The following is a 71,712-nucleotide window of genomic DNA, read 5'->3' on the forward strand; positions in this document are numbered from 1 at the left end:
GCAACGGCCTGGGCACAGGCCAGGGTGGACCAGGGTCGACGCGATGCGCTCGAGCGCCGCAACAGGGGCGGTGAGCGGGGAGAGGTACGGATGCGGAGGCGGGTGGGTTGAGATCGGCAACGGTGGCAGTTGAGGTCGGCCGCGGCGGCGAGTGGTGTGGCGGCGGCCTGGGCACAGACCAGGGTAACCCAGGGTCGACGGGAGGAGGCGATGCGTACGGGTATAATTTTTTCAACGAATCATTTTTTCTTTTGCGTTCCAGATAAATGATGGAGCGCGGGTTGAATAACAAAAATTACAGGTTTTTTTTTTAAAAATGTCTTGGTGGGTTTTCCAACGAAAACAATAGCCTCTTTATTATTAGATATAGATATATATTTTTTGTTACTACTGCTGAAGTATTGTATGTTACTCGCTTTCTGCAAGTTACTATTTTCCTCACATCTTGCATGAATCTCAAGTTACTATTTTCCTCACATCTTGCATGAATCTCATCCAACCAGTACATGAAATGGAGGAGCGTCTCAACAGGAAAGTGAAAGAAAGGAATCAAATAATAGCAGATGAAACCAGAAGCCGTGCGCTTTGAGCTCGTAGATTGAGGGTAAACTGCAGTGCCTCGAACCTAGAGAAAAGAAGGCAGAGGCAATGATCCTAAGGTGATATTCTTTATTCTGAATATATTGCTTGTTTGAACTTAAATCTTTTGAAATGAGAAACATCATTAAATTTGCTGATTCTTCACGGGTAGAAAAAGGGGCTTTCATCCCAGCTCAATTTACACATTAGTCTCGGTTCCATTACGAACCGGGACTGATGTTACCGTTAGTCCCGGTTCGAACGGCAAGGGCGCTGGTCGGTCATTAGTCCCGGTTCAAAGTTCGTGTCTCGAACCGGGACTAAAGGGTTTGGAGGCTTTAGTCCTGGTTCGTGTCTTGAACCGGGACTAAAGGATAGACCTTTAGTCCCGGTTCGAGACACGAACCGGGACTAAAGGGGTTTTATTTTTTATTTTTTCCTGTTTTTAAATTTTATTTATGTTTGTAGTTTCTGTTTTAAATTGCTTATATCTTTTAGGATATTTAATTTTTTTTGAGTGATTCTTTTTGCATTAGATTCAAAATTTTGTCTAGTTTCTGTTTGTGCAATTAGTTTTTAAATTTGAATGGTTTAAATTTGAATTTGTTCAAATTTGCTTCAAACTTAAATTGTGAATAACTTGAGTTTACAAATAGTTTTTAATTTAATTCTTTTTTCTCCTAGTCATCTGTTAGATTGTTATCATAGTAAGATTTATTTGGTTATTTTTAGAATAATTTAAATTTGGATTTTAATTAAGACAATATTGTTTTGCTTATATAGTTGTTTTAGTCATTTAATTGTTGTTTTTTATTATTTTTAGTTAGTACTTTTTGTAGATTTTAACATGTTATAGTATGGTGCATATTGAATGCATAAAAAGTCTGGAATTAAAATCATTTTAATAAAATGCCTTTGTAGCAGATGAGTTTTCGTTTGAAACCTTGATACTTCGAAGGATGATCCAGTTTGTACACGAAGTGCATCCAGTTTTTATCGTAACTCTCTGAACTTTTTAGCACATGCCATGTGGATGAAACTATGATACCATGCCAACTTTCAACCTTTTCAGAGTCCATTTATAGTACTTTTCAATTTCAGGGTCAATTAGCTCAAAAAGTAAGTAAATGCATGAAAAATATCAAATGAAGTCAGAAAATATTGAAAATGTATGATGTGGCTTTAAATGGTGTATTTTAAACACACAAAAAGTATGGAGTTCAAATAAGTTCAACAAAAGAAATCCTTTTGCAATAGATGAGTTTTCGTTCAAAACCCTGATACTTCGAAAGAGATTGTTCATTTTGTACACGAAGTGCATCCAGTTTTTTACGTAACCCTCTCAACTTTTTAACACATGCTATGTGGGAGAAATGATGATACGATGCCAAGTTTCAACCTTTTCAAAGTTCATTTGTCGGGTTTTTTAATTTCAAGGTCATTTAGGTCAAAAAATCATTAAATGCATGAAAAATAGCAAATGAAGTTATAAAGGGTCGAAATTTAGGATGTGGTTTTGAATGGTTTATATTGAATGCACAAAATGCATAAAATGTCTGAAGTTGAAATAAGTAAAAAAATAAAATATCTTTCTAGCAGATGGGTTTTCGTCCGAAATCGTGATACTTCGAAGGAGATGGTCCAGTTTGTACACGAAGTGCATCCAGTTTTCGTCGTAACCCTCTCAACTTTTTAGCACAAGCTATGTGGATGAAATGATGATACCATGCCAAGTTTCAACATTTTCAGAGTTCATTATAGTTCTTTTCAATTTCAGGGTCATTTAGCTCAACATAGCAAATAAAGTTAGAAAGGGTTAACTCTGGCTTGGTTAACCTCAGTTGTGATTCTGGCGGGGACGGTGCTAGCAAATGTAGTCGACGGGTATGATTGGACTCTTGGCTAAAGGGGGATTCTGAAATTTTCAAACTCTACCCTCCCTGGACCGTCTTTTTTAGTTTTGTAGAAAATAAACAAAAATGCTAAAATCTTCAAAAAATAAAATCCTTTGAGATGTACTTAGGTTTTAGTGCCTAGTTGGTATACAAATTTTGAGATATGAATTTTGACCGTATTTTCAAAAAAGGGAAAAATGTAAAACGGCCATAACTTTTACATACGACGTCAAAAAAAAGTTTAATATATCAAAAAAAAAAACTAGAGAAAATTGGGAATCGATTTCACCGGGGCTTGCCTGATGAAGTTTTCTCAGATGCTCAAAATTCCAAATGTAAAAAAAGTTATGGCAAAAAGAAGTTTTTCCCACAAAAATAAGAAAAAATAATTTTATTTAAAATCTTTAGGTTTTTTTCATTGAAATTCACTATTATTATTACTTATTTTTTTATTTTAATAATTGTTTGAATTCAAAAAATTAAATCATGTGACATGACATCAAACCATAGGTTGTTTAGGATTGATAGCTTACTATTGTCAGGAGAACAACAAGTGCAGACTTGGCAACTAGGGGCGATAGAACCAGGAAGTTAAGCTTGCTCGGGCTGAAGCAGTGAGGATGGGTGATTAGAGATTAAATTGTCAAATAAATCAAAGATTTAAAAATTGAAATAAAACATAAAAACAAATCAAAGAATATTCAAAAATAAAATTTGAAAAATAAATAAAAAAGGTACCTTTTTGGGTCAAACAAACAAAATAAACAGACGGATCCTTTAGTCCCGGTCCGTGTTAAGACCCGTGACTAAAGGGTCTGCCCCTGAGGACGCTCCGAGGCGCCCACGTGGAGCACCTTTGGTCCCGGCTTGGAACAGGGCCGGGACTAAAGGTTAGGCTTTTAGTCCCGCCTCTTTGGTCCCGGTTGGTGAACAAAAAGGTCCCGATTGGTGAACCGGGACTAAAGTCCCTTACGGGCCGGGACTATAGGCCCTGTCCCCACTAGTGCTTGTGAGACCTCGTTAGTATTTATTGCCGCTGTTCATGCAGAAACATAACACTAGTCGGTCCATGCATCTCTTGACAGTTAAAGCCTGCAGGTTTAGCTGCATTTTTTCGTTAATTGTGTATTTTTTCCTGAAAATAACTGACATATCATGTTTCTCTATGTCATCACACAGTCTTCGAATTTGTATTCGGAAGCTGCTTCAGGAAGGACTGCTGCCACTGCAGAACAGCAGAAAATTCGCGCAGAATTCAACAACATTGTGAGTTAGGGTAGTACGTCTAAGTTACAGTGAAGGATTACAGTGAAAATTCACTGATACAGTTGAAGCCACAAGTGTTGGGCAAAGTGAGGGATTTATGTCTAAACTTCAAACAACTGGGTTTAAACCAGTGTTTGGAAACTTACTTTTATGCTTTGTGCATGCTTTGTTCCCATAAATGGCAGTATGGCACCACTGGTTGCCGTTAGCTGAGTTCTGGTATAACACCACTTATCATTCAGCTCTCAATGCTATCCCTTTCAGAGTTTTATATGTTAGAGATCCCAAACAGCTGGGTGTTGAAGTTGTGCTCCGTCCTTACACCTATTTCAGAACTGGATGAGTGGCTACAACAGAGAGCTGACATGAACACGGATATTCAAAATCAGTTGCTTCGAGCTCAGTAGAGAATAAAGGTGCCCAAGCTGATAAGGGGAGATCTGAGTGACATTTTAATGTGAAACATCTAGTATACTTGAAGATTTAACAGTAGGTGCAACTGACAGTTGCTTGGAGGACTAATCAGAAATCGGCGTCCAAATATTTTGGACTTTTTCACTGTGCCACAATGCGCGGGGTAGGTCGCTTATAAGCTACAATTGTCAAAGAGCAGTAAAATCTGCCCATGTATTTGTTTTGAAGAAAGCAGTACCACTGCCTGCGAAGGTACGTCCGGATCTTTAATTTTGTACCTATACCGATCATTGATTGCATTATTTTTTTGTTGATAGCTTATCAAGCTGACGATACCAATACCGATCATGTCGCTCAGCCGATAGATGTCCATGATCGACGCCTGTTACAACAAGATGGCGGTGTGTTTGTTGGCTTTTGATCCATAGATCAAATCATCCGAAAGCTATACACGGACGTGCAAAGTTAGCCAACCAACCAAGGAAGCAGCTTGATGGATTTATTTAGAGCATCTCCAACAGCAGCGCAAAACAAGCGCCGCGCTAAAAAATATGTCTTTTTAGCGCGCGCGACGCGACGTGATGATCCAGCGGGCGCACAAAAACCGCGCGCGCGCTAAAACAAGTTGGACGCGCTATCCATCGCCTTATCCCGTGCTGGTAATTTGGAGCGCTCACTTCCGCGCACGGCAGAATCGAGCGCGCGCGAACTCTCTCTCTCTCTTTCTTCCTCCTTCGCACCGCGCACCGGCGCCAGCGACCCTGCCACCATGGACGCGCAGACCGGCACCCCGCTCACCCCGCTGTACAGCCGCGAGCCCCCCGCCGCCGCCGCAGCCGCCGTCGCCGCCGAAAACCCTAGCGCGGCGAGCGTTGGCGCCGCCACTGCCGGAGCTCCGCCGACCGTCGGCCTCGCGCGCAGCCTCTTCTTGCCGCCGCGGATGACCACGTCAACAGGTGGCGTCGCGCCGACGCCGTCCCGTGCCGCCGCCGCCGCACCGTCGAAGCTCCCCAATGCGGTTGGGTCGAAGAAAAGAAAAACATCCGCGAAGAAGAAGGCGGCGGACGGCTCCGGGAGCTCGAAGGCGAAGAAGAAGCTTGCAGGGCGGCGGACCGGCGCGGCATCTATCGAAGCGCCGGCGAGCTCACTCGTTGAGCCGGCGGCCGACGCGCACCACGTGTTCGACGAAATGGCCCCAAGGTGAAAAAAATTCCAACTATTATTTTCTTGTTATTTTTTCAATGCATCATCATATAGATAGCTTATATTTGCATTGTTCAAAAAACTTTGTAGTCTCAACGATGATGCATACATGTCAACTATGGGTCTTGGGTCCAACAATTCGCATTGGTCTCAAACCAATGACATCCATTTGGACGACCATGAGTTTGAGGTGGACGAGGAGGGTGAGGGCATTGTCGAGGCGCCGAAAGGAAGAGCGGGCAATTACACCACCAACGATGACAAATTACTATGCAATACTTGGTTGCAAGTGTCGAGGGATCCATCCATTGGAGGTGATCAAAGTAGAGATGCTTATTGGGGGCGAATGAAAGAATGCTTTGATGCTCAAAACGTGAGTGGAATTGACGGCTTCGAGAGATCACTTCGGTCCCGATGGTCGACAATCAACTCGGATTGTCAAAAGTGGGCGGCCGCACAAAAGGCAGTTGACAAGCTTAACCCAAGTGGCACAAATGAGGATGATAGAGTAAGTGGCATCTCATACATGTTCATCATACTTGTTTTTGGTGTCCGAAGTGCTAACTTGTTTTATTTTTCTTGTAGTACAACATTGCACAAAACTTGTTCAAAGAAGAGACGAGGACAACCAAGAAGGGGAAGATCAAGAAAGGAAAGATCTTTACCTTGCCTCATTGCTATGAAGTGTTGAAGGATGATGAGAAATGGAAGAAGCGTGAAGATTTGGATGATTTGCATTTGAGCAACATACGCAAGCGAACAATTGAGTTGAATGATGATGAGGAGGTGGAGGATGCATCAAGTGATGATGGCAAGAGAAGCCCCACACCCAACTCGGTTTCATACTCAAAACCAAAACGACCGGATGGGTGCAAGAAGGACAAAACCGAAAACAAGAAGAGGAAAGGAGATGATGAGCTCACAAATGCTATGGAAGCTATTGTAAAGGCAAGAAAAGAAGCCAACGAGGTGAGGAAAATGGCAAGGAACCAAGATGCCGCGGCCGAGGAGAGGAGGTTGGCGGCCGAGGAGAGGAGGGAGGCCGCCGAGGAGAGGAAAGTGGCATTGGAGGAGAGGAAGGTGGGCATGGAGGAGCGAGCTAAGTTGTTGGAATGGGAGAAGCACTTGTTCTTCTTGGACACATCTTTGTTCAATGATGCGCAAAAGGAATATGTCAACCTTGCCTATGAAGAAGTCTTGATCCAAAAAAGAGCCATGATCCGCGACATGGGTGCGGTGGCCTTGGCGCCATGGGTGGCGGTGGCCTCGGCGGCATGGGTGGCGGTGGCCTTGGCGCCATGGGTGGCGGTGGCCTCGGCAGCATGGGTGGCGGTGGCCTCGGCGCCATGGGAGGCATGGGTGGCTTTGGAGCCATGGGATGCATCGGTGCACCTCCGGCCGCCATGGGAGGCATGGGTGGCTTTGGAGCACCCTCCGACGCTATGGCCGCCATGGGAGGCATGAGTTTTGCTTCTCTCATGGGAGGCATGGGTGCACCTCCGGCCGCCATGGGAGGCATGGGTGCACCTCTGGCCATGGGTGGAAGGTCTTTCGATGTGCCTCCTCACACACATTCCCATGAAGATGCCGTTGAAGATCTTGCCAACACCCTCGGAGCTTCACGTGATGCGGTGCGTGATGAGGTTAGGGAGGAAGACTCATCTACGGAGGCGGAAGAATCGTCTTCGGAAAATGAGGACGAAGACGAGGAATATGATGATTGATGTGTCTTTCATTTATATGTCTTGAACTTTAGTTTGCATTTTGAACTTGGTTGGATGAACTTGTGGGCATGAACTTTTATGCATCAACTTGTTTGTGTCAAATTCACATGTTCATTGCTTTTTTGCACGCGCTGCATTTTTGCATGCTGCTGGAGCGGCGCGCGCGCTGCATTTTAGCGCTGTTGCTGGAGCCAGCGTTGCGCGACGCGCCAAACCAGCCGAAGCGCGCGCGGGAAATAAATTTTTTGGGCGCGGCGCGAAGCGCGGCTGTTGGAGATGCTCTTAGAAACAGTACACGCACGTATACGCAGACAGCTAGCTTGCGATCAATCGATCGATTCACTTTAGAAACAGTACACGCACGTATACGCAGACAGCTAGCTTACGATCAATCGGTCGATTCACTTCGACGGAAGCCACTTGCATAACTTAAACGTGGACGAAAAAATACTAAAGCGATGGATTGCCAAATGCCCGTATCAAGCCTTGCTTTATTCTTCTCTTTTCTGGTTGGTGTTTACAAGGGGACTTACATAGCTATATATAACAGCCAGAACTTAGTACGAGCTACCCTACTCGGTTATAAGTTACAGTAGGACTCGAACAGCAGTGCACATCCGTGTTTAACTCTAACATTCACCTCCTAAACATGACGTGCTCTTCAATTTCGACCTGGATCCCAAATGCAACTACTTGTAGGTTTTACCCTAGGCATTGCCTTCGTCGTTCCCCGTAGAATCCCAGTCTCCGACTTTGTTATTGCCGGCTCTTCCATAGCTTCACGCCAACGCTCCTCCCTGGTCGCGTCTCCAATCTTCACATGTCCTTCGAGAAGATAGATGAGATTCACTGTATCTATTGCAGAGAGAGGCATAGCCTTTATATACACGGGAGAGGCACGTTAGTGCATGCGATCTGGTGAACTGCCAGGAGCTATTCTCTAGCCGAGCTAGGATAGCGGAGCAGCGTGGGATTCGGTAGTGGAGCTGCGTGGCGCTGGAGACGCGGGCGGCAAGGCACGCGAGGAGGAAGTGGGCGCCGTCTTCCAACAGCCCCCCGCAGCCGCAACGGGGTCTTCAACGATGTTGAGGCTGGATCAAAATTCCGTGAAGACGGTGGTTGGCAGCCCTTTCGTGAAGACATCGGCGAACTGGGAGGACGAAGGGACGTGGAGAACGCGGACGTCGCCGAAGGAGACCCGTTCCCGAACAAAGTGAAGGTCGATCTCCACATGTTTCGTGCGTTGGTGTTGAACCGGGTTGGAGGAGAGGTACGTGGCGCTGATGTTGTCGCAGTAGACGATCGTCGCGCTGCTGGGAGGGCGATGAAGCTCGTGCAGCAGCTGACGAAGCCAGCAGGTGTCGGCGACGGCGTTGGCGATGACACGGTACTCAGCCTCCGCCCTGGAGCGGGAGACCGTGTGCTGGCGCTTGGATGACCAGGAAATGAGGTTGTCGCCGAGGTAGACGCGGAAGCCCGATGTGGAGCGTCGTGTATCGGGGCAACCGGCCCAGTCCGCGTCGGAGTAGGCGACCAGATTGGTGTCGCGGGAGCATCAGAGACGAAGACCGAGATGTGAAGTGTCGCGAACGTAGCACAGGACCCGCTTGAGGTAAGTGTAGTGGCTCTCGCACGGGTCGTGCATGAAGAGGCAGAGCTGCTGGACGGCATAGGCGATGTCGGGGCGAGTGAGGGTGAGGTACTGCAAGGCGCCGGCGAGACTGCGGTAGAGAGCGGGATCAGAGACGGACGGCCCATCCTGCGCAGAGAGCTTGCGTTTTGTGTCGGCGGGAGTGGCAATCGGCCTGCAGTTGCTCATGGCAGCGCGCTCGAGGATCTCGAGTGCATACTGATGCTGTGAGAGGAAGAGACCATCGGTGGTGCGGTGGACGTTGATGCCGAGGAAATGGTGGAGTTCGTTGAGGTCGGACATGGCGAACTCGCGGTGCAGGGCGTCGATGGTGGAGCGAAGCAGGGCGGTGGAGCTTGCAGTGAGGAGGATGTCGTCCACGTATAGCAGTAAATATGCAGTGGAGGATCCACGACGAAGAATGAAGAGCGAGGTGTCGCATTTAGACGCGACGAAGCCGAGGGAGAGCAGGTAGGCGGTGAAACGCTGGAACCATGCTCGCGGCGCCTGTCGCAGACCGTAGAGCAAGCGGTGGAGCTAGCAGACATGCGTGGGGAAGCGCGAGTCAACGAAGCCGGCGGGTTGTTGGCTGTAGACGACGGTGTCGAGATGACCGTGAAGAAAGGCATTCTTCACGTCCAGCTGATGGATCGGCCAGTCCGACGCGGCGGCAAGACTCAGGACGACACGAATGGTTGCTGGCTTCACTACCGGGCTGAAAGTCTCCTCGAAGTCGACGCCGTGCTTCTGCGTGAAGCCGCGGAGGACCCATCGCGCCTTGTACCGTGCTAGGCTGCCGTCGGGATGTAGTTTGTGGAGGAAGATCCACTTGTCGGTCACCGTGTTGACACCTGCAGGACGAGAAACGAGAGACCACGTGTTGTTTTGCAACAACGCATCGAACTCATCTTGCATGGCGCGGCGCCAGTTTGGGTCTTGACGAGCCTGTTTGTAAGTGGATGGAATGGGGGAGATGGTGGTGGTGTCGGGTAGAGCAACGAGAGCGTTGGGAGAGAATAGGTTCTTGGGTTGAAGAAACCCAGCTTTCGCGCGGGTTTGCATGGCGTGGGCGTTGCGGCGCGGCGTGATTGGCACGGCGTGGGGAGGGAGGGGCCTAGCGGTGGGTGACGCGGGATGGGACGCGTCGGAGCTGGCGGTGGAAGTGGCCGACAGGCTCGGGCGGGAGGAGCGTGGAGTGGTGGGTGTCGAGGTGTTGGTGTGGGGCCGGCTGGGGGTTGGTTGGGAGGGTGCCGGCGTCGATCTCGGTGAGGCAGTGGCCAAGACAGGCGCGGGGTGGTTCCGGTCAGTAGCGGTAACACGGGCGACCATTTTTGTCGGGTGGGTGGGAGGCGATCCCGAGGGCGATTCGTGGGGTGGGTACGAGGTAGGTGGGATACGCATCGGATTCTCTGTGGCATGTGAAGGCGGTGTGGCCGGTGTGTAGGGGAACTGGCTCTCGTCAAAAATTACATGGCGAGAGGTGATGACCGTGCGGCTGTCGAGATCAAGGCAACGGTAGCCTTTGTGTTCGCGGGGGAGGCCAAGTAGGACACATCTGCGGGATCGTGGGGCAAGTTTGTGGGGACTGGTGGCGTAGAGGTTCGGATAGCACAAGCAGCCGAAGGTGCGAAGGTGGTCGTAGGTGGGCGCAATGCCGTGCAGCATGAAGTATGGGGTGTTGTTGGCGATGGCACGGGAGGGCCGGAGGTTGAGGAGATGTGTAGCGGTGTTGAGGCTTTCGACCCAAAATTCTGGCAGCATATGAGCTTGGAGGAGCATGGTGCGCATGATGTCGTTAGTGCTGCGGATGGCGCGCTCAGCCTTGCCGTTCTGTGGCGAGGTGTGAGGGCAGGAGAGGCGTAGGGTAATACCGTGTTCCGAGAGGAAGGAGCGGAGGCGAGTGTTAAGGAATTCACCACCATTGTCACTCTGGATACATTGGAGACAGAGTTGAAACTGGGTGAGTACATAGGCGTAAAAACGTATGAGAATATCAGCGGCCTCAGACTTATGTCGCAGAGGAAAGCTCCAAGAGTAGTGGCTAAAATCATCGAGTATTATTAAGTAATATGCATAGCCAGAACAACTAGGGACTGGTGAGGTCCACAAATCACAATGAATGAGTTGAAAAGGAGATGTAGGGAAGGAGCTAGAGGAGGGAAAGGGGAGCCTTGTCTGCCGTCCGAACTGGCATGCCTCACATGTGGCTGAGGGGGTAGGTTTTATTACATGAGGGTAGAGAGGGAGTAAGGCTAGCAAGAGAGGCACGGCTAGGGTGCCCGAGACGCCTGTGCCAGAGGTCGCCGACGTCGACGGTGAGAGCGGTGGGTGACTCGCCGAAGAACGGGTACAGGCCATTCGAGCTATTTGATCTCATGAGTGGTGTCCTGCTCGCCAGATCCTTCACAAGAAAGCCAAAAGGGTCAAATTCGATAGAAACTGAGTTGTCAGTGGTGAATTGACGGACAGATAACAGGTTTTTGATAACAGAGGGCGCGAAAAGAACATGGTTGAGAGAGAATGGGCTTGGGGAAAGAGACGCGGAGCCGGTGGCGAGAACAGGCATACTGGAGCCATCACCAACCAAGATGGAGGGATACCTTGAAGAAAAGCAAGACGAGCTCAGGTTACCTGCGTCATTGGTGATATGGCTGGACGCGCCGGTGTCGAGGTACCAGTCGCCGGCGCGCGGGGCGTGAAGGGACATGTTGGTCATGGCGGCGTTGAGCATGTGGGCGTTGTCCGAAGACGGTGGTGCAGGTGGGGCGCCGTAGGCCGGTGGAGGAGCGTCATATGGTGGCGGTGGCGCGCCGTAGACCATGGGGTAGGCGTGGTGTGGAGTCCCCGGTCGGGGACCGAGCATGCCCGCAACGTTCGGGGGAACCCACGGGGTGCGGCCGGCCGGCGGGAAGGGCGTGCCCCATGGGGCGAAGTACCCCATCCAGGGTTGTTGGGATGGAGCCGCGAGCGGGGGTGCAGATCCCCGGCCACCGGAGCCACGCCCGCGCCCGCCGCGACCGCGGCCGCGGCCACGTCCGCCACGGTCAGACGGGCGGTCAGGCTGACGTTGAAGGACGCCACCAGTGGAGGCAGAGCCGCCGCCTCCGCCGCTGGAACCGCCGGGGCCAGAGGAGCCGGAACCAGGAGAGCCGCTGTGGGTGGCGACGAGGGCGGTGGCGCCCGCCGTGCGAGCACGGGCATCCTGGCTGAGCTCCTCCAACATGAGGCGGGAGCGAGCCTGAACAAAAGTGGGGAAAGGAACCTGCATGGGAAGGAGCGACGCCATGACGCTGAACCGCGGGGAGAGGCCGCGGATGAGTTGGAGGGTGAGCGTCTTGTCGAAGATGTGCTCGTCGAGGTCGTCGAGAGAATCGGCGAGCGCCTTGAGACGGCGGCAGTAGTCGGCGATCTTCATATCGCCCTGAACCATGGCGCGGAACTCAGCGCCAACGTGGATAGCGCGTCCCGCGAGGTTGTCGCGGAAGAATGCGTCGAGGAGGAACCACGCGTGGTAGGCCGTGGAGTCCTGGGCAGAGAGGACGTCGTAGAGCTCGTCCGTGATCGACCCGTAGATCATCAGGAGGATCTGCAGGTCATCGTGGCACCACTGCGCGGTTTGGGTGAGGAGGTCGACGTTGACGAGGACATGGCTCTCCACCCCCGACTTGCGGAGGATGAAGGACATGATGCGACGCCATTTGGAATAATTGCCGCAGACGGCGTCCAACTTGAAGTCAAGGTGGGCGCCGACGTTGACAGTGTGGATGGAGGGAAGAGGAGGCGCGGCGGAAGAGGATGCGGTGTCGACGGGGATGGCGCCGGGAGGGGCGACAGTGAGGTGGAGAGGTGCGGAAGCAGTGGGTGGTGGGGCAATGACGCCGGGGATGGGAGGGCTGGCTTGCGTCGCGTCGGCGTGGATTTGTTCGCCGGCGTCAGAGCCCTCATCGGAAGCGTGTGAGCCGGCCATGAGGTACAGGAGAGGAAAGACTTGCTCTGGTGCCAAGAAGATAGATGAGATTCACTGTATCTATTGCAGGGAGAGGCATAGCCTTTATATACACGGGAGAGGCACGTTAGTGCATGCGATCTGGTGAACTGCCAGGAGCTATTCTCCAGCCGAGCTAGGATAGCGGAGCAGCGTGGGACTCGGTAGTGGAGCTACGTGGCGCAGGAGACGCGGGCGGCAAGGCACGCGAGGAGGAAGTGGGCGCCGTCTTCCAACACTTCGGTGCTTGATAGACTATCTATGTCTATTTTATTCTTGAGAGGACATCTTTTGAACTCTAGCGAGACCAAACTTTGGTCCAACTTTGGTTTCCAACCTCTTGGCGCTTGTTTTAGCCCGTAAAGTGCTTTCTTGAGCTTGTAAACTTTCCCTTCTTCACCTTTCTTCTCGTAGCCGAGGGGTTGTTCCACGTACACTTCTTCTGTGAGATCGCCGTTGAGGAAATCGGATTTAACATCCATATGATGAACCTTCCAATCCTCTTGTGCTGCCAAAGCTAGGAGCACTCTCACCGTCTTGAGTCGAGCAACCGGTGCAAACACCTCATCATAGTCAACTCCTTGACGTTGCACGTAGCCCTTTGCAACAAGTCTTGTCTTGTACTTCACAATGGCACCCTCCGTGTCCTTCTTTAACTTGTAAACCCACTTCAAACCTATCGCATTTTGGTTTGGAGGTCGGGTTACCAAAGTCCATGTGTCATTGCTCTCAATCGCCTTCATCTCCTCATCCATGGCGTGCGTCCAGCTAGGACTTTTGCTTGCCTCTACGAAGTTCGCCGGCACCTCAACTCCGAACAGACATAGTCTGGAGTACTCGAGCATAACTGTCTTTGTGTATTTGTAGACTTTCTTGAGGGTCTTGTAGCGACGAGGCCCTGAGGAGTCCGTTGCGGCTTGCGAAGGAGGCGACACAAATTGTGTCGGTGTTGATGCACTTGAGGAAGACGGCTGACTCCCGGGCGTCTCATCGACATCCGTGTCATCGGTGTAGTCGTCGTGACCGTGACCATCATCTTGATTGTCGTCGTCACTATGCGCCTCGTTGTTGATGTTGTCGTCGAGATATCCGCCCGTGCCACGGGCGTCGTTGTCGCTATCTCCTTGCGACCTATGCGTGTCGTTGTCGGCACCATGATGATCACTACCATGGTGGTCACCTTGGTTGGGCGTCTTGCCAACCACCTGGACATCCTCCCCTGCATCATCATCAGTTGGAAATTCAACCGTGAATATGTTACTGTTTGGAGCATCGTCGGCTGCGGCACTCCAATTCCACGCTTGGTTTTCTTCAAACATGACGTCGCGTGAAATCCGTAGACGCTTGGTTTGTGGATCATAGAAGCGGTATGCCTTGGTGCCGGAACTCCTCTCGTATCCGATGAACACCATCTTGTTGCTACGATCGACAAGCTTTGAGAGTGCGGCTCCGCCGACTTCGCATGTGCCACGCACCCGAACGTCCGTAGATGAGTCACATTCGGCTTACGTCCGTAAATTGCTTCATACGGAGTCTTTCCGCTCACGGCCTTTGTTGGAGCTCGATTGAGAAGATAGACCGCCGTCGGGACAGCTTCTCCCCAAAAGATCCCCGGCAGGTTCTTGCTCTTGAGTAAACTCCTTGCCATGTCAACGACGGTTCGATTGCGCCTTTCAACGACCCCGTTTTGCTGCGGCGTGTAAGGTGCCGTGAGGAACCTTTTTATGCCAATCTTCTCGTAGTAGTTGTTAAATTCGTTCGACGTAAACTCTCCGCCGCGATCTGTCCATAGAGCGTGAACCTTCAGCTTGTGTGCCATCTCCGTTGCAGCCTTCAGCTTCTTGAACGCTTGAAACACCTCATCTTTAGATCGTAGAAGAATGACCCACATATATCTCGAGTAATCATCTACCACAAGGAAGAAGTACTTCTTTCATGCGTGAGTTGTCGGGGTGATAGGGCCACATAGATCACCATGGAGCAGCTCGAGTGCATCACTTGCACGATAGGTAGACTGAGCAGGAAACGTCCTGCGGTGCTGTTTTCCAACCAAGCACCAGTTACATACTCGATCAACATGGTCGATAACTGGCATCCCGGATACCATCTCCATCTTTGACATCTTCTTCAAGGCGTAGAAGTTAACGTGTCCAAATCTAGCATGCCATAACCACGAATCATCATCACTATTGGCGAGCCAACACTCCGGTTCAGATTGATCAAGGTTGAGGATACAGAGCCTATACCGTGTGGGACTAACATGAGTTAGCACGTTTCGAAGGTTGTCGAAGATCGTCATCGTAGATCGTAGATCGTCGAGGTTCTGATACCAATTGTTGGCTTTTGATCCCGTAGATCAAATCACCCGGAAGCTATACACGGATGTGCAAAGCTAGCCAACCAACCAACCAAGCAGCTTGATGGATTCCTTTAGTAACAGTACACACACGTATACGCAGACAGCTAGCTTGCGATCAATCGATCGATTCACTTTTACGGAAGCCACTTGCGTAACTTAAACGTGGACGAAAAAATACTAAAGCGATGGATTGCCAAATGCCCGTATCAAGCCTTGCTTTATTCCTCTCTTTTCTGGGTGGTGTTTACAAGGGGGCTTGCACAGCTATATATAACAGCCAGAAATTAGTACGAGCTACCCTACTTGGTTACAAGTTACAGTAGGACTCGGACAGCAGTGCACATCCATGTTTAACTCTAACAATGTTGACGCAAGTGCTAGTCCATTGGGAAGGCCTGCCAGATAAATGGGCGGCCTGGGAAGAACTCACAAACATGTAGCATTAGTTTCCATTGACAACTTGAGGTCAAGCATTCCACAAGAAGGGGGGGTCATCGCATCTCAACCCGATGACACTGAAGATCAGAGGGAAGAGGTAGGGAACCAACTAAGGCGAAGCAACTTAGCCTGAAAGCCCGTTAAGCATGACTAAAGCCCAGTGGGCGAAGGCCCTACGGCCGACAACTACGTACTTGCTATTGTCAAGATGAACTAATTGTACCCGCACTTGCGTTTGCCCACCCCTTCCTTCTCAAACCCTAGGATTTGAAACTCTTCTGCTCAAGTTTCGTGTATCAGGAACTATATACCGCATCACACTGGCTTTGTGCCAAGGCATGACTTCATTATTTGTCTAATTCACCTAAAGATGATCTTGACGTGCTCCATCAGACGGTGACCATCGCCCTTGATAACAATAGTCTGCTCACCGTCTTTGCCTTGTCGCTCCACCAAACAATGATCGTGTGCCTGAGGCGCTAGCATGAGTCACCTCTCCTGGACAAAGCACAACTTTAAATCTTGGACCTCACCCACACATGGTTTGCCAAGGATCCATGACATCAAAATAACACTAACTAGAGTAGACCACTCGTGCTATAATTTGAAACATACACAAACATATGCCAGCTATGATCATGATTTGGAAGCTAACCAAATCAGCAAGCTCGGATTATTTTCCAAATATCGACAAATACTACTCCTTACTCTTTGTGAATGAGTTGTCATGTGTAACGCGCTATGCGCTATGTATGTCAAGCTAAAAGTGTGTATTGAGTTGTCCTTGACACTCAAAAACATAAGAGAGCGAGAGAGCAGGCAGTGTGTGCGCAGAAGCAGAAAGAGAAGAGAGTGAGAGAGCAGACAACGACATCACGTATATAAAGAAGTGGAGCATTGTGTTGTCGGTAGAATAAGATAAAACACGATGTCGCGTCCGCCGAAGCAACAACACCGCTGCCTCCCACGTGCGCAACAACAACAACATTTTTTTAAAGGAATAGACAACATCAGCAGCATCACTTATCGAAATCAACAACGAAAAATAGACATCAGCATCTATCGGAATCACCACCGTCACGCCTGGTAATCCGTGTTGTCACACACAAATTTCGATGCGCAGTGCACAAGCCGGCCGCCTCGCACGATGACGGTCCGCCCCTGTCTCCGTTTCTTCTATGCTGCGCTGGTGCAATGGTAACAGGGCCGGCCGCCTCCCGCCCTGGCAGCAGGTCCCAGCTACCTCGCTCCATGGCGACAGGTGACACGCATCACCTGGCGCGTCTGTCGTCAGAATCGGGGTGGTCTTTTCTGCCAATACGTACCGGGGCTAGTCTTTTTTGGCAATCGCGTTTGGTTGGGGGTCCTTTTGGACCAAAATCATATTGGTGAGCCTCAAAGATGAGTATACATTGAGTACAAGATCAGGAGAGCAAGACGCCTCGTAGAGATAAAATGGAAATAATTTTACCAAATCCCTAAAAATCTATACTACCAAATACTACCTTCGTCCCAAAATTCTTGTCTTAGATTTGTTTAGATATGAATGTATCTAGTCAAGTTTTAGTATTTAGATACATCTATTTTTAAACAAAGTTAAGACAAGAATTTTGAAACGGAAGGAGTATATATCTCGTACAGTAAATATGTAACGTTGGTGTACATGAAAAAGTAACGCTATGGTGGCTAGTTGGCGCGGCAATCCATCCTGGAGGCCTGAGGTTCAATTCATCCAAACATATATAGACACGAAGCGGAGGAAGAGCTTGACCTTAACATGGTGGTCGTCATGGACCTTTACAGGATCGTCGATGGCCAAGTTGCCTACCGGGTACTTTAATACTAGCAGATGTTAGCTTTTGAATATGCGTATGCAGCCGTACTGGTGTGTCTACGCGATTCTTACTTTGGTCGGTTATTTGATGGAACTTGCATAACTAGCGACACGAATAAAACTGATCGATGGATTTGATGGCTAAAGGCCCATGTCGAGCCTTTTCTTTGTATTGCTTTTCGTTTTTCTGATGTTACAAGCACCACCCCTAGGGTGCCTTTTATACACATCCACGAAGGACTATGGAAATAGACTAGGACTAGATATCCTAATACTACTAGGACTCGGTTTGACTTTTTTTCCTAATCCTATGTGTACAGGGCAACGTGATTAACTGACAGCAGATTTGCGGTTCCCCAGCCGTCGGATTCGACACCGAGACACGTGCAGGTCATAGTCATCCAAGAAGCACCGGGTGTAGTTTATGAATCGAGTGATATTGCATCACAAGTGTACAGATATGCACGACGGTGCAATTAAACATCTTCAGAAGACGCGCTTGGAAGGCTGCCCACGGCACAGTGTGATGCAATCGAGCACCGGCGAATTTGTAAATTTGCTTGGAAGAAATGGTTCAAAGTGCCAAAAGTCTACAAGTCTTTATAAGAAACCCCTTCACGTTACTCAGCTTTGTTGTGGATGGTCGTCGATCAATGTCGTTACATCACAAGCCTGGATGCCATATCCAGTTCGGTGGTTGCTTGATCACGACAGGCCTGAACAAACAAAGCACCGCCTGTGCTCTGTAGGCCATGATCTAGACATAAACATATTCTTCTGAACCGTTCTTGCACCTTGCAGCCCATGGTTGCGTGTGGATCGGATGCTATACATAGCTAGACATAAACATACGCACGCATACACGGCACTCCTCTCGAAATCAGGCATGGATATGAGAGCTTTCTCCTGTGCCCTGCTGCTGGTGACACTCATGCCCCTTTCGGCGAAAGCGTCTAGCAAAGTAAGAAGAACCTTGCTTAATTTGCTTCTTTGAGTGAATGCGGGTCGACCGTCTTGTTATGATCGAGAACATCCTGCCTCAAATTTACAGATATACATCGTGTATTTGGGGGAGAAGAAACATGATGATCCGTCTATGGTCACCGCGTCCCACCATGACATACTGACCTCTGTTTTTGGGAGGTACTGGCTAGCTACAGTTGTTCATGATATATCATAATATGCATCTACTATGTGAGTTGCTCACCATTTCGTTGTAGTGGGTGTCTCACATTTCTTTACTTTTACTGGCAAAAGCAAGGATGAGGCCAGGAAGTCGATAGTTTATAGTTACAAGCATGGATTTTCCGGATTCGCGGCGACACTCACTGAAGCGCAAGCTGAGACACTTGCAGGTACTATTTCTTTCCAAGATATGACATTAGCATGTTTCCTTCAAAAACTATTTAAGACGTTTCATTAACCTCTTGTAAATAAGAGGGGCTTTCAACTTTATAGCAGTCCTTTGATCAAAGAGTAATTGAGTATTGCTCTGCTTATGGTAAATTTGGCCGGATCCATTGAAAAGGATAGGTTTTGATGAGATTTTTTCGCACTCAGGATTACATGATCTTTTTTAGGATCGGAGCGTCCTTGAAACATGCATGATCGGCTGAAACTAATTATTTTACGAGTGTAGAATTCCCGGAAGTTGTCCGTGTGAAGCTTAACACTTATCACCAAGCACACACAACTCAGAGCTGGGACTTCCTCGGCCTTGACTACGGTGGACCACAACAACAACAACAACTACAACAACAGGAGGGCCTTCTGCAAAGAGCAAAGTACGGAGAAAACATCATCATCGGGGTGATCGATTCAGGTTTGCAATTACATTTATAAGTTAAATCACCATTCACACATCCAAAACTGGGAAAACCAAAGTAGAAGATGGAGTACATCGTCAATTGATCACATGCTTATGCAACAGGCATATGGCCAGAATCACAAAGCTTTGATGACACCGATTATAGCCCTGTGCCGGCACGGTGGAAAGGAGTGTGCCAGATTGGACATGCGTGGAATGCCACGAGTTGCAACAGGAAGATCATCGGCGCCCGATGGTACAGTGGTGGCATCAGCGCTGAGGTGCTTAAGATGGACTACAATTCCTCTAGGGACTTCACTGGCCATGGCACGCATGTAGCGTCGACGATCGCCGGTAGCCAGGTATGGAATGTGAGCCACAGAGGGGGCGGTCTTGGTGCCGGCATGGCTCGCGGTGGAGCACCGCGGTCTAGATTGGCTATATACAAGGTATGTTGGGTCGACGGGAGTTGCCCTGAGGCAGCGATCCTTGCGGCCATCGATGATGCCATAAAGGATGGCGTGGATGTCCTGTCAATCTCACTAGGAGGCAGTCCTGGCGAGGAGATCTTTGGAACATTGCATGCTGTATTGCAAGGGATCCCCGTTGTGTTTTCGGGTGGGAATGGAGGCCCCGTGCCACAAACGATGTCGAATGCCCTGCCATGGGTCATGACGGTGGCTGCTAGCACAATAGACAGGTCATTCCCAACCCTACTGACACTCGGGAACAATGAAAAATTGGTGGTACGTACAAACAAGTCTTAAATCTTTGAGTAATCCTTATTATGTTATCCGATATGGTATTATTTTATTAGTCATTTGATTTTGTCTAAAAAGGAATATTAGTTACATTTATAAGCATTTGGTTCTACATGCAAGAAGAACACAAGTTTGAAAGTATCACGCCATGTATAACGTACAGACAAAAACTGAACTAATATTTTAAGTTGTGCAGATTTAGATGGCGTAGTTTACAGCTAGTAGTAAATCATCTTCAAAGTTTACGATTTCAAAAATCTCGAGCAACCGAATTGCTAACAAAAATGCAATTACCAAATTGTAGAAAAATCCTGCATAATATGATAGATCAATTGGTGTTGCACTCCAGCGCTCATGAACTTACATGCATTGTTTTGCCATATGAACTTGACTCTTTCCTCAACAAAACAACTTGATGCTGCCGAGATGCATGCGGCGGATAATGGAGATGACATCATACCATAGAAGACATATTCACATAGCATAGTAAATATCACAGTGTCTAGATAGTCTAAATATGCCCGCTGTTCGAAAATATGAATGAAAACTATTGTCTACTAATTCTGAGTTGATTCTACGATCACCACTATCAAATGATGATTTATTTAGAACCTAACCAGGCTTTCTTGTTCATCATCTTTACACAACCACAGGTGAACAATCAAAAACATTCTAGTTAGTTTTTACTCTCCGTCACGATGCCTTATACTTTCTCCATATCTTTTTTACTTTGCATATTAGGTTTGTCTTAATTCAAACTTAGTAAAGTTTGACCAAATTTATATTAAAAATTGCCGACATCTACAATATCAAATTAAAAGGGCAGTACCCCTGCCCCCTGCATAGTTTGTTCCATTGAATAAAATTAAATCATATCTACTCCTTCGTTTCAAAATAAGTATCGTGTGTTTTTAGTTGACACTTATTTTGGAATGAAGGGAGTATTGTGGAACCTCCCTTTCAGTACCGTCAATGCATTCGGCTTGGACCAAATTGTGAATGTGGTCATTGTACATGATCGCCTAGCCAGGCACATATAAGATGTTGTACACACGATATGCATGTATTTGATGTGAGATACTATGGCCAGAGGTTATGGAGTAGAGGGGGTGAATAATCCTATAAAAATACTACTCCAAATTTGAAAAAAAATTTAGAAAAAGAAGGCTGAAATTTGTGGCGTCTACATCATTGTGATGCATACAAGATGGGAAATGCTACATGAAAAAAATCCGCTCTTGCTGTATTAGGAATTGAAAGTAAGTCAACTCCTTCCTCTTAGAGCAACTTGTCGCAGCTGTGACTACTCTTTCTATTTGAATTGAATGTCCGCGAATCACTTGTTTCACTAATGTGACTAGTCTTGACTGCAGCTTTATTAAGCTTGATGCAACCCAATAAGGCCAAAGTCGTCAACAAGTGGAGTAAGAACATAGATAGCTACCCTAGAACCATTACATGATATAAATAAAACAACTTTGAATAAGTCAACTTCTTCGGCAACAACGTTTTCAAGAAGGATAAACGCCCTCTTACCGACGTCACTACATCTGGCCGAAAACAACCAAGACAAGAACTTTTTTTGTTACCACAACCAACCACTATAGGTCATCACATCAGTAAGGAGACAACACCTTTAAGAAGGTAAGATGCTAGATTGTCGCTATAGTGCCCGATGAGTAAAGGCTAGAACATGAGTTCTTATCCTAGACATGAAGTAGTGTCCCAGTTACCATCTTGAATTCAGATCTTAAGAAAGTCGCGATAGCCAAATACTGTTGATTTTTTTTATGTCTTTTGATGTTTAGATAGTCGGTACTACCTACTCCTCATTCGTGATGGTCTGGGCACAAAGTCCTAAGACCACAAATGTCCCGGTAAGGTCGCCCACAAAGAACCAACCAAGCACTTTCCCACCTGTGCCACAGTGACTTGATACCACCAGGGTCAAAACTTCACTCTCGGTTAATCCTACACAAAGAAGGTGATTACGGGGCTTGTACAAACTCTTGATTGATTTACACCTTGAAGGTTCTCATGTACTCCTAACCGTTTAGGAGGTGCACACCCTCCAAGAGTAACAAGTAATGCAAAGTCACTTGAAAGAAGTCTCTCAATTGACTCTCTCAAGAAGGATCTCTCTCTCTCTCTCTCTCTCCCTCTCCTTCTCCCTCTCCCTCCCAGATAAACTTGAAGCAAAGAGGGATCACAAGAAAGGGAGGAGTCTGTCGTTCAAACTGTCAAGTTTTTTCTCTCAAAGATACTCACTATCACTAAGGATATCAAGACGTCCTAACCAACACATGGGGGTGGGGCTTGTCTATGGTTAAAGCAAGTTCAACTGATGCACAATCAAAAGCAACTATCCCAGAAGTCATGGATGGTTTTTTGGTACTTCGACACTCGTTCAAAATTTGAGTGGTCATTCGGAAGACAAACGTTCCCGGAAGTGTGTGGAACTCAAAGGTATCGAGTTATCTAGTAAGCCTCTCAAAGACCCAATTACACATAGACACCGACACAAAGGGAGCTCATTTCTGCTAGTCATAGAATTTACTCAGTTTGAGGTAATGATTCTCGAAGGTACCATGGTTAACAGGGCAAGTCTCGGAATTGAATCAAGGCAAAAATAACCAAGTCTCAACTTGGGGGTATGTGCTAGAATTTTCTTGTTAATATTGGTCCTATTTTGAGACACTGGACAAAAACAAACTGAGAGATGCTCGAAAGTTCCTAAAAGAGTTAATCTCAAATGTACTGGACCTAACAGAGATGGTTTGGGCTGAAATAGATCGGTGGTATGAGAGAATCAACAACAATGAATTTTCCTTCAGAAGCATCTAGATTTCTTCAATCGAAAAAATGCCATCACACACGATTCATTTGATGCACCCCTCCATCACACACGATTCATTTGATGCACCCCTTTCTGATGTGTATCACATCCCACATTCTTTTGCACATGTGTGTGATGAGACCCTAACATCGACAACATAAGAGGTGCATCTCCAAGGCTCGTTTTCAACCCTTTGGGATGTACCTTCCTGTAGTAGTGGTGGCATCTGGGCGTGATTGAGTGTGTTAGTGTGAGACATGGAGCATCGACGCGAGCCATGACAACGTTATGGTCAACGCTAAGCATGAGTAGTGCGGTCAAATAATGGACCAAATACATTTTTCGAAGAAAAAAATACGACCAAATGCAATAACTCCTTTGGTTCAAAGGAAAAGTGAAAGGAAAATGTAGGAATATGGAATTTTCCTATGATTTTAGTCACTATGATTACAAATATAATATCTAAAATATTTCTGAATCGAATGTACATTGACATGTTTTAGTGTGCTAGTTCACTCATTTCAGTCTGTGTGTAGTCCACATTGAAATATCCAAAACATCTTATATTGTGAATGGAGAGAGTACTATTTATGCCTTCGATTCAATGGAATGGGGTAAAGGAAAAGTGGAGGTATTTTTTCGTTTGATCCTAGTTTTAAAGGAAAAAAACGTAGTAATTCTAACATTCACTTGGACCTCCTTTTCAAATTCCCAAGCAGAACGAGAATAAACACCGTAGGGGCATAATAACATTTTAATTGTATATTTCCATGTGGTTTGAGTTTCATTTGACCAAGTTTATTAGGAAACTTGTATTTATTTTTTTGGTTCCTGTCAACCGAACACTCAAGTTGGTAGATTTCCTAGGAATTCATTGTTTTTGTACATGCATTGCTATCATATTCATGTATTTTCCTCATCCCGAGTTTTTAGAATCATGCAACCAAAGGAGCCATAATATACTACCTCTAGGTATGGCCATCTAACCATGGATTGTCCGTACATATTCACCCGTGAAAGAACCAAACTGAAGATTTAGACTATAAAATAGGGTAACAAATTCAGGCACAAGATTTTTCAAAACAAGCATTACCATCTCAATAACCAATATGATGCTTGCTAATTTACTATATGCGTTTTTTGTGCGGAATCTGGCAGTGAAAAGATTGAAATCCGGTAGACAGTTTGAATTGCATAACTTTTTTTCTTCCTACAACGAGTTTCGATATGGTAATATCATATTTTATTTTCCTGTGTACCCTGCACCTAGCAATATTTGTTTTGTATACAGATACAGTTAATTAATCAATGATTGGAAGAGATGGTTTGCATGCACATGTCAAGGTTTCAAAGTTTAGTCCATTTAAAATTCAGTTTAACTATTTAGATGCTTACACTCAAACTGATTTTTAATCAAGAATTAATTATACCTTGCAATACTTCTATTTCTTATGTGTACATTTTTTGGCAGTTATTTTCATAATTATCCCAAGACATCAAAAGATCCATCAATGTCCAATAAAACCTTGTAACGTACAAAAGTACATTATGGAAACCATAATCTTGTTTCAATTAATCACCTACTCTTACAAATAACTACTTGGCCAACCCTACGTGTCTAAAGACAAAGGTGAACCTTTTTGTGTTTTATTTCGAATGCAGGGGCAATCTCTTCATTACAACGCATCTGTGATCAGCAACGACTTTAAGGCCCTCGTTCATGCGAGGAGGTGATATGAACTAAAGAAGCCACTTGGCACATTTGATTTGTTGTTCCACATTTTGTATAATTGCAGCAATTCATTGATTCTGAGTTCAAAATTGGTACATTTAACCAGCTGTGACATGGAGACACTAGCATCAAGCAATGTCACAGGCAAAATAGTATTGTGCTACGCACCAGAGGTAGCATTTATCACCTCGCCTCACGTGACACTTCGCAATGCCATCAACCGTACCTTGGAGGCCGGTGCTAAGGGCCTCATTTTCGCACAGTACGCCATCAATAATGTAAACAATGTGGTCGCGTGCGTCAACATTATGCCTTGTGTTCTCGTGGATTTTGACATAGGACATAGAATTGCTTCATATTGGGATATCACAGGGTGAGCATATGTCGTCAGGTTGATAGGCAAGGTGAAACATATAGCTCTTCTTGTACAATAATTAACTTATGTCGGTCATGTGCCATGTTAGGAGTCCGGTGGTGAAGGTGTCACCTACCATGAGCGTTGTTGGAAATGAGGTGTTGTCACCAAGGATCGCCTCGTTCTCGTCGAGAGGCCCTAGCCTAGCGTTTTCAGCCATACTCAAGGTATGTATTTCTTCTTATCTCAAGAAAACTGGGTTGCGCTTCGCTATGTACCTAGGCACTTTAGTTGTTTCAATACTTAAGAGTTAAGACTTGCATCATGTACATGTTGGAGTAGCCTGATATAGCTGCACCGGGAGTCAACATCTTGGCAGCTGTGCGCGGCACCTATTTCTTATTGTCTGGGACGTCCATGGCATGTCCTCACGTCTCAGCGGTCACTGCGCTGCTCAAGTCGGTTCATCCCAACTGGTCACCTGCCATGATCAAGTCTGCCATTATCACCACTGGTACAAACATGACAATATAGTAAAATTAATATTCTTCACAGTATGCATATGAAAGGCTTCATCGTTACTTAAACTTCTTGCAGCTTCAGTAACCGATCGTTTCGGTATGCTGATCCAAGCTGAAGGGGTGCCAAGAAAACTAGCTGACCCTTTTGATTTTGGCGGTGGCCACATGGACCCAGACAGGGCCGTCGATCCTGGCTTGGTTTATGACGTGGATGCAAAGGAGTACAACAAATTCTTGAATTGCACCCTTGGATTGTTAGACGGTTGCGAGTCCTACCAACTCAATCTCAACCTCCCATCAATCGCCGTGCCAAACCTAAAGGACAATGTGACAGTTTCACGCACCGTCACCAATGTCGGGCCGGTGGAAGCGACTTACCGAGCGGTTGCTGAGGCTCCCGCAGGGGTAGCCATGTTGATGGAGCCATCTATTATTAATTTCACCAGAGGTGGTAGCACACGCGCAACCTTTAGGGTGACACTCACGGCGAAGCAGAGGCTTCAGGGTGGGTATAGTTTTGGGAGCCTCATATGGTCCGATGGAAGTGCCCACTCAGTGAGAATTCCAATTGCAGTACGGACTGTGATACAAGATTTCGTCTCAGATACATCATAAATTTATTTGTAACTGGTGTGTACTCTAGTTCCTTCATTCATGTACTTGTCGTGGGGAAAGTGTTGCTGAAATGCTAAAACTCCATTTCATACATTGTCGTTAAGAAATGTTCTACGCAAATGCATTATGTATGTTCAACATAAATCTAAAGCACCGTTTATTGTGTTTTCCGTGGTTTCCCCCCTAGGCCTGTGCAGCCAGACGGCCTGATGGGTGCAAACTTGTGGAACCAGGAATCTTTTCTTGGCTATGATCAATCATGACCAAGGAGGGTCATTGTCCTATGATCTTGATGTCTGATAAAAAAAGGTCAGGTTGGAGGTACTGAAACTGTTCAGTCCAAATCGAGTGACGGAGTAAGTCGTCCCGCGCCCTCCTCGGGCATCGACGTGCATCTTCCCGCCTCCTCCCACGTCTCAAGGGCAGAAGCTGAAGTGAAAGTTAGAAGGTTGATGAGTATGCCTGCCATCCAAGGATCAAAATGATATGGTGTGCATGCACCACAACTTATCAAAATTCGGTCTGACTGGCACAATAACATCACATCGCATAACATGAACAAAGGCTCCAAACCGAGAGACAACAGGATTGTGCATAGGGGCTAAATTTGTGTTTGTCACACAGCTGAACAATACGAAAATACTCTCCGACCCGTGGACAAGGATCAGTGAAAATGTGAAATATATAGCATCAGGATATCGGCAAGAGATATAATGTGCATGCCAATAGGTACTTTTACCAGCCGAAGAGGCCCAAAACAACATACAACCAGGGTACTTCTACTCTCAGAAACCTATGTCACCCTCCATAGAGAACTCAAGAGTGCAACATTATGAAGTAGAGCTTCCCACACCTTCACCTTCTCGCTTCACCGCAAAATTATGAACAGGTAGCTAAGACATCCTTGGCACAGTATAGTAAGCCTGTTGGTATGAGAACACGGCGGCATAAGTACCATCATCAACAACACAAATCAGCGCAGAGTCTCATTGCCCCAGTAAAAGAAGCGATACAGGCTCAGCAGATACTATATATGCTAGAGAGAGTTCTGAGGTGAGGAGGAGTTAATTAACATGGTTCTTTCAGTTTCGGGTACCATGCCTTAAGCTGCCAGCCTGCCACTATTCGACATGCTCAGTGCAGTTTACTGAACAAGATGTTTAATACCCATCTGAGAATTAGAAATTTAATATGCAAAACTTGGAAGAGATGGTACCCCTGTTTCTCTTTTCTTTTTTAATTTCTTTTTAGTTTTTCTCCGTTTTTTTGCGTCTTTTAAGAAATGGGATTACAAAAAATGTTCATGAATTTATATAAAATGTTATATATTTCAAAAAATGTTCCAAATGTAAAAAAAATCTGGTTTTAATAAATGTTTGCCAATTTGAAAAGTGTTCTCGGATTTCAAAATAGTTTAACAAATTTTGAAAATAGTTCAAAACAATATTTAAAAACGTATTTCAAAAAGTTCAAGGTTGAAAAATGTCATGAACTCAAAAAATGTTTCATGCATACCAGGAAATGTTCTCTGATTAAAAATATTTGAAAAATGAGAAAATGTTTGTGGATTTCAAAAAATTGATCCCAAATTCAAAGAATGTTTGTCGATTCAAAAAGTGTTCACCAATTTAAAAAATGTTCACGAATTTGAAAAAAGTCCTAACTTTAAAAAATGCTTGAGTTTGTATCACAAAGATTTCTTTTTGAAAGTGCCATGGGCCTCAAAGGTTATCACAAAGAAATTTTTCAAGCCCATGGCACTGTTTAAGACGCTTCAGTTTGTATGGGGATTGGAACATGTGCAACGTGTTCACCTTCCAGGAGAAAGTTGTATGGAGACAGGGGGCAATGTGTTCACCTTCCAAGAAGAAAGTTGTTAGCCCATCGGCAGACCACGATTCTGGTTCTTGTTGTCCTGATATGATCAGGTCCATTATATGTACCTCCTCGGTCCCAAAATAAATGACTTAAAAATGACTCGATTTTATATTAACTTTAGTACAAAATTGAGTTACTTTTAAGTCACTTATTTTGGGACGGAGGGAGTAGTAATTAGCTATGAATGAATGAGAATGAGCTGCCCATTTATCAAAAAAAAAAAAAAACACGACGATGCTACCGCTTGACACGTCGTCGTCGGAGATGACTTGCTTCAAGGATAAATCAATGAAGAATGCCCACTCTGAAGGACAACAGTTGGTAGCCCCACAAGTGCTATGTTGAGTTACAGGAAAAACACCTTTACATCAACGAGCATGCATCTAATTTTATCTTGTTGCACTCAGAAAACAGAAACATGATAGAAGATGCATCAACATGCGTTTGTGCAGCTTTGAAGGAACTTCAAATGAAGAAAGGAGTACAAACCAACCACCATGCAGTAACAGTCCTTGCGCCTAGGCACGATAATAGGATTGTGCGTTCCTTACCAAACCTACACTCTTCAAGGGCAGGACAAGAATTTACACAAAACCAGTTGACGCGAGCAGTTCGATCGGCTACTAGAACAGATAGGAGTAATAATATTTGACCGCAGCAGGATCCACAAAGAAAATATATGTTGTACAAATCTAGAGTATTTCAGCTTCAAAACGGTTTCATAGGAACATTCATAAATTAGAATCTACAGTAGACATAATATTGTTCGTGTTTTTCATCACTTTCCAGCCAATTAACTAGACATAATATTGAGGAAAAACATAGTAACAACAGTATCAAGAACAAATGGAAAAGCAGATGAGAACCAAAAACCACAGCATAAAGAGAAAGAAGATGGGACTCACATATGCCCTGAGACATCCAAGGAAGGATCAAACAACATTAGCTCTCAAGCCTGACTGTGCGAAACTGGCATGCGAATGTTTTAAGAAACAAACCCTAAATTAATCATCACAGGGCACACATTTGCAAATGGAACTAAAGCAAATATATATGTCCAGCATTGCATCAAACATCCAAGGAATGATCAAACAGCATTAGCTCTCAAGCCTGGCAAGGCGAAAGCTCTTAGGAGGCAACTGCGAATGTTTCGAGAAAGTAGCCTTAAATTTATTAAAATTGCCATACTTTTCCCAGTAGCAAATTGACTAACTGGGATCAAGTCCTGGGTTCCTATCAATGCGTGAAAGCTGATTTTTTGCCCAATTATAGATCCCCTGGTCATGCTTGTAGCTACTAGAGAAGGACCATTAGGACCAAGTTAGAGTAATGTAGAAACAGGTAAATATGAGCAAGCTAGTCTGGGCTGAAGTATAGAGCATGCAGTTTCAGTACCTCAAATCTAACTTCTTATCAGACAGCAAGATCAGCCATTGTACTGCACAAGGATACCGAAGTTTCTTCGGAAAAGAATAAGACGAAAATTGGCTGCACAAGGGTCAATGGTGTCTACAAACAAGAAGACAACAGTCCCATGGGAAGAAAGAAGGAAGACGCAGGATTGTGCATAGGGCTAAATCTCTGTTTGCCGTGCAGCTGAACGATATTGTCCGTGTGCAAGGATCAGTAAAACAGATTGCATTCCGGGAACCAGGTAAGCTATCAGCTTGGATGCCAAAAAAAAAACGTGAAATAGCATCAGGATATCAGCAGAGATACAATGTGCATGTCAATAGGTATTTTTAACAGCCAAAAAGGCCCAAAACAACATACAGCTAAAGCACTTCCACACTCAGAATCCTAACAGTTTCCCCAAAAGAGAACTCAAGAGTGCAACATTATGAAGCTTCCAAACCCTCACCTTCTCAGTTCACCACAAAATTATGAAGTACTCCCTCCGTAAACTAATATAAAAGCATTTAGATCACTAAAGTAGTGATCTAAACGCTCTTATATTAGTTTACCAAGGGAGTAACAGGTAACTATGACGTCCTTAGCACAGTGAAGTAGAAGCCTGCCAGTGTGGAAATTATGGCCGGCATAAGCACCATCATCAACAACCCAAACTAGCGCACAGTCTCATTGCGTCAGCAAAAGAAGCGATACGGGCCTTGTCATGCCTCAACACGCAGAAGGGGTCCTCCACTGACAAGTCAATGGCGTGCTGAAGGGTCCAGCAAGGGGAAGCAGGGCAAACATAAATTCCACTACCACTGTTTACACCTGATGGCACATTGCCCTCACCAACGGAACATGAGATAGGGTCTGCCTCCATTACCACATCATCACTGTCACTGCTGCTACTTCCACCTGATGGCGCATTAGCCTCACCAACAGAGCCTGGCACCAGGCCTCCCTTCACTAGCACATCATCATTGTCACCATAAACGATGCCCAAGGTCTTTATCCCCTTCTCCAGTATGTAACTGACAAACAACTGCTCACGGTCCAGGCCATGGAATCCGTGGAGGACAAACTTCTTCAGATGAGAGAGGCAGTCGGCAGAGCCCAGGGAATTCCAGGTCTCAGCACAATCTCCACTATCAGGTGACGAGGATCGAATGGACTGGAATTGAGTAAAAAAAACAATGTCAGTGTCTAGCATATCAATCCTCGACTTGCACCCAAGTACAATTAGAAGTGCTAGAACAGATACCTATATTATTAATCTGGAATGTATAGCAGTGAACAAGTACTGGAATAAGCTAATATCCATATTATTATCTTGAATCACAATCGATAAACAAGTGTGGGGATGAACATATATCAATATGATACGAATACTACCATGATGTGAAGCGTCTCCAGACAAGGAAAGCATCTGAGCAGAGTGTGCAGCATCTTGACCTCCTTGTCATGTGAAAACCGCACCTTGACAGCCAGTATCTTCAAGCTTGGTAGCGTCACACTATCTTTCATAGTCATCCCAACCTGCCATTGAGGCAAATTAAACATGAGAACATTATTTGGTTGCAGTCATGTACCGAACTGAAGTGCAGATCAGGAAAGTTACAAGACACAGTTACCCTGATGACGGTGCCGCCAATCTCAAGTGTGTGGAGCTGGAGGTCCAAGACGCCGAGCACCTCCAACCTGGACGCACGGACAATTTTGATGGGCCTCCTCCGCTCAGAAACGGCAACGCTTTCGAAGAGCAGGCGCTCCAAGCAGGGGGCATCCTCGACGATGATTTTATCGAAGCTGCATATCCATTCCGACACCACACGGAGGCTGCGGGACTTGATGCGGGGGCGTGCAGGGCAGTTGTAGGCGATGGCAAAGGAGAGGATGTTCAGCTTGGGGCAGTGCGCGAGCAAGGCTTCGAATTTCTTGTCCTCGATGATGGAGTGGAAAAGGCCGAGCTCGCAGAGGTTGGGGAAGACGGGGCGGTGGCCGGGGGTGATGTCCGGGAAGTGCCAGACGCCGATGTAGAGGCGGGTGAGGGAGGCGCAGCTGAGGATTTCTTTGGGGAGCGGCAGGTTGAGCGGCCAGGGGCGGTTGAAGAGGATGAGGTCCTGGACGTTCTTGGCGGCGAGGCTGGCGAGCAGGCGCTGGAGCGCGTACTCCTGGTGGTAGAAGGAGGTGCGGGTGGCGCGCAGGGCGCGGACGGGGCCCGGGTGAGCGGCCACGCAGCGCGAGACGGCGCGCACGTCGTCGAACATGCGGCGCGCGTCGTCGGCCCTGAAGTGGGCGTCGTCGACGAGGAGCGGGGTCGCCGCCCACACGCCGCGCCAGCTGGTGGAGAGGACCATGGTGCGGGCGGCCTCCTTGGTGGGGAGGCGGGAGATGACGTTGGAGAGCAGGATGCGCGGGAGGCGGCTGGTGTGGTCCCGGCCGTCGCCGCCGCTCTGGAAGGCGGCGGACCGGTCGTCGTCCTCGGAGTCGGAGGAGGTGAAGGAGAAGTGGTCGTCGTCGGAGTCGTCGGCCTCGGGCGCGGGGACCAAGGGCGGCGGGAGGAAGGAGGTGATCTGGTAGACGATGCAGTCCATGCGGTCCTGCGCGGACATGCCCTCCAGCGCCATGTTGTTGAAGTGCTCCTCGATGTCGGCGTAGCTCTTGAATTGTCCTCCTCCTCCTCCTCCGCGTGCGGCGGCGGCGGCCATGGCGGGCGGGTCGGCGGACGTCGGCTAGGGTTCTGTCGGGGTTCTGCGAGGCGAGGCTGGAATGGGGAATTGGGATGCGGTGGACTGGTAGTAAGTGGACAAGTGGGTGGTGTACGCGTACGCGGCCCAGAGGCTGGGAGTTCAGTTAAACCGAACCTTTCTGTCCGGTTTGAGGGGGTCTGAAACAAATTCAGATAGAACGATTTTTTTTCAATACAAACGTACACACACTCTACCGTACAAGCACTTTTAAAAGACTGAACGAGCATATCATTTTAATATTTTAAAAATATATTTTAGACGTCTCGTGGTCGATGGAAATGTCTTCTTCCACTGAACGCGCATCTTAAAAATCCTGAACAAGATAAACGTAAGCACCACGACTTATACCCTTGTGAGTTGTGGATATCAACTGTCCTCATAACCATTCAATTACAGGTTAGTTCATAAAAATACTCAAGTTTCTTCATGTAAATAATGGTCTGCACACAAGAAATAGATCTCATGACTAGAAAATTCAAATCTTGCTACTAAGAACCGATACGATGAAATCATCGTCAGCTCACGAACTTAACAAGAATCTCCAATCATAGAAAGAGAAGAAAATGCTAGCATGATGCAATCAAAGAGGAGGCGGAAGATGAGAGGGAGGAGATATGCGTCGGTCAGCTATAGACCACCACCGTCGCTCGCTGGGGTGCGAAGAAGTAGCGGCGGCATACTGATGGCTAGGGTTAGACATTGGGTGGGGAATTGACAATTCCAGATTGGAGGGACAAGCCTAGTGATGCTAATAGGTTAAGTGGACCACTCGAAGCTGCGTATGCAAAATCATAAATTAAATTTGGTTTTACAATGTGCTGATCAATTTTGGTCTTTTCAGGTTCAGTCTCGTATTTACGGTCTCACAGCTTGCTACTCGGTTAATGCCCACCCCTATACGCGCGAGGGGAGGAGGTGGTCTTCTCGTGTTTCTGTAGAACCATTGAATGAGCACGTATCCCCTAAATGGCAATCTCTATAGACTAATAATTTCACTAAGATATATTTGAAAGAATATTACATAGCTTGTGCCTTAGGGATGATTGCCATAAAGATAAAATATTTGGTCTATGCTTTGGTATCGAATTACACTTCGTATGAAGCATCAAGGTCATTGTATCTTATTTAGGACAGTAAAACTAAGCCTAATCAAAGCTTCATCACGCATCCATGCTTCTGGTCGTTGGATTTCCCTTTCTGAATCATTTTTGGCCGTTGATTGATCCTCCGTTGGGTGTGTGAAGCCCCTTTCCTCCCGCGTGGGCCACTCATGGGCCAAATATCCTAAAGGGCCGCTATTCTCGAAACAATTTCTAAGCCTTCTCATTCATCCATACATCTTGCCGTCTGATCCCGGAGGAACGGTCGCGATCGTGTTACTACCCTTCCCAGGTTCCTAGTGATACAACGATGCTATCCGCTGCTCTAGAACAGGTCCGCCGCCGACTCTGAGATCCTCCTCGACACACATCTACTCCGGCTTCCGGCCCAACATCCTGTTCGTGGGTGCTTTCCTTCCATCCACGTCGTCCACTCTATGGTTGTGTTATGCATGGAGGACGACCATGTTGTTCTCAACCCCAACGCGCCACCCGCTCTCACCCAGCCTATCATCTCCCTCGTCTATTCGTTCCTGATCCGGATGACACCGCTCCGCCATGAGCGATGATGGTACTCCACTATCCATCTCCCTCTCTCGCATTTTTATCTCCACTAGATCTGGTCTAGTACTTATCCCTTCTCTTACTTTTAGATCCATCCTTATGCTCGTGAAATTCGTGATCATGTGGTAGTTAGTTCTGATGGGAAAAAAATAGGGTACCTGATTGTTTAGGATTTGGGAGCTTTGATTACTGGGTCATAGGCGGTCTTATTAAGACACGATATTGGTTTTTATGTGTCTTCATAATTGATTTTTATTACTATTATTTTGTTGCAGGATTGCACAATTCCGCCTCAGTAAAATACTTAGCTGCTAGAAGACGCAACCCTGTTTTTTCACAAAGTGTGACTCTATTCTAATGGTTGACCTTTTGCTCGTGGGATGATCTTATTGTTCGAGTGGATTTTTTTCCAACATTTCCACATTTCCAGAGAAGAACAGATAACTGAACATGGAGGTCATTACTTTTTACATTCGAATTTAGAGTGTTATGACAGCTTGGGCCTCGCCATCTTATATTTAATTTGCAATATTAGACGGATTTATGTTATTGCAAGTAACTTCACTTTTCCAGTTTATTTTTAACATGAGAACACTTATTCCTCTGATCAAAGCTCGATCCCTGCCCTTCACACCCATTTTTTCTTAAAATTGAATAAACTTCACAATCTTCTCTGTACTTAACATTTGTGTAGGATCCGTACTATGCGAAGCTGATGGCGGAGATCACAAAGATGGAGGAGGCGCCCAGGAAGGGGATGGAGCTGGCAATGGTGGTGTCGTCCATGACGTTGTCTCAATAGCGAATATCGCTGATACACTTTTGGTAAATCTATGAAACAACTAACAGTGTAAGCACAATTAGTTTTCATCTTTTTTTATTTCTGAATTCCTTGGCATGTTGCACTTCCCCTGCTCGGTTCTATCATTAGCCCAATTTATTTGTTATCTTTCCTTTTTATGTGATTGCTCAAAATTGTGAAGAGGAAGTGTTACAATAAACATATGCATGAATGCAAATTACATGGTTTACAATTTTATGCTACGTGTTGCTTCTTTGTGGTTTGTCAGTACATAACACCTCAATGTAGGCTTAGTAACCATACACTATTCTTCCATGAAATGTTCTTGTGGATAAACTGAAGGTCTCGACCAAAAATGTTTTAAACCCGAAGTTATCCATCCACATTTTGCACATCCCAAGATTGGATAGGCAGGGTGATCCTTGCATAGAATTTACAAAGATTTTGATATCGCTAGATTGCATATAGCGCATGTACATTGAACAAGTTTATTTGTAGAGCCTCACAGAATGCATATTCCTAGAGCCATGATTGAGGATATACTTATGTTGCCTCTTTCTCTATTACAAGTGTTAGCTTAGTTATATCTGCAACTGTCAATCGACCTTCTACTCTTCGCTCGTAAGGGCTCTCGAAGCTAATCTCAGTCTTGCAGTTGCCGCACAGAGGAAGCCATCATCCAAATGTTGGTGGCAACAACAGTGGTGGCGGTCTCTCACAAGTGAACAATCATTGTATATTCATGTATGCAGCCTTACACATTCATGTATATAGCCTTACACATAGCAAGGGAACTCTGAGTGCATTCATGTATACGGGGCAACAGTAATTATGTGTAACGATGATCGGTTCATTTTCTTTCCATGAAAAAGTAGGATTCACCCCCCATTGACCATGCAAAAATAGGATTCATATCCCATTGACCGTTCATTTCTGTTTAATCTCGTCAGCAAATACCATCTATCCGATTTGTTACCCTACATTAATTTTTGTGGGTTGAAGCGTGTTCAAGGTGGACATTTGGTGATTTTAATATTTTCTATTTATTATTAGTCTGTTAAAATTAAGGCTCTTCCTCTTAGATGCTTTGTTTGGGCCCTCGCCCTCCTCCTATGGATCTACGGTGTTGCTGTGGCATCCAGTCTCAACACCCTCAGCATCCCTCAACAAGATACCCGAATCTGTTGTGGAAAATTGCATTTAACATTTTGATAAAACAAGATGTACGGTTCTGTCCAATTTCATACAAATTTTGTTTGACTTGTGTGGGTTAACTAAAGATGGAACTATAAAACAAGAATTCCAATTATTGTCACTTTGGAGTATGCAGTTCCTAACACGTAGTAGATGCATATAACTTGCAAGATAGGATCAAGAACATAGATATAATGGTAAAAACATAATCGGTTCACATCTTAAATCATGACACTTGGGTGCTAGTGACAAGCATTAAGCATGGCAAAGTCATAACAACATCAATCTCCGAACACGGTGGATATTAGGGACCAAGCCCTAACAAAACTAACTCGATTACATGATGAATCTCATCTAGCTCCTCACTCACCAGCAAGCCTACAAAGGGATTACTCACTCCCAGTGGAGAGCATCATAGAATTGGCGATAGAGGAGGATTGATGATGACAAAGACCGAAGATCCCCCAGAGGAGGATTTGTGATGACAAAGACCGAAGATCCCCCTCTCCGGAGCCCCAAACGGGCTCCAGATTTGGCCTCCCAATGAAAAACAGGAGGTGACGGTGGCTTCGTACCGTGAAACGCGATGGAACTTCCTCTCCTAGTTTTTCCAAAAATAAGATTTTATAGCGTTGGAATTAGGGTCAGCGGAGCCCCTGTGGGCCCCACTATACACCAGGCCACGCCGGGGGGCTTGCACACCCTGGTGCCTAGTGGGCGTCTGTGGCCTCCCCTCTCATGGGTCTTGGTTCCAGTATTTTTCATCTATTTCAGAAAAAAACTCCAAAAAGTTTCACTCCATTTCAAGAACTTCTATTTGTGCACAAAAACAATACCATGATAGTTCTCTTGAAAACAACATCGGTTCGGGTTAATTTTATTCAAATCATGCAAATTAGAGTCCAAAACAAGAGCAAAAGCGTTAGAAAAAATACATACGATGGAGACGTATCATCCATCCCCACTTCAGCCTATGGCTAAAGTCCTCAACATCAAGCCCAAAGTGGTCAGTGGTGACTGGCGAGCATGTATATTGCTGGGGAGCTATGATTAGTAAGCTTGCTTGGGTTCAATGGCCGAAGGGTACCTTCATACACATCGTCAAAACATGAGTGGTCTTATATTATAGAACCGCGCGACGCGAAAGCAGCACCTCCAGCATTCCGATCTGGTACCACCCCCACCTGACTAGTATCCTGGACGAAGAAATACCTAGATTGGGAGGGGGGCACAAAGGTAAAGGACTGACAAAATGTATCTCCGTCTTGCTGGAGAAGATAATCAAGCTCAGCAATGTAGTCCAAGTAATGCTACATCGCCGCCGCCTCCCCTGTCAACGTCGAGCTACTTCGATGTGGGCTTACAATCCGACCGGTCCGGCCACAGTATGAAACTTTTTCCGCATTACTCACGAGAAATTGTGAAAGGTGTTATTCAAGCCTGAGAAGACTTGGTCTCATCTTAAACCAGATGCCCGCATCGGCAGTGACCACGACGGCAACACCAACGACGACGCCAAGCCCGAGCACAGAAACCACGCCAACACCGAGCCCGACTACGCCCACGCGCAGACCGACCCCGACCTGTCCCGCAACAATGGAGCCAGCCGTTTGATCCGTTTCATGTCTACGATTCCTTTCTTTTGATCGCCAAACTAATGGGTGTGTTCCTTCCTTTTGATTGCCAAACTAATGGGTGTGTTTGCCGAACTGTGACATGCTGATCGCCGGCTTATGATATGATGATCACTGAACTAATGACGTTTTTTTGACAACTTCGAATTTGTTGACGTCTGAGACCAAAACCAAACCTAAGGGTGTGGCTGGAAACTCGCTCACCCCCGGACGAAGAAAACACCGACATAAATGCCAAAAGGCACTCGCCGAACGCGTTGGGCAGGGGGGGGGGGGGGGGCAAACGGCTGGAGTTGCTCTCAGCAAGCATCTGGTTTGACAATCACAACTTCATGGGCGCCCACGCTCTCCTCGATGCTTGGTCGTGAGGAAGAACGTGAAAGGAAGAGAAGGGAAGAAGTGAAACAACATTTAAAACAGCTTGGTCGTGAGGAAGAACGTGAAAGGAAGAGAAGGGAAGAAGTGAAACAACATTTAAAACAGCTTCAATTTGACCACGGGGCAGTCAAAAAGCTGACATGATGTTGCCCTGTCAAAAGTCAAAAACAAGTAGGGTTTTTTCTTTCCTAAAACGAGTGACAAGATAAAGGTGTGGAACAACCGGTTTTCAAGTTGATGGTTGCAAATTAAGAGTGGTTAGTTCGAGGTTATGTAGCTAGACCCACAACTGACACGTTGATCTACACGAACGAGCATGCACAAAATATCTAGTTTTCCTCTCATGAAAACGAAACTAGATAGGAAATGCATCAGTTTGTGTTCACTGATGACAAATTTAGCATCGAGAACTTCAAGAGTACAGAACTAGAAGCATCGACCGCATGCAGTTCACAATCCAACTCAGGCACACTCCCAAGGCAGACAAGAATTTATGTTCCTTACCGAACCTACACACTCCCAAGGCAGACAAGAATTTAACACAAGCGGGCTGATGCAATCACTTCAATCGGCTACTATAGAACAAATCATATTTGAACGCAGCAGGATAAACAAAGCTAATATAGCATTTCATCTTCAGAACGATTTCACAGGAGCATTCCGACCACAGAAAATTACAATCCCTTTTGGGGGTCAAATACCTCCGATTTCTAACGTAGGTGCCAAAGAAGAATGTATCTAAAGTAGACAGAGCGACTCGAGCTCCCCATCCTTCGAAAACCAAGCCACGGAGAAGGGGTCGACTCATCAAGGGGCAAGCCAGACCAAAACAAAGAACAAAACGAATCCCCAGACTTTGTTTCGGAACAAACAAAATAAGTGGTATTCAGACTGTTTTTTTTTTTTTGACATGCTATTCAGACTGTTGATACAGAAGCTAAGAGCATGAATTGTGGAATTGACCAAATCTACGTATGAAAGAACTCATGATTGCATAAGTGCGCTGACAAAACAGAACATTTGAGGATGTGAGTTCATGCTACAAAAAGGGAGATATCCAAGGTTTGTGGAAATATATAGAGTACTCAAGAATAGATGATGCAATAACTACGACTATAAGAAGACAAGACGTTCGATTTGGCTTCAGAAATTGTAGAATGGTAGCATGGATACATAGCGACCAATCAGTCCCGAAATATGATATTATTAACATGTTCTTCATCACCGGACAAACATGAACAGATACAAACATCCAGGTCTCTAAAATTTCAACATATCTGTTTCCAGAAAAAGGAACATAGCCAAAGAATATAAAACTATCTTTTGAAAGAAATCTGGAGGGCATACGTCAATTGCAGATTTGACAGCATGGCACAGAGAGCACACCAATCAGTCCTGAAAGATGGTGTGCTTTGTTCATGCTTTTTATCACCGTCTGCCAATATATATACACAATATCCAGGAAAAACATGTAACAACAGTATGAAGAGCAAAAAGATAGGCAGATGAGAACCAAAGAAAACAAAAGAGAAAGAAGATGAGACTCATACATGCCCTCAGACATCCAAGGAAGGATAAGGTCTCATCATTGCCATACTTCTCCCAGTAACAAATCAACTACAAACTATAGTAGAGAGGCAATTTAATCACAGAAATAGGCTCCGTGGACTAACTGGAATGAATCTCAGGTTCCTATCGAAGCGTGAAAACTGATTCTGCGCCCAATTATAGATCCCCTGGTCAATGCATGTAGCTACCAGAGAAGGACCATTAGGCCCAGATTAGAATACTGATGGGGATCCCAACCAAGACAAGCACGTCAAAGTCAAACCAAGAACTTGCAGCTAAACTTCAAAATTTGACTGTAATTCCAACATGAAGAAAAATAAAGGGAGCCAAACAATATGCGTTTAGTATCATCAGAAGATATAGACTTCTCATTCACAGGATAACAGCACTGTGTCAGAAGGTGTCCTAAGATTGTTTCAAGGTTTCATCACCTGATACTGAACACATAAATCAAATTAAACAAGAAAAAGAAAGACATGTTCCTATGACCATGGTAGAAAAGGCAAAGAAGCTTGTTTGTCCTCATCACAACAAACTCCACAGAAGTACAGAACATAATAGAACCAAATAATAAATGAACCTAAGTAGAATGGAATTGAAGCTACAGTTCAGATGGGCAACCACAAAAGCCGCAAAAGAATAAAACTAGTTAGAGGCAACCAATTCAACCGGAAGATATCAATTTCAACAGTAAAATGAGCATAGGCAGATTAGTTCAAAGTTCACTTATTCATACTTGACCGTACTGCTATACCAGCAACTGTTTAAACGAAACCAACACACATCGCACTGGGACTCGATGATCCATGACTGTTTAAACGAAACCAACACATCTCACTGGGACTCGATGATCCATGAAACATGAAACCAGACACTGTAGAACTTGACACAAACGAGACTGACACTTCACATGAGCAACAGGGGCCACCCACCAGAGTACCCAGGGCAATCACTGACCACCTCGGAGGCGGAGCACCAGGTGAAGAGTGGATTCCTTCTGGATGTTGTAGTCGGCAAGGGTGCGCCCATCCTCCAGCTGCTTGCCAGCAAAGATAAGACGCTGCTGGTCCGGGGGAATGCCCTCCTTGTCCTGGATCTTGGCCTTGACGTTGTCAATAGTGTCTGAGCTCTCAACCTCCAGAGTGATGGTCTTGCCAGTAAGGGTCTTCACAAAGATCTGCATACCTCCTCGGAGACGCAGGACAAGATGAAGGGTGGACTCCTTCTGGATGTTGTAATCAGCAAGAGTACGGCCATCCTCCAGCTGCTTGCCAGCAAAGATGAGGCGCTGCTGGTCCGGGGGGATGCCCTCCTTGTCCTGGATCTTGGCCTTGACGTTGTCGATGGTGTCTGAGCTCTCAACCTCCAGAGTGATGGTCTTGCCAGTAAGGGTCTTCACAAAGATCTGCATGCCTCCACGGAGGCGCAGGACAAGGTGGAGGGTGGACTCCTTCTGGATGTTGTAGTCAGCAAGGGTCCTGCCATCCTCCAGCTGCTTGCCAGCAAAGATGAGGCGCTGCTGGTCCGGGGGGATGCCCTCCTTGTCCTGGATCTTGGCCTTGACGTTGTCGATGGTGTCTGAGCTCTCAACCTCCAGAGTGATGGTCTTGCCAGTAAGGGTCTTCACAAAGATCTGCATGCCTCCACGGAGGCGCAGGACAAGGTGGAGGGTGGACTCCTTCTGGATGTTGTAGTCAGCAAGGGTCCTGCCATCCTCAAGCTGCTTGCCAGCAAAGATGAGGCGCTGCTGGTCCGGGGGGATGCCCTCCTTGTCCTGGATCTTGGCCTTGACGTTGTCGATGGTGTCTGAGCTCTCAACCTCCAGAGTGATGGTCTTGCCAGTAAGGGTCTTGACAAAGATCTGCATGCCTCCACGGAGGCGCAGGACAAGGTGGAGGGTAGACTCCTTCTGGATGTTGTAGTCAGCAAGGGTACGGCCATCCTCCAGCTGCTTGCCAGCAAAGATGAGACGCTGCTGGTCCGGAGGGATGCCCTCCTTGTCCTGGATCTTGGCCTTGACGTTGTCGATGGTGTCTGAGCTCTCAACCTCCAGAGTGATGGTCTTGCCAGTAAGGGTCTTCACAAAGATCTGCATGCCTCCACGGAGGCGCAGGACAAGGTGGAGGGTGGACTCCTTCTGGATGTTGTAGTCAGCAAGGGTCCTGCCGTCCTCAAGCTGCTTGCCAGCGAAGATGAGGCGCTGCTGGTCCGGGGGGATGCCCTCCTTGTCTTGGATCTTGGCCTTGACGTTGTCGATGGTGTCAGACGACTCGACCTCAAGGGTGATGGTCTTGCCTGTCAACGTCTTCACAAAGATCTGCATCTGCAGAGAAGAATCCCAAACAGGATGGTGAGCCTCAAGAAGCAGACCAAGCAAACCCACACTATAAATACTAGTGCTTGTACACAACAAGCCATAGAAAATAAACAAACAGCAGCACCATATTTTTTTGATGAATTAAACAGAAAAGGCAGTGTACTAAATTACTATTGGGTTCATTCATAAAGAGTTTAAGCAGAGCTAACAGGGAGAAAGACAGAACTAGTAGAGAAAACATGCATATGAGCAAGCAAAATGGCATTATAAATACGAAATAATTTCATAGGCTTTTATACATGACGCCGTAGAGAATAAACAATGGGCAGCAGCATATTTTCCTCAATGATTAAAGAGGAACTGACAGACCATGCACCTCGGAAAATCCACAGATATATTTTATCTAAGACTCCATACAGCTGCCGGATATTATCATCTTCTAAGAAAACAACCTATAAGGGAGTTTAGGACGATCCTGGCACAACAAGAATATGATCACGCCACGAGCGACGGATCTGGCCCACAAAGCTACTACCGGACTCGATCATGAAGACTTGAGCGAATCTATCAAGCGGGAACGGAAGTCCCAGTAGAGAAAACATGCATATGAGATCAGACGGCATTATGAATAGGTTCCGAAGACGAACAGATCTGGGAGAACACAACATGTACAGGGACAATGACAAGTACGAATTCATCCACACGCACGATTCCTACGGTTTCGCACCTATCTAACACGAGCGATCGATCGGGACAACAGGTTTCGTTCCCGCAACATCAGATCGTGGCAGAAGCGGGCCAAATTCGACGGCAATAATCCTCCAGTCACCACGGAAACGTGGATCGAGAAGGTACGGGGAGACGGGAAGGGAATCGCCGTACCTTGGGGCGGCGGGGGAGGAACAGAGGAGGAGAGCTGGAGCCGGAGCCGATCGGAGACGAGATTGGCTTGGGGATTTGTTGGTTGGTTCCATTCGTCGGAGCGGTGGTGCGGATTGCAGGGTTGGCGGTGGGTGGGTATTTATGGCGGGTGGTGACGGGCCGGGGGTGGAGAAGGAATCCCGTGCCCGTGCCGTGACGCTCTTCTCTTCCTCGTCGGTGTTGCTTCGTTGACGTGGCGTCGTTGCGGCCGTCCACTCCTCGGAATAAAATCCCAGCGAGCTAATTTTGACTTGACAGGTTCATACTTGTAGGAATAGTATTTTATTAACCGCACATAATAACAATCTTCGTGTTAAGAGAATATATGCTTAAAAATAAATCAGCGTTGGAGTTCACTAGGAAGGGGCACATTAGTCTTCCCATGCGGCGGTTCCCTTCTATCTATTCCTTGCATAAATGCAACATTACACAAACATGACATCATTTTTTATTTTACATTTAAAAAAGATTTATTTTCTAATCCATTATCTTAATTAATGATTCGTTTTTATCATTGACTTTTTCGCGACGAGGTCTTCAAAACTAGATCTCATGTCACTATGTTTCGATAACTTTTATTTTCATCGGTACTTGCCAGATTACTATACTTACTTGTCATATTATTTGTCACATAATTCTCACATTAAATTAACTTATTTATCAGACTTATGAGTGTCGATATACCTCACTAAAAACTTGATTCATTGTACTTGTGCTGGTTCATGCATTTACTTGCTTATTGTTAATACTTTAATAACCACTTTTAGCTCCACATAACACTGTAATACTTAAAAAGTATAAAATTATTGTTTCGGTAACTATGTATAATTTTTGTGACAACTGTACGCCCGTAAGATGACAACTACGATGACATAAATGTGGCAACTACGAACGATGAAAAAAAATCAATGAAACATGGCAACATGAGATCTTATTTTGAAGGTCTCGTCGAGGCGAACCTAACGGCGAAGACGAATCTCGGATCAAATTATTAATCTGTGAGATAAATCATTTCTAAAATTTTAAAAAACATTTAATATGATGATGTAAGCATGATGTATAAGATTTTTGCATGTACATGAGGCTATACGAACCGCTGCATGGGAGAGCTATGGTGTGGCGCCTCTCTTTAGATTTTCCCATCAGTGTTTTCTTACACATACTAAGACTACTATGTCCGCAGGGATTCGTTTCTTCTGGGGTTTTTTAACTTTTTTTACGGTGTGATGTTAGTTGGCTCGTGTAATTCGGAATCAGTAAAGTACAACTGATCCGTGAATTCTGCATTCTGTTTCCAACTTTTCTAGATGAATCGTGATAGGCATGCAGCTATCCACGCATCATCAACGTGACCGAACTAGCCTACCGCCCTACCTCTTTTATCGTATACTAGTAGAACGCCCGTGCGTTGCCACGGGCTTTCGAGAAAAAAAGTAAAATGCTACTCACAGAGCTAACCAAGAACATTAATGTCGACTAAGCAAACACACATTTTTTTATATAATCAGCTAACACACATCATACTATGAAACATAATAATCTTAGAGCACCTGTAGCCGGTCCCCTTGAATCCTGCTCAAACGTCCACGGACACTTCCACTCGGTGACCGAACAGGAGGGAGAAGAAAAAAGGTGATCTAACCAGCCCCTCATATCATTCATATATGTCCGAGCTATCTGCAAACTCTCACATTGATACCAAATATGAAGATGACGCATTTGATCAATCCGCCATGCAGGACGCGCCCCATGTCGGATCACATTTTCTTTCTTTTCTTTCTCTCTCTTCATCTCCATCAATGAAATGCAAGTCACTATATATATATAAGCGAGAAAATGAGGAGTATGACTACGTGCACGAAAAAAGAGGGGCTCATGAGGGATACTGGCCGGCCACGATTTTGGACGCTTAGAGTCTTTAGTCGTCATCTTGCCACCATCGTCCTTGACCCGGAGCTCCTTGCTAGCTGAGTGCGTCACCTCCAGAACATCTGGCGTTACCCTAGGCTTTAAACATGAGAGGATTTAAATATTTTCTTTTGAATTGGCGACCAATTCAAGAGAAGGACTCTAGGCTTCCTCCTGACTGCCTTCTCATGGTATCCTCTCATGCCTCAGTCGACTTGTGTAATCTCCATCTTGCCCATGTGTTGCAGCATGTCCAAAAAAGAAACAAACAGTAGGTATTGCTTCTTGCCAGGAACAACAATCTATGTACAATCTAATTTCTTAGTGTTAGTTCATACTTCATAGGTGGAAGAAAGTAGATTAAAGGAATGGTTCAATCAGAGTATAACCTAGAAGCTTATAAAAACTAAAGAGAAATATTAACCTTTAGACAAGCTAAGACAACTTCCCGAACTCCAGTGTGCCATCCGCTTCTAGATTTCACACGCGCACCACGACAGATTCAGCAGAAAGCGGGTCAATTGGCACGAAGATAATATATAAGGCTTTATGTAAGATCTCACATCCTTAAATCTCCAACATTTTTAGTGCGTCCACACTCTGCAAGAATTACCAAAGACAGCAAATCTAGTTGAGAGTTCAAAAGCAAGGTGCGTATATTCAAATGTAAGTTATATTGGCGCACATGGAGCTCTACATCCACACTGAAGTCTGAATTTGGAAAACATTGAAATAGATAATAGTGTGTACACTCTTCATGTAGATCATAATGTCACATTATACTATCCTCTACAATCAAGTTAAATCTAAAACAAACAAGCCTAAACTTTCAACTTTATTAGACCACAATGGTTACATGTAAAGCAAATTTGGAGGCATGTAGAACTAAAAAGTAAATCATTGTATCATGGAAAAGACATACAAATATGAATTGCGGCTACAGGCTATGTAAGGGGACTCCTTTGTAAAAAATGGTGTATCTAGTTGATTAACAAACTGCAGCTCAAAGAACAAAAAAATCAATTACTTGGTTAAAATGTCTGGATAATTCCTGGCCAGAAAAAAAATCAGTTGAACATGAAAGTTTCAACAAAGATTAATTTTAAATTAGCAATCACCTCCAAGCATGTTCTTATGTACAGCCAAAGCTATGTCACCTTCATCAGGAAAGAAAATATATTCCAAAACATGCGTACATGACTCACGTAGCTAGTTCCATATACATACCTGGGTGTCTACACTACTGCAATTTCAGATGACAGTGTGATGCTACTCATTAGTGAAGCCCCATAAATTATCCATTTATTTATATTCAATCAAGGCATTTATTTCTTCCCCCGTTTACCAACCATCTATCTTCTCACCTGCAAAGACGCCATAGAATCAATAATGTAGAAGAGCCATCGTTATTTTTAACTACTTACGGGCAGCCAGCCATAAGAACGTAGAAGATTCTGAACCAAATAACAACAAAGAGATACAGAGGATTTTTAAATTATAAACCACAGTTAGTCAATGAAAAAAAATCTATCAAGCAAACAAACATGAACTTTCGCACAATGAGGAATGACAAGCAATTACTATGCTCCCTTGATAGTTGATACTGGTATGCATCCATCTGATCTTTCTGAAATTAGTACCATCAATTGACCAGTATTAGTATTATCACTGGACCATTATCTACTCAAACATGTAAAAACAAATCGTGGTATAAAAAGAGATATACAGCTGGTACAAGTATTCAAGAGATTAACAAAGAAAGAAAAATCATGATGCATGCATGGCTTCCCAAAGAGTATACAACAAAACAATCAGTTAACTACTTTACATTGGTAAAGAATTATAACCAGTGAAAATTCAATGTATTAGAGGCATACCTTCATGAGGTAGGTACAGGAGAGGCCTCACATGGCGATGAACCTGTGCCATTGACACCTTTGACATGAACATCTCCGTCTAAAAGGGGCAACATCTGACATGGCAACCCATGAATCAGCATTAAGAAGCTAGCATTGTTGGCTCCGGCCTTGTGTCAAACATTTAAATCATGAACAATGAAAATTTCATCTCAGAGTCAATATCTGCAGTTTATAGACATGGAAAAGAAAGAAAAAGAGAAAGAATCACTTATATATATAAATTCATGCAAACAGGGGTAAATAATCATTAGCTACAAAATTTTAAACATTTACATAACTATGAAACTTTCTTGAATGCTTTCTCTCAAGAATGAGAGAAAAAGCATGATAAGGAAAAACAAGTTATAACATTGGAACGGCACATCAATTTCTAACTAAGCCATGAAAAGCTAAACATTTAAATCCTCTGGTATAGATAGCTCATTATTTATTATTAAGATTATTCATTAACATCAGACTGTAAAGGGTTCTAGGGTTATGCGTATAGTTCTGCACTATAGAAAATTATCTCGCATATATGGAACATGCTTTGTATATCACTTAGTTTATATGTTGGGTAGATATTCATGCCCAAAAATTGAAGCTAGACACAAGGATTTACTCCAACTTCTTCTTGTAAACCTGAAGCAATCGCCGAACAACGCAACATGAGCATTACACGAAGGACATATAGTTAAAGGAAAAAAGGGGCATCCAATACTATTTTTTCAACAATTAAAACATGGTAAAACCACACAAAATATTAGTTCTAGTTATGTTCCACCACCAAGAAAAGTACATATAGAAGTAAGTCATATCTGGGGATCAAGAACACATGGAATCATTGTAACTAAGCCCAACTATGCAATTATATATTTTATTCTTTCTCTCCTACTTCAATTGGCAGTCAATCCATTGGAGTAAAGACCTGCCAAACAAAAGACCTCGGCCAATTATTTAACACCACCATAACTAACAAACCAAATCGAACGGAACCAAATCAAATAACACCAAGTTCTTCCGAAGCTAAGAATGTGCATGACAGTGGATGACCTCCTCAACGAGCAGATTATGCTCGTCAGCCACCATCGTCCTTGACCCGGAGCTCCTTGCTAGCTGAGTGCGTCACCTCCAGAACATCTGGCGTTACCCTCCTTTGACATGTGACGTCCATCAACATCTATACAATAGTTAGTACATAAGTCAATTCTATCTTTCTTCTGCCCATACAAGAATTTGCATCAGCGGAACACTTCCATTCACAACAACGGCAGGTCACTTCATCCAGACAACAATAGAAACACATATCAATATTGTGACAAGGATGTAAAAAACAAAACTGAGGGAGGGAGGATGACAAGCTTGCTGTAGTCGGCTCTTTCCCTTTATCTAAGAAAAATGCGGTGCGGCGGCGGTGCCAACTCAGAGAACGGCGACAAGACGACGACTAAAGACTCATGTGGCGGCAGAAGGGCGTCGACCAAAGACTCATATAAGCTAGCTATGAGCTCTCGCAGTTGTTGTCCGACCCAGCGTCCGCGCCAATGACATACTTGCGGCCTTGCAGGATATGAGTCAGAAAGGGAATCGAGTAACTAACCCCCTCGAGACGGGCGAGGTCGCTGACGCCGGCGTGGACGAGGGACAGGATTGGCTCGAGGGACCCCTCGACCTCGAATCCTTGATGACGCAGCTTACGCCGTTGTATTTACGTGGGGGCATGGGCTCGCGCAGCAGCGCGACGGTTCGGGATGGACGACGAAGGGAAGAGGGACGGGGCTGCCGGCGATGGCGAGGGCGCGGATTGGATCGAGGGTCTCCTCGGTGGCTTGGTGTGGGTTCCTTAACCGGCGCGGCAGTTCGGGCTGGACAACCGACGGATTTTTCTCGATAGATAGATGGGATCGGGAGAACCCGGCGCCATCCACCGGCGGCAGCAGAGACGCATCCCCGGAGAAGGACGAGGGCGGGGGGCCGAGCCCGTCGCCGGCGGGCTTGAAGGAGCCGCGGTTGAGCGGGTAGATCCCGGTGTCGAGCACCCTCACCACAACGTCCGACACGGCGCCAGACGCGGCGGGGAGGAGCCCGGCCGCGCTGCTGAGGCGGAGGAGCTCCGGGGTGTGGATGGGAGACGTGGGTGGGGATCTGCGGTACGAGACGTGCGTGTGTGGGCTTGGTGCGTGCGTGGGTTTCATTTTAATCGGTAGAAGTGCCAGCGCTAGGAGGTGGGGGAGCGAACGAGAGGTCGAACCATCCCACTGGTTGAACCATCACGACGGCACATCCTGCTTTAATAGTAGAGACTAGCGCCGAAAAGCGCGGCGCACGCCGCGCCCGCTGTAATGCCCGTTCAATTTTTTTATGTTAATCCTGTTAAAGGCACGTAATGGAGAGCGGGACTGGGTGACAGTTTGGTCTTGTGGTTTTTGTTTCCTTTGCTATGCTTTGTATGAAAAGGAAGGGTGTTGTAGATGTGTGCGCTGGAGTTTGTTTGTTGGATAGATCTACTTGCAGTAGGTCTGTATGTCTGATGGCTGCAATATTTGTCCATTTTGGTGTGGAATAATTGGTTACGTGTGTGCTCCTTTTCTTTGCGTATGGAGACCGTCTCATTAGCTTGTTCTGTGTGTGTTTGGTTCTATTCTTTGAACTGAGAAAATAGCAAGCTTTATTTTTTTTACATGTGTTGTGTATCATTTTCTCATGGCTGGTCGGTGATGGGAATAATTCTGGAGGTAGGAGTTGTAATGTTATGCGCATTCGTGTTCTCAACCCGCATATGCAAAATGATTAAGAAATTAAAGCGTTGTTGTGTAGACGGTAAAAGATTAATTAAGTAGGCAGGACACCTACTTGTTTCTTCACTTAGCTTCTCACAAGGTGAACCACTGAATTTTCATAATAATTGAATGCTAACAAAACTTGCCATGCAATAAATTATCATTTTATCTCTTCAGTTCTAAAAGCAATGATCTTAAGCTGTTAACCTCTATTTTCAACTTTCTTCATCAACTACTAAGCAAAGCGAAGTCGCACTTCTAAATTCCAGAAGTTTTCGCAGAACCTAAGTTCAGATTTCGTTCATCTAGCAGAGTTGGAACTGAACCTTCTGAATTCCTGCAATACGGATAAATCCAATCCAAATGCATACAGATGGCACTATAGACCACCCTTGTCCTACATTTCACAACAAGCGAACGTGCAATGTTACATAAACTGGGCCACCAGCAACTGCCCTGTCTACTTTTCATTTCTGTGACCCCATAAGCAATGCTATGTGTGCTGGCAATCTATACATAGCCAAGTGGCTTTCTCATTGTACTAATCAATGGTTAAGACTGTCGCAACATCATTTTCCATGTGACATTTGACATCACGAGGGAACTGTAGGGTAACGTAGCATAAATTCAAAAAAATTCCTACGCATATTCAGATCTTCCTATGGAGAGACCAGCAACGAGAGAGGGGTGAGTGCATCTTCATACCTTTAAAGATCGCTAAGCGGAAGCGTTGCTAGAACGCGGTTGATGGAGTCGTACTCGCGCGATTCAGATCGCGGTGTGATTCCGATCTAGTGCCGAACCACGGCACCTCCGCGTTCAACACACGTGCAGCCCGGTGACGTCTCTCGCACCTTGATCCAGCAAGGAGGAGGGAGAGGTTGGGGAAGATCTCCGGCAGCACGACGGCGTGGTGTCGATGGAGAGACGAGGTCTCCGGGCAGGGCTTCGCCAAGCACCGACAGAGAGGAGGAGAAATTAGAGCAGGGCTGCGCCGGAGGAGAGGCAGATTGGTGTCTCCAACAGCCCAAAGTGCCCACTATATATAGGGGGGAGGGGCTGCGCCCCCTTGAGGGTTTCCCTCTCCTAGGAGGGGCGGCAACCCTAGATGGGGAAGAGGTGCGGCGACCAGGAGGGGAGGAGGGGTGGCCCACCCTTCTGGTGGGCCTTAGGCCCCCCTGCGCTAGGGTTCCCCCCCTTTCCCCCCTCTTCTTGCGCCATGGGCTGAGTGTGGGGGGCGCACCAGCCCACCTAAGGGCTGGTTCCCTCCCGCACTTGGCCCATCTAGCCTCTCGGGGTCGTGGTCCCCTTCCGGTGGACCCCCGGGGCCACTTCCGGTGGTCCCGGTGGACCCCCGGGGCCACTTCCGGTGGTCCCGGTGGACCCGGTACGTTACCGGCAACGCCCGAAACACTTCCAGTGTCCAAAACCATCCGTCCTATATATCAATCTTTACCTCCGGACCATTCCAGAGCTCCTCGTTACGTCCGGGATCTCATACGGGACTCCGAACAACTTTTGATAACCTCGTATAACAATTCCCTATAACCCTAGCGTCATCGAACCTTAAGTGTGTAGACCCTACGGGTTCGGGAGGCAGGCAGACATGACCGAGACACCTCTCCGGCCAATAACCATCAGCGGGGTCTGGATACCCATGGTGGCTCCCACTTGCTCCACGATGATCTCATCGGATGAACCACGATGTCAAGGATTCAATCAATCCCGTATACAATTCCCTTTGTCTGTCGGTATAGAACTTTCCCGAGATTCGATCGTCGGTATACCTATACCTTGTTCAATCTCGTTACCGGTAAGTCTCTTTACTCGTTCCGTAGCACGTCATCGTGTGACTAACTCCTTAGTCACATTGAGCTCATGATGATGTTCTACCGAGTGGGCCCAGAGATACCTCTCCATCACGCGGAGTGACAAATCCCGATCTTGATTCGTACCAACCCAACAGACACTTTTAGAGGTACCCGTAGTGCACCTTTATAGTCACCCAGTTACGTTGTGACGTTTGATACACCCAAAGCACTCCTACGGTATCCGGGAGTTGCACAATCTCACGGTCGAAGGAAAAGACACTTGACATTAGAAAAGCTTTAGCATATGAACAATACGATCTAGTGCTACGCTTAGGATTGGGTCTTGTCCATCACATCATTCTCCCAATGATGTGATCCCGTTATCAATGACATCTAATGCCCATGACGAGGAAACCATGGTCATCTATTGACTAACGAGCTAGCCAACTAGAGGCTTGCTAGGGACACATTGTGATATATTTATTCACACATGTATTACTGTTTCCTGTCAATACAATTATAGCATGAACAATAGACGATTATCATGAACAAGGAAATATGATAATAACCATTTTATTATTGCCTCTAGGGCATATTTCCAACAGTCTCCCACTTGCACTAGAGTCAATAATCTAGTTACATTGTGATGTATCGAACACCCATAGCATTATGGTGTTGATCATGTTTTGCTCGTGGAAGAGGTTTAGTCAACGGGTCTGCAACATTCAGATCCGTATGTACTTTACAAATCTCTATTACTCCACTCCGGACATGGTCGTGGATGGAGTTGTAGCGGCGTTTGATGTGCTTCGTCTTCCGGTGGAACCTGGACTCCTTGGCTATGGCAATGGCCCCAGTGTTATCACAGAAGAGTGTCATTGGACCCGACGAGCTTGGAACCACTCCAAGGTCGGTGATGAGCTCCTTCATCCAAATTCCTTCATGAGCTGCTTCTGAAGCAGCTATGTACTCCGCTTCACATGTAGATGCTGCCACGACTTCTTGCTTGCTGCTGCACCAGCTCACTGCCCCACCATTCAACACATATATGTATCCGGTATGTGACTTAGAGTCATCCGGATCTGTGTCGAAGCTAGCATCGACGTAACCCTTTACGACGAGCTCTTCGTCACCTCCATAAACGAGAAACATCTCCTTAGTCCTCTTCAGGTACTTAAGGATATTCTTGACCGCTGTCCAGTGTTCCATACCAGGATCACTTTGGTACCTCCCTACCAAACTTATGGCAAGGTTTATATCAGGTCTAGTACACAACATGGCATACATTAGAGAGCCTACGGCTGAAGCATAGGGGACAATACTCATCTTCTCTCTATCTGTTGCCGTGGTCGGTGACTGAGTCTTACTCAATCTCATACCTTGCAAAACTGGCAAGAACCCTTTCTTTAAGTTTTCCATGTTGAACTTCTTCAATATCTTGTCAAGGTATGTACTTTGCGAAAGACCTATGAGGCGTTGAAAGTGCAGTCATGCCCTTAATCGTGTTTTGGTGTTGCTGACAACACACATATAGAAAACTAATCACTAATTCCCTTTTAAGCTATTGTTAATGATCATGTGTTGATAAGGACAAGCTCATGTGCTAACAAGGACAAGATCAAGATAAGCACTCCTGAGTACTACATGCTTGAATCTTGTGGATGCTCACATGGTGGACAGATGAAGATGAATACACAAGCTAGGACTTCCACATTGTGTATGGGAGAGCTTCTTGAAGACTTCATCATGTCTTGCTTTCAACTTGAGCCAAGAAGGAACAACAACATCAAGCTCAAGTGAAAGGGCTAACTCATAGGTATTAGTTCCTTTGACGTTAGTGGTGCGGAGTGATGATCAGCGAATAAAAGTATACACTCAAGTATGGATCATCAGTACCCTTTTTATGATTCTTTAGTCTTTAGGGATCCTGCACTATTAAGAGGAGATCACTCGGTATTGCGATAAATTTGCTCAAACTACATCTCTGCTTTTCTGCCCAAACCACATCTCCACTGCTCTGCTTTGATCTCACAAACAGAACCAATGCCTCGGACATCCGGCTTACTCCGGACGTCCGAGGGCCGGACGCCCGACCACTTCGGAAATCCGGAACCTTATAACAGAGCCAAAGTCTCGGACATCCGGCTCCCTCCGGACGTCCGAGGGCCGGACGTCCGACCACTTCGGAAAATCGGAACCTTGCACCAGAGAAATCCAAAGTCAAATAACTCGGACTTCCGGCCTCCCCCTGTCGTCCGAGGGCCGGACGTCCGACCACTTTCGGAAATCCGGTGCCCTTGAACAGAACCAAAGTCTCGGACATCCGGCTCCCTCCGGACGTCCGGTCCCTGTTCGTCTATACAGTGAATCCTGATATCTATACAGTGGTTCCTGATATGTATGCATCCCTCGGACGACCGACCCCTGTCGGATGTCCGACCCCTTCTGGGCGTCCGGACATCCGAGAACTGCCGGACGTCCGACCACTATAAGTGCATCTAGTGCCCCTTAGTAATTTTGGTGGTTTGAAGACTTATAGGTTAAGTATCTAATGTGTTTATAAGTGTACACAGGATCTATAAGTCATTGAGGAGTTTGAGATATTTGAAGAATATCGACCCCTAAAAATGTATATCTTCAGTTGAAGAAATTGGTCTGAAGGTGAAGAAATGAATCACGAGGAATCTGCGATGAAATTGATATTCCTCATGAAGACATTGATATTGAGAAGATCGGTGGTTCCTGAAGTAAATCATTCTGAAGAAATTGAAGCGTGAAGATTTACGTTTTCTGTTTTACTTTCTTCGCATTTGATGAATAGGAACACCGTACTGTTAAAGGGGGTCAAAGTAACGCTATGGAATGAATTTCCTCATGATGCTCAACCCAAGCCAAATCCTACCAAAAGCCTCAAGTGAGGAATATGAGTGACATGAGGACTCTCACAGTTGAGGGTCCCGACCGTTTCGATAGGCACGCCAAGTCACTGGTCTTATCCACTCCAACGGTCATATTATTTAAGGGCATTAATGTCAAATCACGTCGGGATGCTCCCAGGCTATAAATAGCCGCCCCCACAACCACTAGCTGGTTGGCTGCTCCGTTAGAAACTGACACTTGTCATAAGAGCAACCCAAATTCCTCAGAGCCTACGAGAGTAAATCATGAGTGAGGAAATACACCACCCACCGAAACCACAAACCAAACCTAGTGATTGAGCATCACTGAAGAAGTTGTTCCTGTGTGAGACTGAAGCCTTTTACCTTTGAGGACTGTGCATCCTCCAGACGGTTAGGCGTCATGGTCTAGAGCAATCCAGCAGTCAATTGTGGATCGTCGGGTGACCGAGTTTGTGAGGGTTTGGAAGTCTGCCCTGAAGACTTACCACGAGTGTTGGGCGAGGACTGTGTGTCCTGAGCTCAAGGAGAATACGGTAGGGACTGTGTGTCCCGGGACTGGGTGTCCTTTGGTTTAAATACCAAGCCGCTCCAAACCAGATGTACAACTGTCACAACAGTTGGAACTGGGTCATCAACAACAGTCTTCACCAAGAATCGGGTTCTAATTCCTCAACTCTTTACATTCTCTGTATTATGTGTTGATGACATTCACTGTGACTGTTTGAAGAATTTGCTGAAGACTTTCTCTGAATTTCCTCAACCCCAAATTCTTCACTTGAGTTAATCATCATCTGTATTCTGCGTGCCTGCTTACTGTGCAATCTGTTTTCATAATCTTCACTCTATAATACTGCTGTTGTGAACGATTGCATGATTGATCCTTAACTGTTTCCGCTGTAAGTTAGTCATCAGTGAGGAATTTCCTCAAAAGGAATTTCCTTAGTGTTGAAATTCTAAAAATCTCCTATTCACCCCCCCCCTCTAGTCGATATAACGCACTCTCAACCACTGTCAGACTTAAGTGATCCCAACGGCCACTTTCCCCTCTCCACTATAAATACCCCCCTCCCACTTTGTGAGATGGGGTCCAACATAGCCATATCTTCATAAGAACACATTTCTACCTCACACACATTTGGTCACACCAAATCTTAGATCCCAAGAGCATTTAACGCACTAGTCGATTTCACCCCCCTCTAGTCGATATAACTCACTCTCAATTGGTATCAGAGCAAGGTACTCCCTTGTTCTGTGTGATTTTGGTTTAACCACCTGGAGTTTTAGTTATGTCGACTGCAGACATGTTTAAGTTGACTGCAGCATGTCCTACCTACGAGGGAAAGATCTTTCCCTTCTGGAAGAACAAAATGCAAATGCATCTACAAGCTATAGACAATGATCTCTGGTATATTGTGGAAAATGGTGTCCCCATCATTTCTGCTAGTGTCACTGCAGCTGATGTGAAGAAATTCAAGCAACTCGATTCTCAAGCGAAGAACATCATCTGTGGTCATCTGAGCCCTGGCCAGTTTGGAAGGGTAAGTGCCTTAGGCTCTGCAACACTGATCTGGGAGAGACTGTGCAAGGTAAATGAAGGAGTATTAACCCAACGCGACTCTCGTGTTGATATTCTTCGCAATCTCTTCAATCGCTTCAAGAGACATGACAATGAAAGCTGCCAAGACACCTTTGATCGCCTCACTGACATATCAAATGAACTGCAAGCACTGGGAGCTCGAGACATCACTGATCACGAAGTTGTGAAGAAACTGCTGAGATCTTTGGATTCTTCATTTGACACTTTAGTTCTGATGATTCAAGAAAGACCAGACTACAAGATGCTAGATCCTGCTGATATCCTCGAAAGGCTAAATACTCATGAATTCCAGCTAGAAGAAAAGAGAGATCTATATGGACAAAGCTATTCCAGACCACGTGCACTGAAGGCAAGAGCAGTTTCCTCATCTGAAGAAGAAGACACAGATGACAACAGTTGTGACCCTGAAGAATTTGGTCAGGAACTTGCAATGCTTGTGAGGAAATTCCACAGATTTACACGACGAGGCCAGTTCGGTAAATCATCAAGAAGAGACATGAGGAAATCAGAATCTGCATGCGAGGACTACAAGAAACGGACCTGTCACAAGTGCAAGAAATCAGGTCATTACATTGCTGATTGTCCTCGCTGGGGAAAGGAATCAAAGAAGAAGAAATACAAGGATGACAGTTCTGATGACTCAAATAAGAAGAAAAATCTTCAAAATCCTCATCTTCAAAGTCCTCCTCACACAAGAAGACTAGCTTCAGAAAGGCTCGGGTACTTATTGGCAAGGAAATGGATTCTGAGGCAGAATCAGAGGAATGTGGTGATGAAGAAGACTCTGGAGAAGATTCAGAATCAGGACAGGCTAGTCTTGCACTAGCAACCAATTTCGTCAGCAAGTCAATCTTCAATCTTGAAGAAAATGATTGCACCATCCATACTGATGACTATGCTGATGACTTCGCTCCAACCTATTGCTTCATGGCAAAAGGTTCAAAGGTATCACATAATGCCTCCTCCTCTGATTCAAGTGACTGTGAACATGATGATTACAAAAAACCCAGTTATAGTAAACTTACCATCATTGCCACTAAACAACAAACTGCTCTGGAAAGGCTTCAAAAACTGCTAGACAAAAGTGATGATCTATTGAATGATGAAATGAATCTTAATCAAATCCTCGCTGATGACATGAAAAATCTTCAGTCTAGATTTGATATTCTTCAGGATCGTTATGATACACTCCTCACTGATCATGAGAAGCTTTCCTACGAATTTCTTCAAAGGAAGCTTGATCTTGAGAAGCTGAGGATGTCTTATGATGATCTTCGTATGGAAAATGATTCATTACTAACTCAACAGATCAGCGCTAGTCTAGTTGAATTTATTCCTCCGTGTCTTAAATGCATTGAACTTGAAACTGCTAATTCTTCACCAGAATCATAAAATGCTACAGACTCTTCAACTGCACCTGCTGTGTCTATTTCCTCACTTGAGGAAAACACAAATGTTACTGATGAAAATGCAGGGTTGAAGGAATTGTATGTGACAGGCATGTACACAAGCCTCAAAGGACACCAAATCCTTTGTGATGTGCTCAAAAAGCAGATCTTGAACAGGAACCCGAGGAAAGAAGGAATTGCCTTTGAGAGAAAACTAAATGCTGATGGATCTTATTGGAAACCTGAGCAGTATCCCAAAACTTCATGGGTTGCTGCTACTGGGCCTCCTTTTGATCCATCTAATCTAACTGGCTTCTCATGTGAATTATCCTACTCCTCGGATGAGTCATTTGATTCCAACTATAAACTGTTCAAAAATCAATCTGGTGAAGTATTTGCTCGATATGTTGGAACTAACTGCAGGAATGACCCTCCTCTGAGGAAAATCTGGGTTCCCAAAAGCTGTCTTGAAAATCTTCAAGTGAATGTCCTCATGACATTACCTCTGAAGAATCTGAACCCCAGATAAAATTCCTCAGGAGGACCAAAGTCTTCAAGAGGATCAAAATCCTCAACTGGTCAAAACTATGCTCGTACCCATGCTTATGCGTCTAACATGCAGGGAAACTACAAGGAATATGATTATGAGTGCTACACCTCAAATCATTATGTTCATAAATCCTCAAACCAGTTCTCTGCATACTCATATGAGTACTTTAACTCCCCTACTGTTAAGAGAAGTGCATTAGCTTCAATGCAACCTTTCTCATATGGTGCTCGCAGGATGATGAACGCTTTGCCACCCCTTCAGATGTGGGTGGTGAAGAAATCAAACTAATCACTTCTGCAGGTTAGGTCTCCAGATGAAAATCATCATCTGAAGAATTTGCTGGAGACCTGAGGAAATGCTTGATAGGACGCAAGCTAATGATTGATGAAATAGAAATATTTCACACGTCCTTACATTTCTGTTATGATGAAATCACTGAACTGATGAAATTAGTATCATATTCTTCAAATCTGAAGCATATGAGATGGTAAGCTGTACTAATTCATCTGCAGGATGACAAACCCAAAAATACTGAGTGGGTTCTCGATAGTGGCTGCACACATCACATGAATGGTGATAAAAGCCTACTGATGAATATGCCACTAACTCCATCACCTCTGAAGCAAATCACATATGCTGACAAAGGTAAAAGCAAGGTATTGGGACTTGGCAAAGTAGCTATTTCCAAGGATAGGCATATGGACAAAGTGATGCTTGTTGAATCCCTTGGTTTTAACCTCATGTCAGTCTCTATGCTTTGTGATCTTAATATGATTGTTATCTTTGGTAGATATAGATGTGTAGTCATCATGGAATCTGACAGATCCAAAGTCTTCGAAGGTGTAAGAAGAGGGGATTTGTACATTGTTGACTTCTCTACAGGTCCTCAACCAGCCACTTGCTTACTAGCAAAAACCTCAGAAGGATGGCTGTGGCACCGAAGACTAGGTCATGCAGGCATGAGGAATTTGCACACACTTGCAAAGAAGAAGCATGTCATTGGCATCGAATCAGTCAAATTCCTCAAGGATCATCTCTGTGGTGCTTGTGAATCTGGGAAAATGACCAGATCCAAGCATCCCTCCAAAACCATCATGACCACTACACGTCCATTTGAATTGCTTCATATGGATTTATTTGGACCTACTCACTATGCAACACTAACCAATGCAGCATCTCTATATGGCTTTGTCATAGTTGATGATTATTCCAGATACACTTGGGTGCATATTATAGTATATAAAACTAAAGTGCAGGAAATCTTCAAACGATTTTCTTCAAGGGCCTCGACGAACTTCGGCATCAAGATCAAACATATCAGGAGTGATAATGGAACCGAGTTCAAAAACACTGGTCTTGATGATTATCTTGATGAACTTGGTATTACTCACGAACTATCTGCTCCTTATACTCCTCAGCAGAATGGTGTCGTCGAAAGAAAGAACAGGACTCTGGTTGAAATGGCAAGAACTATGCTTGAAGAATATCAGACTCCTCGTCGCTTCTGGCCTGAAGCAATCAACACTGCATGTCATATCATCAACAGGGTATATCTTCACAAATTCCTCAAGAAAACCTCATATGAACTCCTCACTGATAAGAAACCCAATGTAAGTTATTTCAAAGTCTTCGGTGCAAAATGCTGGATTAGAGATCCTCATCATAGCTCAAAATTTGCACCTAAGGCACATGAAGGTTTTATGCTCGGTTATGGAAAGGACTCGCACACCTACAGAGTCTTCAACAACTATCACAACAAAGTTGTTGAGACTGTAGATGTGCGGTTCGATGAAACTAATGGCTCGCAAAGAGAGCAATTGCCTTCTGATCCAGATAAGCTGTCTCCTGAGGAAGCAATAAAGCTTAAGCCTACCGAAGACATTGTCCCCACTGAGGAAATTGGTGAAGAAACGATCCCCATCGCTGATGAAAGCCAAGAAGATGCTCCTCAGGAAATTGCAACAGCACCACTTCCTCAGCCCAGACAAAATCCTCAACCAGCTCATCCGAGGATTGCAAATGAAGTTGAACTTGACAAAATCCTCAACGACATCAACGCGCCAGGTCCTCTCACTCGCTCAAAAGCTTCACACTTAGTTAAATTTTGTGGGCATTTTTCTTTTGTATCTATCACAGAACCCTCAAAAGTAGCTGAGGCTTTTCTGGAACCGGAGTGGATCCAAGCCATGCAAGACGAACTTCTTCAATTCAAGCTGAATGACGTATGGGAGCTCGTCAAACGACCAGATCCTCACAAGCATAACATCATCGGCACCAAGTGGATTTTCCGAAACAAGCAAGATGAGGACGGTCAAGTGGTGAGGAACAAGGCACGACTTGTAGCCCAAGGCTACACCCAGGTTGAAGGAATAGATTTCGATTAAACTTTTGCACCTGTTGCTAGACTTGAAGCTATTCGAATTCTACTTGCTTATGCTAATCATCATAACATCATCTTATATCAAATGGATGTGAAAAGTGCATTCCTCAATGGTAAGCTTGAGGAAGAAGTATATGTTGCTCAGCCCCCAGGTTTCGAGGATCCAAAGAATCCAGACAAAGTCTTCAGACTCAAAAAGGCTCTGTATGGCCTCAAGCAAGCCCCTCGGGCATGGTATGATACATTGAAGGAATTCCTCATGAAGAAAGGCTTCAAACCTGGTTCACTCGATCCAACTCTTTTCACAAAATCTTATGATAATGAGCTGTTTGTATGTCAAATATATGTTGATGACATCATATTTGGTTGTACTGACAAAAGATATAGTGATGAATTTGCCTATATGATGAGTGAAGAATATCAGATGTCCATGATGGGGGAGCTGACATTCTTCTTAGGTCTTCAAATTCGTCAACAAAACAATGGAATCTTCATATCACAGGAGAAATACCTCAAGGATGTTCTGAGGAAATTCGACATGCATGAATGCAAAAGGTGCCAAGACTCCAATGCCTACCAACGGTCACCTCGGCACTGATGAAAATGGTAAAGATTTCGATCAGCAGGTAGACCGTTCTATGATTGGCTCTTTATTGTATCTATGTGCATCTAGGCCAGACATAATGCTTAGTGTTTGCATGTGTGCACGTTTTCAAGCAAAACCGAAGGAATCACACCATAAGGCTGTGAAACATATTCTTCGGTACTTAGCTCACACACCAACACTAGGATTATGGTATCCCAAGGGCTCCAATCTTCATCTGGTAGGGTATTCTGATTCAGACTATGCTGGTGACCGTGTGGATCATAATTCCTCGGAAGATCACTAGTTTGCTGGTCCTCAAAGAAGCAGAACTGTGTATCACTCTCCACTGCCGAAGCTGAGTACATTGCTGCTGGTTCTTGGTGTGCTCAATTGCTATGGATGAAGCAAACCCTCAAGGACTACGGCATCAACATGAAGAATGTGCCTCTCTACTATGACAATGAGAGTGCTATCAAGATTGCCTACAACCCAGTGCAACACTCGAAGACCAAGCACATCCAGATTCGTCATCATTTTCTTCGGGACCATGTCCTCAAGGGCAATATCCTCATCGACCATGTGAAGACTGATGATCAACTGGCTGATATCTTCACTAAGCCCTTGGATGAGAAAAGGTTTTGCAAGTTGCGGTGTGAGCTAAATATCTTAGAGTCTTCAAATGTTTTGTAAAAACATGCACACATCCTAACACTTATGCAAAGTTGATGACTTAGATGTGCAACACATGATGAAACGATTTTCTTCAACCAATGAAGAAAGTCACTCTGAATGTGAAGAAATTAACGAAGAAATTGATTCTCAGGGCCCTACGACAATTGTATGCGGCGTCTGTAATCAACATTCTTATATGGTGGGTAACGCCACCGCCCAATGTGAAATTCCTCAAGTTGATTTTCTTCAAATGATCAATTTCCTCACAATGCATTTTTCTTCAAAACAGCTGTTCTTCATTGTGATGATCTATTGCAAAATCTTCAAAAACACTTGATGACTTTCATTTGCCTAGGTAGACTGTGATTTCTAGTCCTCAACAACATTCACTTATTGCTATTTCTTCAAGTTGATGTTTCTGCTAAGTGAAAGTGATCGGACCCTACTTTCCCTCTATGCTATACTTATCCAGTCTATTCAATTCTTCATATGCGTTCTACTTGAAACTTTGTTCAAAATCCTCACTGCATCCTTGTCAGCTGATGATTATGTAACAAAAATCCTCAAATCTTCAAAAATTGTTTTCTTCAAAGGAACAGTAACTGAACCACCACTTCCCATGATCGGATAACCATGATCTCCACTATCTCCACCGCATCGTACGGGAGCTACACGTGTCCTGCGGAGACGTAGAGGCAAGGGCTATTCAGTCCGAAACTTTCGCGCCAAACAGTAACTTTCGGGATATAAATATGTCCTTATCCCCCTCGGTATCATCTTCTTCGCCTCATCGCTCTCCTGCCACAGCACACCGAACCCTAGCGCCACCGCTGGTAGTCTTGTCGTCGGCAAGGAAGAGCTTCACTACCTCAACCTTTTCACCGCCAGGATCACGCCGGAGTCGGAACTTCTACGTCCGCCGCCGCCGTAGACGTCCTCTGCTGCCAAGTTAGGGTGCATTGGACACTTGACCGAAGAGCCTCTCCAACACCACCTTTTTGTGTTCTTCGTTCGCACCTTCCAGGGTAAATATATCCCATTTTTACAGCAGATTAGATCTGAAATTTTACCTCTCCCATGTGAAATCTGTTTTTCCTCAAGATACGATGCGCACATGATTCCTCAAACACTATCCATCACCACAATCACTGATGAACTAGCTAAGCATCTAAGATTTTCACGAGATTCCTCAATTGTGCGAATTTTCGGATCTGTACAACTCTGGAACCCAAGAACAGTATGCTTAAGCAAATTCCTCAACCACTGGTTATATTCCTCAAACTGTCAAACTTTTTCATTTTCTTCAAATCTGAGAACGCATATGACCTCTCCAAATTCCTCGCAACTATACTCTGTTCACAGGTACACACATGTCAGCTGATGGATCTCTCGGTTCTCATCACATTAACTCATTTGCAGCGTTTCTGGAAGAAACTCTTCAAGGCTCATTAGAATCTTCAAGAGTTCAAAATCATCAGCAAATTCCTCGTCTGAAGAAAATGGAGGAAGAAAGGAAACAGAAGGGAGGAAAGAAACTGGAGCAGAACACAGCTGTTGATATTCCTGATGACATATACATGGACTATTGCACGCCTGATGATGAACCTGAGACAATGCCTAAAAGAAAGATTAGGCTGCAGAAAATTGAACACAGATGGGCAAAGGAGTGGAAGGAGTACAGGTTTGTGACCCCAAAATATGCGAAGAAATTCACTTTGAAGCCTCCTGGCAAAAGGGCTCCACTTGAGGATCATCAAGTAGCTCATCCCTCAAGTCTTATGACACTTGATGACTACCCAGATGAAAAAGAAAGGCATCTGGCCAAGCTCAAGAAGCAAGCCGAAACAGCAGTGAAGAAATTTCATGAATCCTGAGCTGCTGCCTCCGGTGCTGCTCATTCCTCAGCAGCAGAAACTTCAGGCTCAGAGATTCCTCAAAAGCAGTCTGCGCCATCAAAGCCAAAGGCTCCAAAGCCTCAAGAGAAGTCTGGACAGGGTTCTGTCACAAAACCCTCAGCTCCAAAACCCTCGGTTCCAAAACCGTCAACTCCAAAACCATCAGCGCCAAAACCCTCAGCACCCATCTCATCTACACCAAAGTCCTCAGCTCCACCTCCAAAGCCAGTACAGAAGAAAGTCGTGAAGACTACGACTGCCAGCTCCAGCTCCTCACTCCCAGCTGCAACGAGCTCGGAGACAAAGTCTTCAACTCCCCTTGTGAAGACTTTGACAACTACTGAACCTGCATCTCTGCCCAGCCCCAGCAAAATCATCGCAGTCCCGTCTGCATCAGAGGGAAGTGATGAGTATGATGATGAAACTTTGCAAGCCATCATCAGAAACAAGCAAGAACGGGTAGCACAAGCATCAGGCAGTGCCATTCCTCTGGCCATGGACCCCAAGGTCCTCCTCGACTTCATCAATGTATGGTATGAAGACCCAAACACACCCATTGATGATTTGAAACTTCCTCCTGGCGTCAGCCACATGGTGGCTACCTTCATAAACGAAGCCAAGTGGAAGGAACAGAAGGCCAAGCAGGCAAAGATTGCAAAGGCCAGAAAGGAGAAATTCCTCAGGCAAAATGTCCTCAAGCTGACGCCTGAAGCATTGGTGTCAACCCAGGGAGAGCTGCAAGTCTTGACTGACAAGTGTGAGAAACTGTCAGACCGCACAAGCATCAAATGCAATTTCATCAAGCTAGCCACTAGTGCTGTTGATGACTACAACAAGCGACACCCACAACCAGCACCAACTCCTCAGCCCCTGGTTGAACAACCAGAAGATGCATCTCCTGATGAGGAGGAAATTCCTCAAAGTGAGGAACAACACCAAGACCGCCGAGCTGATGAGCCGGCCATTGAAGAAATCATCACCAAGACCACCACAGATGAAACTGCAACCCATGATGCAACTGCTACTGATCCAGCTGCTTCACCAAAGCAGGCTGATGACTCTGTTCCAGCTGGTTCCTCACTGCCAGCTGAAGAATCTGTCGAGAAAACACCTTCACCAAAAGCTTCAAAGGTGAAGAAGTTAATCCCGTCTGCATCAGACGCGAAAAAGACAAGAGCTGCTGAGAAGGAAGCGAAGAAGAGAAAAGCTTCCTCAGCAGAAGAAAAGATTGAGGCAAAACGCCTCAAGGAAACTGAAGAATCTGCCCCTCTGGACCCGGTGCCTCTAAATGTTGCACCTTCATATGAAATGGTCGTCATTGGTGACCAAACTACAAGGGCAGATGAGGAAATGAAGGATGCTGCCTCTGAGGAGCATACTGATGAGGAAATACAGATTGATGACAGTCCTCAACCTCATATTTCTCAGAAAGAGACTACTCAAGCTTCAGCTGCAGCAGCTGATGAATTTGCTTCTGCCACAAAGTCAGCTGATGAAAAACAAGCTGAAGAATATGTCCAGTCTGAGCAGGCTCCTCCCACTGAATAGGCTGACCAAACTCCTCAAGCTGAGGAGGAAGAAGAAATTCCTCAGCCTGAAGCTCAGCCAGAGCAAGAAACACCAGCTGATGAAATTCCTCAACTTGAGGAAACTGCTAAAGAAAATGTTCCCCCCTGACAATGAATTCATTGTGCTCAACCCAGAGACTGCCATGGTTGTTTCACCACCCATTCCTCAGCACACTATCCAGCCAGTTCAGCGCCAGCCATTCTCGAAGCGGCCAAAGTTTCAGAAAGAAAATTTCTTTGAGGAACGCATGTATTTCATCGGAGAGAATCCCTATGACAAGCCTCAAATGAGGCATCTGAAGTTTTGGACAAGGACTCAGATGAACTACTATGCTTCTGTGCTCTGTGGACGCAACAAGATATTCCAGCACAGGCACATTCCTCATGATGAACTTGAAGAAATTCCCTGCATGGAACCAGTCCTCAGTGTACTTCATGGTGCAGGTTTGCTCCCTATGTGCTCCGACATATCAGATTGGAATAGTGAGCTTATTTTTCAGTTCTATGCAACTCTGCACATCTCGGGCAATGCTGATGACATCAACACTTGGGTGTTCGACTGGATGACCCAAAACACTCACTACAAGGCTCCAGCGTCTGAACTCCTCAGAGAACTGCCCGTACCAATTCCTTCAGAAGGGGCAGTGAAGCTTTATGGTGAGCGTGAGCTACCAAATGGAATGACGGAAGTCCTCATGAAGCCTTTGGCTGCAGGAAAGCCCTCAAGAATCACATTCCTCGTCCATGAGCTCAAGTACACACCCCGGTCTGTCTACCGCATTCTCTGAAGTGTGCTCGGGCCCATCAAAGGCCATGACGATGAAGAAGATGTCGTCGGCCTCATGAAGAATATCCTCTTCAACATCATTCACGGTATCCCCATGAATATCCATGATTTCTTCTTGAGGACTTTGGCTGACAATGCAATGTGCCCCTATGATCACAAAATTTATGCACCATGGATCATGAGATTCCTCAGGACAAGGACATGCATCAACTTCCACGCAGATTTCTAGAACCATGTTGGTTATATGCCTCCTATCCGGGTCAACAAGAAGACGTTCGAGCCCATTGAGGGAAAAGGAAAGTCTGTGATTGATGAAGGCAGCAGGCCTCTTGATGGTCAATTTAAAGAGCCAGATGCATATTCCTCATGGGACGATACTGAGACTCGTCCACCAAGCCCTGTTCCTCCTCGCGTGCTAAACACCAGAGAGCTTCTCCTCAGTCTTCATCAGAAGGTGGATCACAATCACAAATGGGTCAAACGCCAGTTTGGTGCCATTGTGAAAACCCTCACTGAGACACAGAACTCTGTGAAACTTAATCATCACTATCTGCATGAGGTTTTTGATCGCACCTGGGCTACCCTTGCACATCTGAAGACCCAGACTGAGCTTGAAGAATTGAACTTTGAGCAGGACTTTGACTGGTCGTGGCCTCCCAAGAAGAAGTTCAGGCCCATTCCAGTGCCAGATCTTGAAGACAGCTCCGTCTCGTCATTCCGCACCGCCGAATCTGATGAGGAACAGCTCGACACCGCAACAGGCCCAAGGAAGAAGACTACACCCAAGAAGCGCCAAGGATCTTCATCCACCGCCAAGAAATGAAGTCTTCACGGGCGTTAGTCCTCAGTTTGTCCCTTTTTGTCACTTGATGACAAAGGGGGAGAAACTTGAGAGTTAGTCTTCAAACGGGATTTATTTTTGGGGCTTATGAACTATATTTAAGTTACAAACTCTTGGCTCTTCTGAAGTTTTTATGTAATGAGTTGTCACTTAAGCCCGATGGTACTCTGACGCTTTTTGAACGTTTTTCTTCGCATGCTTATTCCTCAAGTTTTAATGCACGCATGCTGGAATTCGTCAGATACCATTTGCCATCATGCATCTTCATTTTCTTTATATGATATGTTATATGTATGCATGATTTACAAGATTCAGGGGGAGATCTCCATGATATAAATCATCAATGTGCATATGCTATAAAAGCAAAATCCTCAAGGTATGCACATCTTCAGGGGGAGTCTCTGTGAATCTTGTCTTCAAATTCCTCAATTGAGTATTTACACTTCACATTTTTATTCCCTGTTGAAGACTTAACCTAATTGTCATCAACCACCAAAAAGGGGGAGATTCACTACTGGAATCTGCTGGTTTGCCGACAGCCAGAGCTGACGGCAAAGGACAGTTTAATTGATGGCAAAGGCTTTGCCGTCGGTGAGCTGTTGGCAAAGGTGTCGGCCAAGATTTTATCGGCAATCACCTTCTTTGCCGACAGCCGGAGCTCCTCCGACGGCAAAGACTTTGCCATCAGCCTTGTGGCACGGGCTGACGGCAAAGAGCAGTGGCGGCAACGGCGCAGGCCGAGCTCCGTTAGAAGGTTAACGGCAGGCTTTGCCCACAGCCATAGCAAAGCTGATGGCAAAGCCTCCCCTCTTTGCCCACAGCCGTACCAGAGCTGACGGCAAAGCCCAAACACCTGGGTCCCCTTGGCCGCCTCTTTGCCGACAGCTAGAGCCCAGCTGACGGCAAAGCCTACCCCTGGGTCCCCTTGGCCGCCTCTTTGCCGACAGCTTTGTCCCAGCTGACGGCAAAGCCGAAAAATTGGTATTCCCAGAGTTGCCAGAATGCACAGGCTGCCGCCACGTGTCCTCTTTGCCGACAGCCCACCGATGGCAAAGGCTTTGCCGTCAGTGAGTTGTCGGCAAAGACCCTCTTTGCTTTTTTTCATATTTGTTTTTTGTTAATTCCCTGCATTTGCAAAACATAGATGCAAACAGCAACATATATATATTGAATCTGCCCCTAAACAGCACCACAAGTGCATCACAAAGTGCAAACAGCACAACACAAGTGCAAACAGCACAACACAAGTGCAAACAACATGAATATATGTCATTAAAGTGCAAACAAGATCACAAAGTATTACAAAGCATCACAAGTGCATCCACAAATACAATTGCATTACAAAGTTCATCTAGGACTACACAAGTGCATTACAAAGTCTCGAGCATCCATCCATATGCCATGCTGCTTTATCAAAATCTGCATAATGAGAAAGAATTTAGAAGAGGAATACAATAAGAAAGAAGTTATCGAAATTAAGCTAAGCAATTAGAAGAAGAAGTGGAAGAAGAAGAAGAAGAACAAGAAGAAGAAGTGGAAGAAGTGGAAGAAGAAGAAGAAGAAGATAGAGAAAAAGAAAGAAGAGAAGTTATCTTTTTCTCCTCTTTCTTCTTCTCTTATTTGTTCATCTCTTGTTTGTTCTTCTCTTCTGGTTTCTTTTAAAACTTTCTAAACTAATTATGTCATTTTTGAGCTCTAATATCAACTAGAATTTACTAAGCTAACTAAACCATGGCTAATATCAACTAGAATTTACTAAGCTAACTAAAGCCTGGCATAATCTAAGTTGATCTAAACAATAAGAAGAATAAGAAGGAGAGGAATAACTTACCAAATGCCAGGAAACGAAGGAGAAGCTGCATCTCCGTTGGTCGCTGGGTTGCTAGGGCTCTCACCAGGAGAAGTAAAGGGATCGTGGGATTCAACTCTTGAATGACGCTGCAACAAGGCAAGAGTTAAAATATGTGGTTAGCACGGCAACAGACAATGGTATAAGACCGTGCAAGGTTGGTCATTGAAAGGGAACTCACCATTCCCACCGGAGAAGGCATCGGCGGAGGGGGCGGCAAACCTTGCTTCTCACACATAGCCTGCAAATTAGTTTTCGAGGAGTCAAAGAAATAGCCTTGTTGCGTCTCACACATGGCCTTGCTTCTCACACAACTGACTTACCGCAACGAAGTCGTGCATGGCCTTCGCATGGGCATTATTGCGTGCCCTCTCCTCGTCAAGCAACCTCTGCGTATTCCGGTCCCTCTCCTCCAACAAGAGCCTGGTGGCCTCCCTCTCCTTCATAAGTGCGGCCTGCAACCACTCCTCAAAAGGAATTTTCAGCATCCATCCAGGGACAAAAGAACGAAAGAACTAATGAAGAAAACTAACCTCGATGGCAAGATCAATTGGCCTCGCGCGTTGCCGTATTGCAGGAGCAGAGCTCGTTTGCCTCGACTTGATCTGAGATAGAGTCTCAGTGATAGGGACGAAGCCATCACACATGGCCAGCGTGCCATGACTCTTACCGCCACCAGAGATCATTAACGCCTCTGGATCGATAGGATTCTGGCTCGGGTCAAAGTCAGGCCCGCGCAGCTGTTTGACCACCTCAGAATAAGACGTCATCTTGCTGTAGGCGGACAGGCTTGTGTACGCCACGGCCCGTCCCCCTCAGAATATGCCTTCGCCGTCTTGTACGAGCCCTTATGGGCCATGCTAAACGTGGCGTATCCCTCAGGCTCGGGCTGGTTATTGTGTTTGGCCTACACGAAAAGATAAAGAATTAGTACAACAAAAATCATGAACGAACGAATTATTGATGAAACAAAACAAGGCACACATACCCATTTTTTGGCGTATTTCTTGATGTTGGCATTGCCTTGGTGGTGTGGCACACCAACCAGTTGGGCACGACGGTCCTTGGCCATAGTGTGGGTGATCAACCAAGCCTCTGTGCACCACCTGTCCGCTATCATCTCCCAACAATCCATCTTATCGGCCAACCATCTCGGGGGCACCTATGAATGTAAGTTAATGAAGAATGAAACTAAGTATTATAATTAAATAGACCTAACTAGCCCTAAGAATTGATCTTTGGAATGTACATACCTCCATGTACTCGGTCTTATCAAGGAAAATCTTTCGACATTCAGTCTTTGTCTTCGGCTCCCCTTGCTTGGCGTACCAATCTCAAACAGCCTGAACACGCATTTCGTGCCTCGTGTTATTCAATAAACTCTTGCACTCTTTCACGAGGTTCTTCTTGGCCACCTCCTCCGTCCCCTCCTCGACCGTAAAGTGACTCTGCAATTATGCCAAATAGATGCACATATGAATAGTGAAATGATTTGGAAGGAAATAACAATATATAACATTGTATACTTACCCAAAAATCAGCCAATACCTTGTCGGCCACGCTCACGCAAACAACACCATTGACATGTGTGTTTTCCGGGAGCAGAGCGGCTTGGTAGTGCTCCCAGTTGAGTCCTGGCTCGGGAACCATACCCTCACCGGGCAACTGCACTATCCCGGGGAAGTGCTCCCTAAGTAAAGCACCAAGGAGGCAGTTTGGATTCCGGGTATTCTGCGGGTAATCCCACCCCCTACATAATGATAAGGCAAAGACATTAGCTACTTGGTGAAATATAATGATATAAGGCACACAATATATATCAACTTACTTCTCGCCTTCTGGCTTAATTAACGGCCTGTGCTGCAAGTCCAATCGGTCTGGAACTCGTGTCATACCACGTTGGTAGACCGACTTGCTGGCAGCCCCCTCAGCCTCCGCCTCAGCACCCTCCGCCTCAGCCTCCGCCTCAGCACCCTCCGCCTCAGCACCCTCCGCCTCAGCCTTTGCCTCAGCCTCCGCCTCAGCCTCCGCCTCAGCCCCTGCATCGGTGTCTCCTCCTGGACGGTAGGATCCCGCACCGGCGACACCCTCGTCTGCAAGGGTGAAGTGGCCGAGGGTGGTGGCGACTGGCTCCTATCATGTAGCCTCCCTCTCCCACGACCACGTCCTCTGCCTCTCTTCTTTCCTACGCCTCTCCCACGGGGCTCCTCGGCAAATCTCTGCAACAAAGTTCTCCGTAGCTGCCCAGGTGCTATCCTCAACTTATCCCCGCCTGCCATGTCTCACCACCTGTAACGATAAATAGTTAAATAATCAGTACAAATTCAAGGACAATAATTAAGTGAACAATAATAAATACATGAATAATTCAACTAATAATTGAATAATTAAACAACAATGTTTGGATGCATACAAAGTACTAATAGTCTGGATCATCTGTCTCTTCTCCATGGTCAATTGAAGCAAAATCATCATCAGTATCACACGTGTCGTCATGACTGATATCGTCATCGGGTTCAAGGACATCATGTGGAAGGCCTTTTTGTAACCGATCAAGCATTGATAGCTCATCGGCATTGGTAACTTCTTCTACTTCCACTTCTTCCTCATCATCACGTGAGTCTTGTTCCTCCGTGTTCAGGGTGGACGTAGAGCAGTTTCGGGTACGACGTCTGACACCATGTGATTCTTGGAAAAATTCTCCATCATATGTTATTGGGTCAATTTGAGGTTCATAATCGTCTTCATTTAGGGGAGGTGGTCTAAGATGTGGCGGCACATCGAACACGACATACCAACCTTCTAGGTTCTTAACACTTTGACAACAGTATGACAGATAGAAAACTTGGGTGGCCTCTTGAGCCACAATATAGACATCGGCACCGCTTAACTGCCTGTGTTGTCGAATTTCGACAATCCCAAGATGTTCATGATTCCGTCTTGTCTTAGTAGGATCGAACCAATGACATTTGAACACAACAACGTTCGGAGGATTTTCACCATAATAATGAAGTTCGTAGACTTCTTCAAGTCTTCCATAATACTCGACACCTCCCTCGCCTATAGCAGAGACACCGGAATTGTTTGTTTTTCGACCGGGCATTGAAAGCTCTTTGCTAGCAGTACGAAAGCGATACCCATTGATGTCATACTTCTGAAATGTACGAACCTTAAAGTCAAAACCATTAGCTATTTGTCTCAATTCATCGTCGACTTGCTCATCTGAATTAGCCTAGAAGTTAAGAAAAGATAGAGTTTGGTGTGTTACTCATGAGTAATAGCAACAAAGGAAATCACTTATTATATATAAGGGAGGTACCGTTTTTTTGAACCAAGAGATGAAACCGGGATAGCCGCCTCCTGTCTTTTCAAGAAGTTCATACTCGAGAATGGATTCTTTCTCGATTGGAACACCATTCAAGAATTGTTCGACGTATCGACTGTATCAATTAATAATAGTTGTTAGACACAAAACTTGTTAAAAGTTGCGAAACAATGTACAGAGCGCTTACTCGATGTATGGCCGAACTTCTGTTAAATTGTTCAATATATACATCGTTAGTGTGCGCCACTCCTCGACGCACAGCAACTTTGGTTTTCCCACACCAGAAGGTGCGAGCTTCCCTTTGAAAAGGCTGAGATTGGATTCACGTCGTTTGGGGTCGCCCAGATTGTACCGAGGCTTTGGATTATGCAAGCTCTGCATAGTGGCATCATAGTGTGCTGTTACGAAATTTGCCGCCTCCTCGGTAATGAACGCCTCAGCCATCGATGCTTCAATTCTACGTTTATTTTTACATTTTCCTCGAAGTGTCTTCTGCATTCTTTCAGTTGCGTAGCACCAAC

The 71,712-nt window shown here is 45.5% G+C and overlaps 3 protein-coding genes and 4 non-coding genes across 7 annotated transcripts; 1 reads left to right on the top strand and 6 right to left on the bottom strand.

Moving 5' to 3' along the window:
• The first annotated feature begins 18,134 nt into the window (after window positions 1-18,134).
• Window positions 18,135-26,124, top strand: LOC123405996 (subtilisin-like protease SBT3.9). Its single transcript, XM_045099502.1, has 10 exons — window positions 18,135-18,288; window positions 18,379-18,470; window positions 18,585-18,682; window positions 18,967-19,149; window positions 19,258-19,880; window positions 24,394-24,461; window positions 24,570-24,836; window positions 24,928-25,045; window positions 25,161-25,332; window positions 25,416-26,124. Exons 1-10 carry the CDS (start codon window positions 18,151-18,153, stop codon window positions 25,952-25,954), a joined length of 2,298 nt encoding a protein of 765 aa, XP_044955437.1. The 5' UTR covers window positions 18,135-18,150; the 3' UTR covers window positions 25,955-26,124.
• Window positions 26,125-28,896: 2,772 nt separating this feature from the next.
• On the bottom strand, window positions 28,897-29,016 carry LOC123406475. The gene has a single exon (XR_006612173.1). It is a non-coding gene; the product is annotated as a small nucleolar RNA SNORD14 (small nucleolar RNA).
• A 539-nt stretch (window positions 29,017-29,555) lies between these two features.
• LOC123401742 (F-box/LRR-repeat protein At5g02910-like) lies at window positions 29,556-32,065 on the bottom strand. The gene is made up of 3 exons (XM_045095597.1): window positions 30,859-32,065; window positions 30,620-30,763; window positions 29,556-30,398 (listed from the first exon to the last, which is right to left on the bottom strand). Exons 1-3 carry the CDS (start codon window positions 31,933-31,935, stop codon window positions 29,886-29,888), a joined length of 1,734 nt encoding a protein of 577 aa, XP_044951532.1. The 5' UTR covers window positions 31,936-32,065; the 3' UTR covers window positions 29,556-29,885.
• A 6,927-nt stretch (window positions 32,066-38,992) lies between these two features.
• Window positions 38,993-39,086, bottom strand: LOC123406498. Its single transcript, XR_006612188.1, has one exon. It is a non-coding gene; the product is annotated as a small nucleolar RNA SNORD96 family (small nucleolar RNA).
• Window positions 39,087-39,287: 201 nt separating this feature from the next.
• On the bottom strand, window positions 39,288-39,426 carry LOC123406674. The gene has a single exon (XR_006612333.1). It is a non-coding gene; the product is annotated as a small nucleolar RNA snoR2/U65 (small nucleolar RNA).
• Window positions 39,427-39,561: 135 nt separating this feature from the next.
• Window positions 39,562-39,657, bottom strand: LOC123406646. The gene has a single exon (XR_006612307.1). It is a non-coding gene; the product is annotated as a small nucleolar RNA snoR31/Z110/Z27 (small nucleolar RNA).
• A 374-nt stretch (window positions 39,658-40,031) lies between these two features.
• LOC123405651 (polyubiquitin) lies at window positions 40,032-42,531 on the bottom strand. Its single transcript, XM_045099262.1, has 2 exons — window positions 42,418-42,531; window positions 40,032-41,541 (listed from the first exon to the last, which is right to left on the bottom strand). Exon 2 carries the CDS (start codon window positions 41,539-41,541, stop codon window positions 40,168-40,170), a length of 1,374 nt encoding a protein of 457 aa, XP_044955197.1. The 5' UTR covers window positions 42,418-42,531; the 3' UTR covers window positions 40,032-40,167.
• Between the last annotated feature and the right edge of the window lie 29,181 nt (window positions 42,532-71,712).

Source organism: Hordeum vulgare, chromosome 6H (genome assembly GCF_904849725.1).
Source record: "Hordeum vulgare subsp. vulgare chromosome 6H, MorexV3_pseudomolecules_assembly, whole genome shotgun sequence".
In the NCBI taxonomy this organism is placed as follows: Eukaryota; Viridiplantae; Streptophyta; class Magnoliopsida; order Poales; family Poaceae; genus Hordeum; species Hordeum vulgare.

Coding starts and splice junctions, on each gene's coding strand:
- LOC123405996 (XM_045099502.1), top strand. CDS start 18,151: ATGCTATACATAGCTAGACATAAACATACGCACGCATACACGGCACTC. Junction 19,150..19,257: donor CATCGGGGTGATCGATTCAG/GTTTGCAATTAC, acceptor CTTATGCAACAG/GCATATGGCCAGAATCACAA. Junction 24,462..24,569: donor GCCCTCGTTCATGCGAGGAG/GTGATATGAACT, acceptor ACATTTAACCAG/CTGTGACATGGAGACACTAG.
- LOC123401742 (XM_045095597.1), bottom strand. CDS start 31,935: ATGGCCGCCGCCGCCGCACGCGGAGGAGGAGGAGGAGGACAATTCAAG. Junction 30,764..30,858: donor TTGGCGGCACCGTCATCAGG/GTAACTGTGTCT, acceptor CCTCAATGGCAG/GTTGGGATGACTATGAAAGA. Junction 30,399..30,619: donor TGGAGACGCTTCACATCATG/GTAGTATTCGTA, acceptor ACTCAATTCCAG/TCCATTCGATCCTCGTCACC.
- LOC123405651 (XM_045099262.1), bottom strand. CDS start 41,541: ATGCAGATCTTTGTGAAGACGTTGACAGGCAAGACCATCACCCTTGAG.